The sequence below is a fragment of the Oncorhynchus gorbuscha genome, linkage group LG10 (genome assembly GCF_021184085.1).
Source record: "Oncorhynchus gorbuscha isolate QuinsamMale2020 ecotype Even-year linkage group LG10, OgorEven_v1.0, whole genome shotgun sequence".
NCBI classification, from domain to species: Eukaryota; Metazoa; Chordata; class Actinopteri; order Salmoniformes; family Salmonidae; genus Oncorhynchus; species Oncorhynchus gorbuscha.
In genome coordinates this window covers 67,700,916-67,761,863 of record NC_060182.1, presented here as the reverse complement: position 1 = coordinate 67,761,863, position 60,948 = coordinate 67,700,916, and the positions used below count along the sequence as shown (strand labels likewise).

General features: G+C 42.5%; 2 protein-coding genes across 10 annotated transcripts in view; both read right to left on the bottom strand.

The window, feature by feature from the left end:
• Positions 1 to 2,315: 2,315 nt before the first annotated feature.
• On the bottom strand, positions 2,316 to 50,253 carry LOC124046406 (pleckstrin homology domain-containing family G member 3-like). 9 transcript variants are annotated; one of them, XM_046366740.1, is made up of 20 exons: positions 50,137 to 50,253; positions 46,644 to 46,811; positions 37,805 to 37,872; positions 19,119 to 19,621; positions 15,878 to 15,978; positions 13,335 to 13,404; positions 13,176 to 13,222; positions 12,909 to 13,059; positions 12,516 to 12,647; positions 11,579 to 11,761; positions 11,382 to 11,474; positions 11,206 to 11,292; positions 11,060 to 11,093; positions 10,691 to 10,813; positions 10,403 to 10,435; positions 9,395 to 9,405; positions 8,628 to 8,969; positions 7,616 to 7,726; positions 4,187 to 5,684; positions 2,316 to 4,069 (listed from the first exon to the last, which is right to left on the bottom strand). In XM_046366740.1, the coding sequence occupies exons 3-20, from the start codon at positions 37,851 to 37,853 to the stop codon at positions 3,255 to 3,257; spliced, it is 4,383 nt and encodes a 1,460-aa protein (XP_046222696.1). In that variant the 5' UTR covers positions 37,854 to 37,872; positions 46,644 to 46,811; positions 50,137 to 50,253; the 3' UTR covers positions 2,316 to 3,254. The 9 variants fall into 9 exon arrangements, with proteins under 9 accessions (XP_046222696.1, XP_046222694.1, XP_046222702.1 ...); XM_046366738.1 differs by lacking the exon at positions 50,137 to 50,253 and adding an exon at positions 49,434 to 50,004; XM_046366746.1 differs by lacking the exon at positions 50,137 to 50,253 and adding an exon at positions 49,434 to 50,003 and having other exon boundaries at positions 8,715 to 8,969.
• Positions 50,254 to 52,944: 2,691 nt separating this feature from the next.
• The window catches only part of LOC124046405 (kunitz-type protease inhibitor 1-like), an 11,162-nt gene continuing 3,158 nt past the window's right edge, over positions 52,945 to 60,948 (bottom strand). Inside the window, exons 5-11 of the mRNA XM_046366737.1 lie at positions 59,311 to 59,481; positions 59,183 to 59,233; positions 56,660 to 56,788; positions 55,860 to 55,910; positions 55,542 to 55,712; positions 53,688 to 53,747; positions 52,945 to 53,303 (exon numbers count right to left, since the gene is read on the bottom strand). Of these exons, the coding sequence (XP_046222693.1) occupies positions 53,116 to 53,303; positions 53,688 to 53,747; positions 55,542 to 55,712; positions 55,860 to 55,910; positions 56,660 to 56,788; positions 59,183 to 59,233; positions 59,311 to 59,481 (821 nt within the window). The 3' untranslated portion in view covers positions 52,945 to 53,115. The remainder of the gene's footprint in view (positions 53,304 to 53,687; positions 53,748 to 55,541; positions 55,713 to 55,859; positions 55,911 to 56,659; positions 56,789 to 59,182; positions 59,234 to 59,310; positions 59,482 to 60,948) is intronic.

The following is a 60,948-nucleotide window of genomic DNA, read 5'->3' as shown; positions in this document are numbered from 1 at the left end:
AGCCCGGACTTGAATCCGATTTAACATCTCTGGAGAAACCTGAAAATAGCTGAGCAGTGACACTCCGCATCCAACCTGACAGAGCTTGAGAGGATCTGCAGAGAAGAATGGGAGAAACTCCCCAAATACAGGTGTGCCAAGCTTGTAGCGTCATACCCAAGAAGACTCAAGGCTGTAACCGCTGCCAAAGGTGCTTCAGTAAAGTACTGAGTAAAGGGTCTGAATACTTATGTAAATCTCATACTTCAAATATGCAAACATTTCTAAAAAACTATTTTTGCTTTGTCATTATGGGGTAGTGTGTGTAGATTGATAAAGGGAAAAAACTGTTTAATACATTTTAGAATGAGGCTGTTACGTAACAAAATGTGGAAAAGGTCAGGGGGTCTGAATACTTTCCGAATGCACTGTATATACACACACATATACAGTAGCTCTGGTGAAATATGTTTTGAATGGTTTAGGTTAGAGACACACAGTTTTTAGTAAAGTAATGGTACGAGTCAAATCTATGCTCAGTTTTTCCCCATGGCATAGTGTCTACACTTGACTTCTGCTATCGGAGTACGACGATTGCATTGAAAAGACTGTTCGAGACGCGCAAAAGTCGCTTTGTGGTCTGTGTTCAGATCTGGCTGACCACTTCAGGTGGTGGTCATGGAAGATTCCTGGATGCAATAAGGCTACCGAAAGCGCATCCAGTGGGCGACGTAGTCGGCACTCCTCCCACAAGTCTCCAGAAAACTTGTGTTTTGGGACCTAGAGTCACCTTTTCATTATAATGTTGGAGAAAATATGTTCCTAACTTGTGAGGAACGTGTTTGGTGGCCTCATAAAATGCTAGCTAGTATTTAGAAACGAGTTATGCTAACCCGTTTGCAATGCCTTAAGCATTGCTTGCTAGCTACAGAGGTAGCCACTCAAGGACATTGAGACTTGTCCCGAAGCCACTCCTGTGTTGTCTTGACGGTGTGCTACGGGTCATTGTCCTGCTGGAAGGTGAACATTCGCCCCAGACAGAGCACTCTGGAGCAAGATTTCAATCAAGGATCTCTCTGTACTTTGCTCCATTAATCTTTCCCTGACTCGTCTCCCAGGCGCTTAAGCTGGCTTGTTAGCTACAGTAGAGCTACTGTCATCAGACATGGGGTTATCATGTTTTGCCTGTTCCACTACTTGTAGAATGTATACTGGAATTTGAATGTAGCACGGGAAAAGGTAATCTGGATACACAGTAGACATTTATACTGAACAAAAATATAAAACACAACAACTTCAATGATTTTACGGAGTTAGTTCATATAAGGAAATCAGTCAATTGAAATTAATTCAGTTGGACCTAATCTATGGATTTTACATGGCTGAGCAGGACGCAGCCATGGGTGGGCCTGGGATGGCATAGACTCACCCACTTGGGAGCCAGGCCCAGCCACTCAGAATTAGTTTTTCCCCCACAAAGGGTTTTATTACAGACAGAAATACTCCAGTTTCATCAGCTGTCCGGGTGGCTGGTCTCAAATGATAGCGGAGATGAAGAAGCCGGATGTGGAGGTCCTTGGCTGGCGTGGTTACACATGGTCTGCGGTTGTGAGGTCGGTTGGACGTACTGCCAAATTCTCCAAAACGATGTTAGAGGTGACTATGGTAGAGAAATGAACATTAAATGATCTGGCAACAGCTCTGGTAGTCATTCCTGCAGTCACCAGGCCAATTGCAAGCTCCCTCAACTTGAGACATCTGTGGCATCGTGTTGTAACACAAAACTGCACATTTTAGAGTAGATTTTTTATTGTCCCCAGCACAAGGTGCAGCTGTGTAATGTTCATGCTGTTTAAATCAGCTTCTTGATATGCCACAGCTGTCAGGTGGATCGATTATATTGGCAAAGGAGAAAAGCTCACTAACAGGGATGTAAACAAATTTGTGCACATAATTTGAGATAAGCTTTGAGCGTATGGAACATTTCTGGGATCTTTTATTTCAGCCCATGAAACCAACATTTTACATGTTGCATTTATATTTTTGTTCAGTGTAAATGCAGGTGTATATAGAAGCATCACGCTTAGACACAGCCAAATGGGACCTCAGACAAACCAGGTTTCCATCTGCCACGGTATCTGTTAAAGATGTCTACGCTGAGTATGGCGTGTCTCCTCTAATGCCCAGGAAGCTAAGATTCAAACTCCCATTACAGTTCTGCGACAGTTATGTCAAAATACAGACTTCCTCTAAGTGACAATCAACTGAAAAAAAATGCCTTAATTTTTCATATTAGATCATTTTTCCTACTGACAAAGAAACCACAAATAATTAGGTACATTTATTATCTGATTTTATTGAGAATATGCCATTTCAAGCATTAAATTATTCTGTGTAGTTTCTGGAATGGAAAAGTCTACGACTGTATTGGTCAATATTTGTATGAAGACGAGGATCATTTTATAAATAACAAGAAAGGAAATATATAATAATCAGAAAAACAGTTCCAGTGATTTATGAAAACAATGATGGTGCTAAATGTGGCACAATGGGCTGAATAGTAGACAGCACAGATCATCTCTCTCCCATTATGACAAAACTAAGGGAAAAACACTTTGGTCAAAGGTCAAATAGGGACGAGCAAGTCCTAATGGCGCCGTCTTGATTGTAAATCTGCAGTAATCACTTAGATGGTGGCACAGCCTTCCAGGTTTACCCACCTTTATATATTAATTGTTAATTTCCCGAATCCTCTTTTCACCATTTCCTTGCTTATGACCCTCGCAATTGAATCACAAATTGAGGGTGACCATTGCATTGTGGGGGAAAAGATTAAGTGATACAGCAAAAAAAAAGACAAAAAAAAAGTAATCTGGACAGATTTACGCTCCAATACGCTGACATTCTTTTCCCTCAAACATGAAACAAAACCATTTTCCATATAAACATACTCATTATCTTTACATATACACATTACATGGTGGTGTAAGAACCAGAGAAATGTACAAGTATTTACACATTTTACAAAGTCACAATTTCCCTTGGGGTGCTCTTGATAGCTCAATATCCCCAATAACACCAGAGGTTACATAACCACATATCATACCAGTAACTGATGTGAGAAAAGACCAACAAAAAGGAAGTAGAAAATTATTTCACCAAATGGAAATCATAAAACAGTAGCACTAGTTACTGGCTAAATGACAATATTCATATGCATCAATGTTTCATGTTTTAGGTAAGAAAAGGCTTGTTTCATGATTTACAGAATGCAATCAAATAGGCATGATCTTTACAGTTTTCAAGTGTTCATGTGTTGAACCCAAGTTCTGGAATTTCACCCGTAAGTTTTTTACCAGACTACCCTCAGTATTTTTGCCTGAAGTCAGTGGAGACCCTTTGGCACAGTCGAGGGTTTTCAAGATTTTGAGTTGGCCCTTTCCTTTAGAGCCTTCCTCCTCTACCCTCTCCTTCCCTCCAGTCTCCACAGGCCTTGCGCCAGGAACCCTCTCCACTATAATGACCTTGTTCTCGTTGGGCAGGGTGGTCTGACCAGCCACGCAACAGCTCCTCGTGGGCACCTGGAGGTTTTGCAGTTCATGTAGAGGCAGTGTTCCCAGCATGTGATCCAAAGAGTTCCACCTGCACAGCGGGGGCTGGGGCTTAGCCTTCCCCACAGAGCCCACACCCCGGTGGGCCATGGATGACGTAGTCTCAAGGGAGTCTGTTAGAGCACTGTTCATTTCTGTGGAGCCGTTGCAGCTGGATGAATAGCCAGCAAGGCTCCATGAGGTGCTGCACCCCTCAGTGCAACTCTCCATCCTCTCTGGGACGGAGTAGCTACGGCTGACAGGTGAGGCATGGGAGGAACCCGGGTCCAGCCTGGGGTCAGTGTATTTAGAGCGCAGCTCTTGGACATGTGGCCAGTGGAAAATCTCTGTCTGCACTGGGCTCGGAGGACCGTTGGGGCAAGGGGACGTGACCCGTGAGCTGGCCCCAGAACTGAGGCTTGGGGCTGGGCTTGGGGTCCTCAGCTCATGCACAACCACTTGCTCATAGGAGTTGAGTGACAGCATCAGGTTAGCTCTACCTGCATACACAGAAAGACAGGGCAGAGCAGTTTTATAATTTCAGTTTTACAGATTAGAGCATCACATCAAACCATAACTGATCAGCAAAAAAAAAAACACAAAAAAACAAAGCTTACCCCAGTCTCTCTTTTGGACCTTCTCCTCGTAGACAGCTGGCAGGTTCTTGGGGGCAAGGTGTTTCTCAACTTCCCTGTTCCTCTGCCTCACCACAGGCCTACTGTTCTTGATGCGCTGGCTGTACTGGCGGGCCAGCTGGAACACCTTGTTCTTCATCTTCTCCATGTCCTGCAGGATCAGGTCCTCATCTACCTCTGAACACAGACTGATTATCCTGGGGATGGGAGCGCTACTGACCGCGCCTATCTCCCAGGATTTGGGAATATTATTCTGGCAGGACTCGTGCCCTGAGAAGGGGTCTGGGGTGATTATGACAGGCAATGGGACTGGAGATTTCTTTGAGACACTGCCCATGTCTGACTCCTCCAGGATCCTCATGGGCTCGATGTACTCAGCTTCAGGGCTATCTCTGCTGGTTCCCCCCTTCCGGGATAGATGTGATCTGGGATGGAAAATTTCCTCTGTACTATTGGAACCCTTGGGTTCCTCAAGGGTCCCATTGACATCTATCTCTTGCCACACTTGGACCATGTCCGAGGAGGGTCTGAAGAACTCTTCCTCATCTCCAACAGGAGCATCATTGACACTCTGGGACCTGGGCTTTGGGTCTGCAGCTCTCTGTGGCTCCAGCACAGGGGTATTATTAGTCCTCTGCTCCTTTTCTATGCCAGGAAGGTCGAAAGCTGACCAAAAGGTGGGCCGGATGTTCGGGGAGCTCCTCCGGTGCCCTGGAACCGCCTGGTCCTGGGGTTTGCCGTTAAGCTGCCGGCTCAGGTGTCTGACCAGGCCTGCAGGGATATAGGACAGGCTCTCCCTGCGTGTGATACTGAAGCTGGCGTCCTGGTGCTCAGCATGTTCGTAGTACCTCCTGATCTTGTGGATGAGTATCCGGTCTTGCTTGGAGAGAGTGAACTGGCACTCCACCTCCATGAGGTGGTCTGGTCTAGGGTCAGGCATTGAGGTGTTGGCCTCCAGGAGCAGTGGGGGTTCTGGGGTGGAGTTGACCAGGGTCTGGGCCTTCTCCTGGAGCATGGTGCTCAGACAGGGGTTGCTGCTGCTCCTGCTGCCCGGCTGAGGTGAGGGGCAGCCCAGGGAACACAGCTCCTCTGAGACCACCAGGCTGCCTCTCCGGGACAGGCTGCTGACAAAATGCTCAGCAATTACACTGGCCTGGTCCAACACAGAGACAGTTAGAATTCTGCTGGGCTCAGTCCGCACCGCCCCATCCTCCAACTCTGAACACTCTCCATTGGTCACTGATGAGGAGTTAATCTCATCCTGTTGGTGGGCAGAGCAGCCACTCTCCTTCTCTTCTCCTTCTTTGTACCTTTCCTCTTTCCTCTTCTCAAGCTCCGGTGTCTGAGATGTCTCAAGCTGTCTGGGAAGCAGGGTGGGCAAGGCATCAGGCTCTGTGTATAGGGGTGGGTTCTCGTCACTCTTTTCCATCACCACTACATTAGGAGCACTGATTTGAGGAAGCACCTCCTTCACATACACCTGGATAAGGAGGACAGAGTCTACATTAACATCAGGATGGTTAAGGCAATATGTATATGATAAGCCATCGGGTGCTGATGTTAAAATCCCAAGTCATTATCTGACATTTGACAAATGAACAGGGTTAAATGATCAGGTTAATCTGTTACAGCAGCCACGACTTCTGATAGTAGCACATATCGTCTAATATTCTGTAAAAGGACAGTAATGGATAGTGGGACATTTTGATTCCATTTTTAGCTTTACAACTAATTCCTCAGATACAATTGCCACGGGCCATGCCATACACCCCTGCTGAACTCAGCATTAAAATGTAGCAATTTCAAAAATGTTAAACTCCAATTTCACTCATGTGCAGTTATAACAGACTAATTTCCAACCGCCGTCTGGCTGTGATGGTGTCTGGCTGTGATGGTGTGTGTGTGTGTGTGTGTGTGTGTGTGTGTGTGTGTGTGTGTGTGTGTGTGTGTGTGTGTGTGTGTGTGTGTGTGTGTGTGTGTGTGTGTGTGTGTGTGTGTGTGTGTGTGTGTGTGTGTGTGTGTGTGTGTGTGTGTGTGTGTGTGTGTGTGTGTGTGTGTGTGTGTGTAGTGGAATGCAGCAGGGAGCTGCGAGAAGGAGATAAGGGAGGGATGAAAATAACTTGTCACACTCGGCTTGGAACCAGCCGTCCCACAGAGCACCCAGGAGACGCAGGTTCTATCAAAAATATTCCCCAATATCAAAATGTTGCATTTCTCACCGTGAGAGATGACAGGCGGCAACAGCATGAAGGAGGGGACGTTCTCATTTACAGGACATAAATACACAACCCCCTAGAGCTGGGATGATAAACCGAAAATGACCGACACTGCCTTCTTACCGAAGCATTTTATTTAGGGTCCTAATAGTCAGTGATTGTGCGACACAATGTACCTGCAATTTGTAAAACCAAACTTTGCTCAACAGTAAAAGCATATGCATTATATTGATTCCTGCTATGACAGTATCTGCCTGTCCCCGTTTCATTAGCTGTCAGCTGATGTGTGAGCAAACCACCCCATCTCCCCACTGTGCGCACAGAGGGAGAGATCGTCTAAGCACAAGCATCTGACTGTTGCTCAAAATGTAATTGTGCTACATTACTGTTGTTCTAGTTATAGAGAGGAGGAGGAGTCACAGCTTTCTGTGAGTATACAATTTAATTCAATGAGTTCATGGCACCACTTTACAATCGGAGTAGGCTAGTCTATGTAGTATGGTTTTGATGTGCCTGTGGAGCGAAGCGCGCCAGTTGCTTGAATAGGCCTACATCAAGTAGCCTTGACCTAGCACTGGAACGGTTTAGTAGGGCAATGGCCTACATTTACTGATAGGTTAATCGATTAGCCTACATAGCTAGATATGATCTTATTGCTAGATAGCCAAGTGTTTTGAGTATCCACTTCCCCAAGTGGTGAAAAATATGCCAGAAGGCCTATGGACGAAGATGGTCGGCACATTAATCTCTAAAGAGCCAAACAGTATTCAGATCAATCTTTATCCTATTTTGACAGGTTGCACATACAAAATATCATGCATTCCCTGGATCTGTTAGATCGAATGGCTCAACAGTGCACTACATTCAGTGGGTCCTGCAGCACCCTCAGCACCCCTACTTCCCGCAGCTATGGCCGCTGGTTGTAGGCTATTAAGATGCCAAGAGGACTTATCTGAACGGAACAGTGCTCATCTTTTGGGCCAACTACCAGTCTTCCTTGCTGGATATTTTCAAAATTCCCATCCCCCTCAAAATATTAAATCATTTTCTGAAAGCATTGCCTGAGATATATAGAAGAACCAAAAACATGAATCTGTTCAGAAGAATCTCTTGAAGCTTAGTCTCTAGTGACTGATTTGGTTCTTGGTGCAGAGACCACCTCAACTTTGACCCAGCCAGTCCAAACTCTCCATACCTGGTCAGTGAAGGCCTCCACTGTAGCCATTTCACTGATCTCCTGGGCTGATGTATCCATCCTCACCCTCATTGGTCTCTTCTCATCTACAACCTCACAGTGTTCTTCATCCTGGAACAGCAGAACACAATATAAAGGGGACTGCAGCACATTTAGGTTGAACACCGTGCCTTACACAAGGGTACCATGGCCAAAAACCATACATTGGATTATCACATTGCTATATACTCTGGTTCCAGACAGTCACAATACTGATTAGCATTGGGTTGTAAAGCACCTGTGTGACAGTACATACATTATATAGACAGCTGACATTCATATTAGAGATATTCAAAGTTCAGGCCATTTTAATACCATTAGAGCAATTAACCTTTAAAAACCTCCTCTGTGGTTTCGGAAAAAATCAAAAGAGAAACCTTTTAACTAATGTGATTGCCAAAGACCAAAGCACCCATTATCCTGACTCCCCGATTTGACAGGCAAATTCACCTTTGAAGTCATACATCAGCTCTGTGGATCCATTGATTCAATGCAAATGCAACCGCCAACTACGCACAAGGCTAATTGCTTACCTCTAAATTAGTCATTTCTACAATGTTGATTTTGGGTCTAACTCCCCGCAACATAAGAGAAAAACATGGTAGTATGCGTGTTAATCCTTCACTTACACCCCCCCCCCTTCAAATTCAGAACATACGAAGCCTTTTAATGACTGGAACACAGAAAATCTATATTTATAAAGTACATAATACCATCACCTTTCCCCAACATTAAATGTGATCAGATCTTCATGCTACGGATTGTTGTTACCATTCTTGGAAGGTTAAGTCCATGCTGTTATTATTGTGTGAGTTTGAAAACCAGAAGCATTCCATGAGTATGGCAAATGGTAGCTGGGTGTTAGTGAATTACATCAAGGTCGAGGTAAACAGAGAAAGATTGAGATTGTTGATTGGCAAGCCAATGAAATGGCAGAGGAAATACGAAACCCATTGGTGGCAGTGAGCCTCACCGTTGTGAACCGAGCGGAAAGCAAAGCACTGGCCCTATAGTGCCAGCAGGAGATGGCTGCCAGCATAGAGCTGGCAAAGTCGGCTACCTGGTCGTCCTCCATCAGAATATCATCCATGTTCATCTCCCCCTTCTCCTCCTCCTCCTGCTCAGTGCCCCCCTGGAGGGGCGGGGACCCTGGCCTAGGATCCTCACCATCACTGGGACATAGCTCCTCCTGGTCCTCCTGTACACTAGGCCTCTCAGCCTTGGGCTTGCCTAGACTGGAGCCCAGCATACTGACACTAGCAGAGGGTTGCAGGGAACGCCTGTCCCCCAGCAGAGCACCTTCACTGTCCGCATGCTGTAGCGTGAAGTCACAGAGTTGAGTTGTTACTGCGAGGCCAGCATAGACGTGTTGTGTTTTGAATGCAATGTTTTGAAAATGATGGCATCACTGTGACTGCTCTAGTATAGTGTGAGATATGAAGGCACAACGTGTCCAAGTCAGCATGCTGTCCATTCCACACTGTGAACACATTACATCACTGAAAACCCTGAGACAGAAACCTTCAACTACCACAGTTTAGCCCAATAGGGCTTAGAGTAGCAGTTCCTCTCTTTTGGCTAATTTCTCTCTGAATGGAAATTGTTTGACCCTGCTGAGTCAGGGTCAGACAACATTATCTCACTAGACACATTGAAAAGAGTCAACTGATCTCTCTTTCTGCACAGAGGAGAAAATAAACATGGCAGGGGAAATTGTACTTTCATCATTGGGAAGCTTACCTTCAGAATGGCTGCAAGGCAGGAGTAGATAATGAAGAGGAGACACATTTAAAAAGGAGAATGTCAACAATATTGCCAATACAACAAACTCCATTTATATAACATACTGTAATAATATCTGAGCAAGTTAATTGGATAAACTGAATGAGAAATGCCTCCTTTCAGAGACTCAGAAATGATGCAATTCACAAGGACAGTCCTCTCTGACCGAGGAGGATAAAGAACAAGAAAATAACTTCATTAGGTTTGTAGCTAAATTGATTTGAGAGGGCGTAAAGACTCCAAAGAGACAAGACAGAGGTACTTAGTTTAGTCCTTTCATTACTGGATAATTAAAATGCATGAGAGCAGCCCGAGCAACAGATCTAAAGCCAGGACTGAATTTGACTATTGAAAAGAGCTTGAGCATGTCAAAGCCTTTCAGTAATATGGCCCATAATTGACATCATTATGTGTGAGCTAGGGCAGAGGGGTGTGTGGGGGTGAGAGAGTGGAGTGGAGTGGCTGGCCTTTTGATCTGGCTGTCCAGGGTTCATCTAGGGCAGAGGGGTGTGTGGGGGTGAGAGAGTGGAGTGGAGTGGCTGGCCTTTTGATCTGGCTGTCCAGGGTTCATCTAGGGCAGAGGGGTGTGAGAGAGTGGAGTGGCTGGCCTTTTGATCTGGCTGTCCAGGGGTCATCTAGGGCAGAGGGGTGTGTGGGGGTGAGAGAGAGGAGTGGAGTGGCTGGCCTTTTGATCTGGCTGTCCAGGGGTCATCTAGGGCAGAGGGGTGTGTGGGGGTGAGAGAGTGGAGTGGAGTGGCTGGCCTTTTGATCTGGCTGTCCAGGGGTCATCTAGGGCAGAATGAAAGTATGGGGGGAACACAGAGACTTGGTACGAGCGACAGAGAACCTGAATCATAGCAGCAGTGTTCATTTAACATTCAAGTCTCATCATGATAATGAACGACAAAGACCTCTAACAGGCTGTTTAAGATAATTATTATGAATAACAATTGTTGCCTTTAATACCTTTGGTTGTCCTCACAATCTGTTTCGCTGGTTCTAAAGAAAAAAAAGATATGGTCGAAGCATAGTGAAGATATTTGTGGCAAATATACTGTATTCTCAGACAGATATCACACAAGCAATGAGCTTTTAAGACAAAACGTCTAACCAAGGAGTCTCTTAAAAATATATACATCTTTAAAATCTCAAAATCGTAAGTAACTAATCGAGACTGATGAGATGGCTTTAGTGTTGTTTTCATAAAACAAAAACATTGATTTAGTATGTGCAGGGGGAGGGGAACTATCTTACCTGATCTCCTGCGTCCGTGCCGTCCTTCTGCAGGGAAATCTTCAGCCTGGCAGGATACAGCGTTCTTCAGCCTCTCTGGGCTGTAACGGTACCTCCCTGATCCTGGGTCTGCACACAGCATCACTACTACTCACTCACTACCAAGCCAGTCAAAGCAATCATTCTCTACTCATCTACAGGGGACACAACAGTTAATAATCGTTCCAAAAGGTTTACAAAGAAGCTAATATATTTCCAGTAAATGAATTGATGTTCTTGCACTCAATGACTGCATTTTATGTTGCTTTGGTAACAGCTGCAGCCAGAGCTATAGTTAGTGCCTTTACCTTATATTAATAGCAACCATATTCATTTATCTGGAATACTCACTGAGAGAATCATTTTCCAGGATGGCCTCTTTTGCCTGTAAGACAGAAATCAAAAGAAAGCATTAGTAATAAGTTGATGTTAGTGGATGGCGCAAGACTGTAGGATACTTGAAGGAAGTGGATTTGAATCCCTGCTGTTAGGTTTACCTTCTGTGGGACGATGGTGTGGTGGTTCTCTAGAATCAGCCTCTTGATATGATGAGCCCAGAGGCGCTTCTCCTCTACAGTCTTGGCCTGAAACAGACACGTGTCAATCATAGTGAGCTCTTGGAGAACTACTACAAGAGGACAGGCGTATGATGTAGTGGTAGAGCCAAACTCACCTGCACAGTGTGAGGCTGCTTGGGATGCTTGAAGTGGATCACACTGAAGTGCAGGGGGTCCTTGGCACTGTCAAGCAGCATCAGAGTTGAGCACTGAAACGAAACACATACAGAAACATTGCACAAACGTTAAACCAACCTGACAAAGCAAGCCCATGCCATTCGGATTAGACTGGTCGACTGTGCCTGCTCCGTACCGAGATGTGGGTCTTGTAGACGTAGTGCTCTCCTCTCTTCTTGGTGATGAGGAGCATCTTGTCGAAGAGGAACAGCATCCTGGTATTCTTGGCACGTTGTACCTGGAAAGTTCCTTCCAGGACCAGCTCTCCAAATGTAGTGAGGTCAGGGCCCTTCCAGTTGATCAGGAGAGACTGGATCTCCTGCACACACACACAATCACCGCTCATATACGAGTGTATCTAGGTCTCCTAAACGCTGGTTGGGTACACTACACTGGCAAAACTGTACATGAAAGCATGCACAAGGGGTGCAAAGTCAGCGTAGAGAACAGTTTTTTGTTTGTAACATTAAAAAACACAGTTAGGCAAGGGAAACCATGGGCAGCGAACTAGCCATCCAATTAAAAGCAGGAATTAAAACAAAACCCAAACGCAGCAGCCAAGGTGACCCTGTAGAACCTGGTGGTTCTGTTATCCCGAGGGGCCTGGTGTTTAGGAGTTAAAACATCATTGATTTATTGGGTCCCTACAAGACCAATTTCTTTCTAAAGATTTAGTCTTTAGACTATGTTTTAAGGTTGGTGGTGGAAGTTAGAGGTTTATTGCTTTATTGGAACAACAAATACTTTGCAATGAACTCAAAATGTGAATGGCCTCTCTCCATACACAGAGTACATTAAACTCAGCCAGGGAGTTACTGTGGGACAGCAACCTGGAACAGTTTAGGAGGCTGGGTGACAAACATAATGCCTTATCAACAAGAACTCCAGCAACACAGTGAAACAGCATACACTTCATTATCTGATATAAAAACCTAGAGAAACATAGCCACCAGAAAATGACCTCAATTAGATGTCATTGCTGCACTACACAATGATGCAGGTACAGTATATCATAATAGTGGAAAGGGGTGGGTCAAATTCCCTTCACCCCACCCTGAGTAGCCATTACTGACCTGCAGCCTGACAGAGTGTTCGTGTTTCCTCTTCATGTCATTGATGTACCAGGCCACCCCGGTCATGGTGTCGATGGCCTCCTGCACCACCTCATAGCCCTCCTCATCAGGGTCAAAGTGCTTGGCGATGTCCTTTCAGCGAGAGAAAGAGAGAGCAAACAACCACAGCATGAAGAGTCAAGACCTCTGGAGTGGGGTTGATTGTGTTGTTGTAATATGCAATACAATGCTTTGCCATCATCTTGCTAGGTTAAAGGTTGAATGCAATTTCTTTTGCCCTCCTGTCAAAAGGACCCCACAATCAACCTGCAATCGCACAAGGACAATTCTACATAGTTCTCTTGGACCATCTCTACCCGTAGTAAAGGTAGTAGGTAGTGAGGACCAGTGTACCTGCAGAAGCAGGTGGTATTTGAGGATCCTCTGGACAGGTTTGAGCAGGTAGGAGCCCAGGGGGAGAGAACGCTTGAGAGAGGCCTGTCGATCGCTGAAGAACTCGGCCAGGGTCTTACTCCTCATGCAGTCTGTCAGTGCACCCACAGAGCTAGAAAAACAAAACAAGCCAATGGATCGTACAAATGACTATCATTTTCATTTAAACATGTCCATTTTCTGGAACCCAAAGGTTCCAGAAAACCATCCATTATTCCTTCTACTTACTTGGGATAGTTTGTGCAGTACTGCGTGTAGATCTCAAAATCATCACTCTATGAAATAACAAAATGGAGGAAGAACCCAAAATCAGATCAATAACACTAGCTTGTCCAGCTTCCTGATTATAGGTTCAAGTCAGTCTGTTTGTGAGTGGCCTCCACTTACCTTATCTACAAAGCATCTGGCCACAGCCACAGGGTCATTTTCACACATGTCCAGAGACTGCAGCAGCTCACTGTGGAGGAAGACCGACATACAGACATGCACAGCATCAACTATACAGACATCTGAGGTCTTGTCAGAGAGAGCAAGAAGAAGAATTCAGTGTAAACTACAGATAACGGCCAAAATATTGTAAACAATAAATGAAGGAAACAAAGTATATTGAAAGCAGCTGCTCCCCACAGGTGTAGTTTCTGAGTTAAACAATTAACAACCCATCATGGTAGTCCCTAGGATGATAATGCCTCCATCCACAGGGCACGAGTGGTCACTGAATGATTTGATGAGCCTGCAAACGAGGTAAACCATATGCCATGGCAGTCTCAGTCACCAGATCTCAACCCAATTGAACATTTATGGGAGATTCTGGAGCGGTGCCTGAGACCACGTTTTCCACCACCATCAACAAAACACCAAATGATGGAATTTCTCCTGGAAGAATGGTGTCGCATCCCTCCAATAGAGTTCCAGACACTTGTAGAATCTATGCCTATATGCATTTACATTTACATTTACATTTAAGTCATTTAGCAGACGCTCTTATCCAGAGCGACTTACAAATATACACTGAAGCTGCTCTGGCCAACGCCCTATTAAGACACATTATGTTGGTGTTTCCTCTATTTTGGCAGTTACCTGCACATTCAGGTACTATGTCAGGTAACATGTTTATGTTTTGCCTGTGGCGATTCCCAACCAAATAGAATATGCATGGCTGAATGGGTTTGTTCTGGTTAACCTCATTCTGTCCATAGACTCCAGAGAGTCAGGTTTCCCACACCAGAGTGGACACAAGGAGGGGTCACCACTGCAAAACATAAAGGAGTACAAAACAAACAACATCACCACAAAAAGGTGTTCTACGTGGTCACTGGCCACACACATGCCCAATCAAAGAAAATCTAACATCTAACAGCATTCAGCTGCATGGGCTGAACCAAATAATAAAGGAAAAACATACCAATGTGTCAATCTGCTCAGAGTACAATGAAATGTCTGCTTTTTTGTTTGAGGTTTATTTTTGCCTAAAGATCATGTTCATTAAAATGTTCCAAGATATTCTTTCATCAAGCCGCCATTATGTTTCTTCTAGTGGCAGGGGAAGATAGTCTGTTTCAGGGGCACAAACAGAGTAGTGTGGTGACCTGACCCGGAAACAGGTGCAGTGTGTCACTGTGGGTCAGAGCAGTACTGTGTTGGGAACAGTGTAGTGTAAATCACAACATGACCCAGAGACAGTCACTAGTTAGTCACACACATCTCTAAACTGCATGATGAGTCTAGGACCGTCTGAAAACCCTGTGTATGACAATGAAATGTCTGCATGAGACCGTCAGTCTCCAATACAATACAGATAACAGAATGCCATTCCATGTCTATGCAGAGGTTCGTACAGTTTCTGCTTGAATGAATCTGTCCTCAATCACCTTGGGAGAGTGCTTCAGTGTTGCACATGTTTTCAAACCAGTGCTGTAGAAGTACGCTTGCCTCTTGCGCATCAGTAATTTGCTCCCCCTGGGCACTTCCTGCTAATTGGCACGACTCAGTCACAGCGTTTAGCCGAGATGATGCGTAGTGTGCAGTGTCTCGATCAGACAACATCCTAATAATACATTCTAACAGACACACTTCATTTACTTTCTAAAGGACTGTAAACACATTGTATATTGATGCTGTAGGAGAGTCAGGGGGACGTATATATGAAAGTCCCCTTGCTGTAGATGAAACAACAAACACCAATCAAAACCTATATTTTAGAAGACTACGCTGGTAGACATTGCATTAGAAAAGGCATCGGATCCTTTTTTCCACCATTTGGTTTCTATGGCATTAGACTATGATTGGGGAGCATGTGGGGAGGAACCTGACAGAGCATAGGGATGTTTGTGGCTCTTCTCTTTTGGCATGAGGCTTAGTGAGCATATGCTGACACGATACATTTACATAGGATCATCTGAACAACAACATATGTTGTCTATCGGGTGCACAGAGTGGGTGGTGGTCCTGATAGCATCTGCAGCAGAGTGGACACATACAGCCATAATGTCATTTGTCTAATGCGTAACTGATCCCAATCTGCTGTGTTCTGGGCCAATCTGTGTGTTGTGTTAGTTAGCCATATTTGCCTCTATCGGTCTAAATCTGTTTTGAGGTCAAACTCTCCAACACAGCCATAAAACAGAGCTCTTGCCAGGAAGCCTTTGAATCCATCTCTGTCAAAACAGCATTCCACTGAAATGGCAATGTCTTCCCAATGTCTTCCCAATGTCTTCCCAATGTCTTCCCAATGTCTTCCCAATGTCTTCCCAATGTCTTCCCAATGTCTTCCCAATGTATGCTTCAAGTTGAGTGCAATGAGTGTTAAACGTGTACCAAGTTGTTTTTGTGTAGACGGTCTTTAAAAAGAAACGCATACATGCAGTTACAGTTAATTTGCCTTGTCTTTTTGGAAGAACACGGGGCGTTGACAGGTGTCTGAGGCTTACCTGTTAAACAAATAGATGTCCTCTATATTCCCAAACAAGGAAGAAACCTGGTCTGGTTGAATGGGAAGGTTGTCCATGTCTATGATGTGAGCCAGGTAATCCTAAATAAACAACAAGACTATGGTTATACTGCAGGTTCTATTTTCCCTATGAAAAACCAAATATCCTGTGTGTGTGTGTGTGTGTGTATTTTCAGTCTAAACTGCAATTTCAAATAATTTCCAGTAGAGGGAGCTTGTGTATAGAGAAAATTTAACATGCGCCTGTGCTGTTGGCTAGTGGTGGATTCTGCTTCAATGTTTCAGTTTACTGCACATCCTGTTTGCACTTTTTATGACCAGGCTAAAAAAGACCACATAGGATGATGCCCATCTGCTGTCCATTAAAACAACACTGTATGACTCAGGATCAATGGGTTCAAATCCAAGTGGTTCTGTTGTAATGTTTCAATGGTCCTTTTAAGGAGTTATTCCTTGTTACTGGAGGGTAGTTTGACCCTCTGGCAGTAGTTCTGTAAAAGTCCATCAGACCAGCACACAGTGTTCTCCTCCCATGGCCCCTCTCCCATCTGGTGGCAGGACTACTCGATTTGAATAGAACTGAAACAGAGGCACATTAGTCAGAGTAGATGCTAGGAATGGCTGATGCTTCCCCTCTCACCCAGTAACACACTGGTGTTCCTTATAGAAACGCACCAAATACAGACAACTACATAACGCAACTGTCTTGCAAGCAGACACGCACTCGCAGAAGAAAAATCAAACAGTGTTCGACTGTTCGTACACGCAAACACACGTGTGCACACACAGAACCCGAGCCCCGTCAGTGCAGTGTGAAGTAGTCATCCCTTCTCACCACACACTGAACTAAACCATTTCATAGTGGAAGCATTCCCGTCCAGTGACAGCAATGCAGACTGTCTTTCAGCAGGGCGTCTCACAGTCCCAGTCTTGAGCACCACTAACACCAGCCACACCGAGGCCCCCTACTGACCACACACAGCCTGCGAACATATGTACAGCCTGCTGTCAGAACAACGTTAGGTCTAGGCTTGTGAGTATGGTTGAGTGACCCATAAAAGGGTAGTGCACCCTAGGGGGAGGGGAAGAGCCATTTAGAGTGACATCTGGGAAGTCACAAGTGGCACATGTAATGAAATAGAGATGACCTAATGAAAATTGATGAGAGGAAGACTATGGAAGCTAACAGTACTCCAAACAGAGAGATTTTGACCCTCAGCATATCTGTTGAGGTGGAAGTGAAGGTGAGCTTCCACCTGTGTCACACAGCTGTTCTAAGAGCTGAGGTAAGGAGGTTTCTGCTTTCCCCAGATGTGGCACACAGTAGGTGGTGTGGAGAGGCATGTTCCTAGACAGTGTCTGCTCTCCGCCAGATAAACTAACAGCTTCCCGGGTGTAGTGTCGACATCATAAGCGACAGTAGCAGGACAAACAGATGCATCAAATATGTCACTGAAATGCCAAGCTTCACATCCTGGAAAAGGAGATTCTGGTACTGAAACGTGCACGACAAGATGCAACTGCAGAGCAAGTCATTGAAATGCTGAATTTAGATTTGGGATTGTTCAAAGAGTTTCCTCCACCACAACATTATGTGGGGGAAAAAACAGTTGCTACTCTGCTATGTTTCTTCAGTTGGCATTGTGATGGCTGTGTTTTTGTTGGCTGTTGCCTGTAATAGGCCGGAAAGCTCCGTATCCTAGTTTAGGTTGCAATGAAGCAGGCAGCTAGGCAGGGCTAGTTGGAAGTCCTGAGGCAGTGTGGGAGTGTTTGTCAGGAGCAGGACTGCGTGATTACTCTGGCTACTGCTGCAGCAGCAAGGGCTCAGTCAGAGCATATCACCCTCCAACACCTCCTAGTCCAGGCGCCAGCAGCAGTCAGCCACACAGAGACAAGGTGAAGAGGGCCAGTAACACACTACCTCTGACCTGTCTGCGTCATGTGTTGAAGACATTATAACCTGTACGCTACAGGGCTCTCAAGCCACCATCCCCATGGTCAGTACTAATCCAAAGAGGAGAATTACCCAAACATGAAGGGGCAATAGGTAAGGCCGATCTGCACAGTTGGCAGTTGTTTTCAGACTACAAAGCCAGCAGTCATGATAAAGAGGTCAGTTTACTTAAATGTGGAGAGGAAGAAATCTCTGTCCCATTTCCCACAACCAGGAGATGACGTTAGAAGCATCCGTTAATATCTATGACCAAGCTCATCAGGGGAGAGGTTCTGCCTTGAAAGAGGTGCTTTGTGTCTTAGCCCTGATTTTGCTTTCGAACTCAAGACCTGAGAAGATAACGAGATCCAAGTTTCAGAGCTGTATGCATTCACAGTAATGTAAACAGAGTGCATTACATACATCAGTTTAAAAACGTATCAGTCACATTGGAATCCTTAATCCGCTGGTTTTACAGGCTACATGGTATTTTCTATCCGATTATGAAAATGCAGTGGTGCAAAGCACTTAAGAATACTTTAAAGTACTTAAGTGTATCTGTACTTAACTTTTTATGTTTGACAACTTTTACTTCATTATATTCCTGAAGAAAATAATGTACTTCATACATTTTGAATGCTTAGCAGGACAGGAAAATGGTCCAATTCACACACTTAGCAAGAGATCACCCCTACTGCCGTCTGGTTTGCTTAATATAAGCGGTTCGAAAATGTACACTTTCTTTTGATCCTTAAATGTATTTTTGCCATTACATTGACTTTTGATAGTTAAGGATATTTAAAACCAAATACTTTAAAACTTTTACTCAAGTAGTATTTTACTGGGTGACTTTCACTTCAGTAATATTTTATAAAGGTATCTTTACTTATAGTATGACAATTGGGTACTTTTTCCACCTCTGAAAATGCCTGTTACAAAATACACAGGGAACCGTTTCACCAGGAAATCAAACTACATCCTGGTAAAACAATCAACCCTAGAATATTTTATAGGTAGCAGACACATGTGGCTACAAGGCAAGCAGTCACTTGGAAAATGGAGAACCTTATTTACTCTCCCATTCCTTAGTCTCTGGCTAACTCCAGTAAATCAGCTCCATATTAGGGAGGTACAGACATTAAGTCATTGCTACATACCATTCCAAGAGAAACACTCTGAAATACCTATTAACTTGCACTATATCATATAGTGAAAACACTATTGCATAGAGTCAGGTCAAGCCTCAGTCCTATTAACTAGAACTGAATGGATGGTCAAGGCGACTCACCTCCACGATGCTGCGAAGGTCCCTGACATACATGCGCTCCGTCTCAATGATCTCCATGACTACACGGTCCACGTAGCTGAGCTTGGGGTTGGGCGCCATGGCTTCAGTGGCAAAGGGTGAGGTTGGGGTCAGAGGTGCAAAAGCTCTCCTGTTGGAGGTGTTGGACTGGGACCTGGTTTGACTGTGGCTCCGCCACTGGTCTCTGGTCCCCCCCTGGCTGAGGCCCTGTAGCTGGGCCTGTGGCTGCTCCCTGGCTCCTTTTGCAGGGCTGAGCTCCAGGTCAATGTCCTCTCTACTGGGGGGAGGTGGTGTGGAGGAGGGGAGGGCCGTGGTACTGCCGTGGAGGCTGTGGCTGTCCCTGGAGGAGCCAGAGGACAGAGTGGACACCAGGCTCACTGGACGCTTAGCCTCTCCCTCCGAAGGGTCAGCACACAGCTGGCTGTAGCCGTCTGGTCGCTCATGACAATCACTGACGGAGACGGCAGAGTACAACCGAGGAGATTCTGATAGAGAAGAGAGAAAGGTGAGTTAATATGCAGGGTTTATGGGCAGAAAATAGATCAACAAGATTGTTAGCAGGACCTTACAATACATTTTAGATCCATTAAATCAAATACTGTACTCCGATGAGTGATTAATGATCCATGACATTATGAACCCAGTGTCCAGCCTGAGGAGGAGTGCTTTACTGTGAAGGGGATTTCTCAAATCCTTACTGACTTGCCCCAGTTACAGCACTCTACATTCTCTGGAAAACCCAGCCATTTCCTCCACCCTCCCTGACTGGTAGTGGCTTAGAAAAAAAAATGGAGGAAAAACCGATCGGGAGAAAATAGGGGAGTGGGAACCAGAGTCTTGTTTATGGAGCTACTTCTCAAATCAAGAAAAATGGAATTCATATTCAGTTTCACATCCTTCCGGTCCGGATTGGGAATGTTCCCCACAAACTTTCCCCAAATACATCAAGTCACAGTGGTTTATTTCAGAAAGTATTTGGAAGGTTAAAAGGTCTAAATGCATTTTGCACCATTTAAAACTATGATATTCTTGCCACTGAACCTGAAACCAATAAACGGAGCCATCTGGAGAACAAACCCCTTATTGGTCACAGCAGTGATTGGGCCAGGGATATTGCCAAGTGAGGACAGAGAGATGGCGTTAATACAGACTTACTTCATGGAGTCAACTGTGTTAAATTCTTTATGAAATCGATAAGGCAGTCATAAAATATGCTTCATTAGCAGACATCCCACATCTTATAACATGGATCTGTCACAAGGCACTGCGGGCAGCAGGCCATTTGACCGGAGATGTGATCTGTTACCAATGACCCAAATGACTTCAGAACTGAGGGAGGGCCTGTCTATATAGTAAGGATGGTATCACAAAAGTGATATACTTGAACATTTCACCTTTGAGGTATAATAAATGTAGGAAAAAAATGATTATTAGAAAGTATTGGAGATGAAAGAAGAGCTCTTTGAGGTCACAAGTCAAATTTGTGGAATCAACATATACAGGAAACAAAACAAGTCTCTCCCCCTCTACATAGGTTATATATAGACAGTGCGCTGGATGTTGCCAGTGAACTCTGGTGAATCACACCGTCACTGTAGAAGTGAGTGAAGAGCAAAACACAGGTTTCTACACAAGCCACATGCCTTCCTCAAGTTTCCATGAATCAGGGGTGAGCTCATCAGGCCTAGAATGCTGGTGCAGTCATTCTGTGCTCCACGCCAGCCTCTACAATCTACCACAGGGCTCGTCTACAACACCAGACTCAAGCATGCCAAGTCTCCGAGAAAGAAGGGGTGAGCATGCAAACAAGGGTTGACCACTTCATAGAAGCTGTTTAGAGTAGTTACAAAACCATGAAATAGTACTACTTACAGGGAGTAATAGTACAGTAGGCTGTTGAACTCAGACCACTAGGAGTTTCTGTTGTAGTATCTACTCAGACAGTAGCTCCTCCTTTCCCCATTTATTTTGGGCTGTGAAAATTACTACCTCGCCTGCTCTAAGAGCCAGCCGCCAAGGCCTCCCTCCCTATCACCTCTGTGCTGACGTCAATGCCCAGACTGTCATGACTGGAGGAATAATGACAGTCAAAACATCTCCAGGTCTAATAAACCCTAACGAGTCTCCAAGCCACTCAGTTCTACAAGTGGAGCGCAAATTATATGACCTGTCCTAGGCTAATTCAATCTTTACACAGTATGTTTCTTTACAGAATTAGTAAATAATGGTGACTCAACATTAGGCTCGTCAACATCATGTCAAGCCATGGCAGTAAGATGGGCCATAAAATAATAAAAATGATGTAAGAGACGTGGAAGGTCTAGGGCATTAGTACCGGGGCCAGGGATAAGAGAGAAAGCCAGCAACAGTAAACTGTACCACCTAGGGCTGTGGCAGTCATGAAATTGTCAACCGGTGATTGTCAAGTAGAATAACTGCTGGTCTGATTAATTAACAAACATATTTAGCATCTCCTGGCGTCCACACAGCCTACAAGCCACTGATGCAGGCCTTTGGAACATCTACATTTGAAAAAGTCTAATAAAGCCATATAATATAGCCTACACCTTCACAATAAATCCATTATTTATTTTAGACAGGTCTAAAGAAACATTATGAAGAAAATGTAGCCTACTTCAGAAGAACAGAATAGCTTTCACCGAGTTGTCCATATGTTAGGTCCTGACCTGGCTATGGGCTACACTAGTACATTAAGCAGATAAGATTTGCTTAGAATGGCATTTTATAGTGGCATTAATTTATAGTATGAAGAACACAATTGAAATAGCTGAATAAAATAGAAAGGATATTTTCTCCAAACAATTTCTGAGGAAGTGCGCACATGTGGCTATTCTGTGTTGAGTGGTTAAAAAAAGGTCCTCCTTTATGCTTAATTTAGAGCTATTTATGCAACTTCAGTTGTGATACAAATGTTGGGCTAAATGTTCAGATTTTTAATACATTCTAAGGCTGCATGACACAACTAATGATTTGAAAAAAGACGCATGAAAGGCATGAGCTCTGCTTTGTTTCTTGCATGGACTGCACACACTTGACAATGCTTCGAATTTCCCGATGGCCATACCCCTAGTGTGGCTGTAATGCCCTCAAAAAAACAACAGAAAAAACATACCTTTTGTGGCCAGTATCCGTTGTGCCCTTGGGCTGAATATAATAATTCCCTTCTTCCGGCTGCATATCCCGAAGAACCTCTCACATTTTGCTCAGATATCTCAATTCTTATTAGCCAATGCCCGTCACCTGATCGGGTTCTTCTCACAGGCAATCTCTACTCCGAAGTAGGCTACAAGTGAAGACAGAAGCAACTGCGCGCGTCCTTATTTAATTCCAAGGTGCATATTGAATATGTTAGAACTGTCCACAACAAGATGACTAGGCCTAACGAACAGCAAATAGCACTAGCCTATTTCAATCTACTATCCCCCATAGTACAAAAGTTGACTTATTCCATTGGTCAATTGACCCATGCGAGAAATAAATATTCTAAAACATACTCTGGGACAGTTGTGGGATGCGATAGATCCCAAATTAATACCACCACTCGCACCCATTTGAATTATTATTACTTTTTTTTAAGCAATGAGGCTGATGCAACAGATCAGAACATTTAGCTTAATTTTGATAAACTATTAGGCCATTTCTTCACATTATAAGTGCAGCAATGCGTACATGGCAGTAGGCTATAAGGGCAAATGTTCCAAAATGCAATCATTTAGCAGGAAAACACCATTCTCAAAAGTTACCACAAATGTGATTATGCATATAATGCTTTATTATAAAAAGGTGCATTTTTATGGTGAAAATGATCTTCCTAAAAGTGAAAATCATGCAGCACCTATGTTTGCCAGTTAATCTACTTTACAACCGGTGAAGAGCCTAATGTGCTTCATTTGAAGAAGTTATTTGGCCACTTTAGTTGTGATACAAACCTTATCAAAACACATTGGCCAGGCTACATGAGGTGTGGGACTATGATTTGTTAAAGTAATAAAACACTTTTTAAAGTATGAGCTGTCTGCCTTACTGCACACAACCTGGGCATCATTCACTAGTGATAATACATAATTCACAAGCGATAGGCTAATATTGTCACCCATCAGACTATTCTTGATTTAATCTAGTCTTTACATACACTAAATAATATATATGTGTGTGGAATTAGTTTTAATTTAGAATGAAGCATTATCATTGCACCAGGGGCAAAAATATACATGTCATCTATGCACTTAAACAGCAAATGGAGGACGCTTTTCCAGTGGTTTATTTTCATGCCAGCCAGGTAGGCTATACTCCTGTTGTAAAGCCAAACAATGTGCTTAAATATTAGGAAAGTTAAGAAATAAATAGTTAGCCTATCCTAAAGAAATCTGATGGGATCCTCTTTTTAATGGCCTCTATCACTCAGTTCTCTGACGCAGGCGTAGCCTATAGAAATGTTGTGCAAAATGAGCTCTCATGAAGTGTTTGATTTTTGATCGATATGCATTGATGTCAGAGTGATTAGAGAAACAATATAGTGCCGAGTACCAGACAGTTAGCAAGTTTGGTAGGCTACTAATGACCATCAGCAGAATCAGAGCTTAGAGAAGCTTAGTTACATTGACTAAACAGTCACGTGGAAATTGACTGAGGTCATGTCTCCGCAGGTGTGGCGGTAATAGGTTACTAACTGCCCTAGTACGACCAATCTTCTCTTTCCCTGCTCAGAGTACCCACTGAAGATATAAGGTAGTCGATATTTGCCTGATCCCACACTCCATTGGTTTGAGCTCCTCCGTACGATTCCATCAACCACACGCGGAGTGGCTTCATTGTAGCAGACAATGCTAAGGAATGCAAATTAAAAGCCCCGGTAAACATGTGGATCTGGAAATAAGGTTAGAGCTAAATTAGCAAGCCTACTATGACGCAGGGCAGTGTTTCCATTGGGCCTCTATGGATAAGGAAGTCAGATGCAGGATTACCAGAGGGGACAGTGATGACCTCCATCTCTAGTACATCACAGACATAAACAATGACTGACAAAATAGCAAAAAAGAAAGACTGCTAATGACTTGGCCATAGGCATTCATCTCACGTACCTATATTAAGTTGAAATCCTCACATAGTGTCAATACAGTATGTATAACGTATCAGATTCCCGCTCAGAACTTAAGGCAGTGTCTGGTCTATCCTGGTGCCTCAGAGTCTCTCCAGCATCTGCAAACATTTAATACTGATCCCAGAGGATCAACATATCTTCCCTGGCACAGGCCTGCCTGCACACCGCGCTGCCATGACCAATAAACTCCCACACTGGGTGATACAACTGGGATTCCACCCCCACACTGCCATACACCAACACCTGTCCCTTCACTAACAGAGAAACTAAATGAATATGCCAGTAAACACGGCCCTACAGATGTTCAGATGAGATACCTCACAATTTTGAACACACACACACACCGATTTGACTTCATCTGAATACAGGTGGTGACCAGATGTCATTCCCTCATAAAAAAAAGTGTTTACAATGAGAAACCTAATTTAGTTCCAGTAATACTTTAGCATATTATAGCAACAATTCTCTTGAGATACAGAGTCAGCTGGGGATCCTTGAACAGCCCATTTACAGGCCCTGGCTGAGCCAATAGCTGCAGGTAAATAACTGCTCTGGGACCTGTTAATACTCAGAAGGGGAGAAGTGTGTGGGAAGATGCCCTGAGTCCAGTTTAATGTGATGCATGTGGTCCTGACAGAACACAGAACTGTAGGTTACTGAGCTGAGGTATTCAAAACATAACATCTTCAGACAGATGTGTACATTCTTCTCTGAGAGTGTCAGAACGGACCACTCATTTCCTCACTCATGAGGGGGAACTGTTAAGTGTTCCTCCGCAGCTTTTGATGCAGGAGATATTTAAAAAAAAATTACAGTATGCACATCCATCACAGGACAACCAACACGCCATGACAAAGCAACAGCTGATTTTTCATCTTCACCATTGAGACTTCATATACACACACACACACACACACACACACACACACACACACACACACACACACACACACACACACACACACAGATACTTTCACATGGAGTATTCAAAGCTTTGTGTAAATATTTGGAGGCTGATTTGCAAGACGATTTACATGTGTTGACCTCCCTGCGGCCTGTTCTCAGTTGGATGGTCTGCAGGTTACAGCTTTTAAAGACGTCTATAGGCATAGCATACATACAGTAGGGCAAAAAAGTATTTAGTCAGCCACCAATTGTGCAAGTTCTCCCACTTAAAAAGATTAGGCCTATAATTTTCATCATAGGTACACCTTAACTATGACAGACAAAATGAGAAAACAAAATCCAGAAAATCACGTTGTAGGATTTTTAATTAATATATTTGCAAATTATGGTGGAAAATAAGTATTTGGTCAATAACAAAAGTTCCTCAATACTTTTGTTATATACACTCTGTTGTCAATGACAGAGGTCAAACGTTTTCTGTAAGTCTTCACAAGGTTCACACATTGTTGCTGGTATTTTGGCCCATTCCTCCATGCAGATCTCCTCTAGAGCAGTGATGTTTTGGGGCTGTTGCAGGGCAACATGGACTTTCAAGTCCCTCCAAATATGTTCTATGGGGTTGAGATCTGGAGACTAGCTAGGCCACTCCAGGACCTTGAAATGCTTCTTACGAAGCCACTCTTTCGTTGCCCGGGCGGTGTGTTTGGGATCATTTTAATGCTGAAAGACCCAGCCACGTTTCATCTTCAATGCCCTTGCTGATGGAAGGAGGTTTTCACTCAAAATCTCACGATACATGGCCTCATTCATTCTTTCCTTTACACGGATCAGTCGTCCTGGTCCCTTTGCAGAAAAACAGCCCCAAAGCATGATGTTTGCACCCCCATGCTTCACAGTAGGTATGGTGTTCTTTGGATGAAACTCAGCATTTTTTGTCCTCCAAACACGACGAGTTGAGTTTACCAAAAAGTTATATTTTGGTTTCATCTGACCATATGACATTCTCCCAATCTTCTTCTGGATCATCCAAATGCTCTCTAGCAAACTTCAGACAGGCCTGGACACGTACTGGCTTAAGCAGGGGGACACGTCTGGCACTGCCAGATTTGAGTCCCTGGCGACGTAGTGTGTTACTGATGGTAGGCTTTGTTACTTTGGTCCCAGCTCTCTGCAGGTCATTCACTAGGTCCCCCCGTGTGGTTCTGGGATTTTTGCTCACCGTTCTTGTGATCATTTTGACCCCACGGGCTGAGATCTTGCGTGGAGCCCCAGATCGAGGGAGATTATCAATGGTCTTGTATGTCTTCCATTTCCTAATAATTGCTCCCACAGTTGATTTCTTCAAACCAAGCTGCTTACCTATTGCAGATTCAGTCTTCCCAGCCTGGTGCAGGTCTAAAATTTTGTTTCTGGTGTCCTTTGACAGCTCTTTGGTCTTGGCCATAGTGGAGTTTGGAGTGTGACTGTTTTAGGTTGTGGACAGGTGTCTTTTATACTGATAACAAGTTCAAACAGGTGCCATTAATACAGGTAATGAGTGGAGGACAGAGAAGCCTCTTAAAGAAGAAGTTACAGGTCTGTGAGAGCCAGAAATCTTGCTTGTAGTTGACCAAATACTTATTTTCCACCATAATTTGCAAATATATTAATTAAAAATCCTACAATGTGATTTTCTGGATTTTGTTTTCTCATTTTGTCTGTCATAGTTAAGGTGTACCTATGATGAAAATTATAGGCCTCTCATCTTTTTAAGTGGGAGAACTTGCACAATTGGTGGCTGACTAAATACTTTTTTGACCCACTGTAGTAGACTACTTTATATCCACAATATTATTCAATCCAAGAGATGGCAGCACAGACTCCCAAACCCTCAGGCTTTAGCTCAGTCACAAAGGCTTGGTAAGGGTAATTTCCATCTAAAAAGAGGACCCATGAGAACCAAGATTACATTTACATTTAAGTCATTTAGCAGACGCTCTTATCCAGAGCGACTTACAAATTGGTGCATTCACCTTAAGATGTGAAGTTCATAGGAGCCTGTTAAATTGGGTGTCAAATGAAAGGTTAGTGTATTTTTTTAAATTAAGGAATATACACACTGAACAAAAATAGAAAACGCAACATGTAACAATTTCAATGATTTTACTGAGTTACACTTCATAAGGAAATCAGTCAATTGAAATAAATTCATTAGGACCAAATCTATGGATTTTTCATGACTGGGAATACAGACATGCATTTGTTGGTAACAGATACCTTTAAAAAAGGTATTGGCATGGATCAGAAAACCAGTCAGTATCTGGTGTGACCATTTGCCTCATGCAGAGTTATATATATTTGTTGTACTATTTGTTGTACTTTTACCCCTATTTCTCCCCAATTGGTAGTTGTGTTCTTGTCCCATCGCTGAAACTCCCCTATGGACTCGGGAGAGGCGACGGTCAAGAGCCACGCATCCTCCAAAACACGCACTTCTTCTTGACACACTGCTCGCTTAACCTGGAAGCCAGCCGCACCAATGTGTAGGGGGAAACAGTCTAACTGATGACCGGAGTCAGCTTGCAGATGTCCGGCCTGCCACAAGGAGTCGCTAGAGCGTGATGGGACCAGGAAATCCTGGCCTGCCAAATCGTCCCGGACAACGCAAAGCTAAATGTGCGCCATCTCATGAGTCTCCTGGTCATACTTACATATTATAGTAATATTTTTGTTCACGTCTCAACCCTGTTCCATCCAAAGAAAATCAGACAAAGGCTTTGATTTCTTCAAATAGATGGAAAAGGAGTCTTAGAAACCATCTACCAGAAAAAGTCTTAAAAGGCATTAGAAATACATCAAAACACAATGTTGAAGTAAAGACCCTTACCAACTTATATCAACACATATTTAGTTTAGGAGATTTGTTGCTGCCTTCTGTTGGTTTAACAAACATTACTTTGAAATTCTGTTACCAAAAACCCACAAAGATATTTTCTAATTTCTCTCCCTCATTAGGAGGGAGGACAATGAAAATTCACAGAAGTATCAAAGATAGGACTATTGATTAGTTCTTGTTTTTACTGATATCAATTTTGTTTAGGAATTATTAAGGGATTAAAATGTGAAATTCTGTTACCAAATCAGTAACAGAATTACTGAAAAATCAAACAATTTCTGTATTTCAATTGGCTACAATGGGAAATCATAGTCACAAACCACAGTTGGGTCACCTGCTACTGTCCTCCCTTCCACTGGTATACTGTTATGTTCAGCTGATAACCATTTTCTTTCTCATCTGGTGGTCAATGCAAGAGTGTGTAAAGTATGGACAAGCCCTCCCTCGTTCCAATTAAGGTCACCTTTCCTGGCTCTTACTGACACCTACCCATGAGCCCCCTCCCTTTCCATTTATTCTAGCCAGAATCCTCATCCACTGAGCACTGACCGACATCGTATGTCCATGGATGTTGAAAAGTAATTTAAATGTGGTCAGCCCGCCCTCGCCTGGATTTCAACGTCCACAGACATCTGGACCGGCCTTAAATTTAGCCCAAACATAGGTGTCCATGAGTAGTTCAGATTTTTTCCATTCTGGACCAAATCATAGACGTGTATGTTTCACACGTTTGGACAGCACAGTATAGTACAGGACAGACCTGAACAGTAGTTCAGTACAGGAAACAGTAGATCACACTAGAGTTTAGTACACTTATGTACTGTACATCTGATTGGCCCGGACCAACCAAAATTGGTGTAGTTTGTTGTCGGAGGTCATTAAAATAATAGCCAGTGTGTAGAATAATACCCAGATATGCAGAGGAGGATATTGCATATTTCTATCATTGTGTACCTATTTAGGATATATCACCATGAAGAGAATGACATTCATAACTTTGCATTTATGTGTGGTACAGATCCAAGATCCAATTCTGAAATTACCGCAATACTGTTACTGGGTGTAAACCCACTTTACTTATTGTAGTTCAATAACCAAAATAGATTTTCAAAGTCACCCTATTCTTTCTGCAGACATGGATGAATCTTAATCCGGAGCAGATTAGAGGTTGACCGATTTATTGGAATGGTCGATTAATTAGGGCCGATTTCCGATTGTTATGAAAACTAAAAATTCTTTTAAAAGAAATAAAATAGGTCATTCTGGTATTTTAGGGCGCCAATTTTATATATATATACATACACACACCTTTATACCTTTATTTAACTAGGCAAGTCACTTAAGAACACATTCATATTTTCAATGACGGCCTAGGAACGGTGGGTTAACTGCCTCGTTCAGGGGCAGAACGACAGATTTTCACCTTGTCAGCTCGGGGGATTCAATCTTGCAACCTCACAGTTAACTAGTCCAACGCAATAATGACCTGCCTCTCTCTCGTTGCACTCCACAAGGAGACTGCCTGTTATGCGAATGCAGTAAGCCAAGGTAAGTTGCTAGCTAGCATTAAACTTATCTTAAAGTAAAATATTACTTATTAACTACACATGGTTGATGATATTACTAGATATTATTTAGCGTGTCCTGCATTGCATATAATCTGACTGAGTATACAAGTATCTGGCTGAGCGGTGGTAGGCAGAAGCAGGTGAGTAAACATTCATTCAAACAGCACTTTCGTGCATTTTGCCAGCACCTCTTCATTGTGCGTCAAGCATTGCACCGTTTATGACTTCAAGCCTATCAACTCCCGAGATGAGGCTGGTGTAACCGAAGTGAAATGGCCTGCGCTAATAGCGTTTCAAATGGCACTCGCTCTGAGCCTTGGAGTGGTTGTTTCCCTTCCTCTGCATGGGTAACACTGCTTCGAGGGTGGCTATTGTCGTTGTGTTCCTGGTTCGAGCCCAGGGAGGAGCGAAGGAGAGGGACGGAAGCTATACTGTTACACCGGCAATAGTAAAGTGCCTATAAGAACATCCAATAGTCAAAGGTTAATAAAATACAAATCGTATAGAGGGAATAGTCCTATAATAACTACAACCTAAAACTTCATACCTGGGAATATTGAAGACTCATGTTAAAAGGAACCAACATGTTTCATTATTTGTTTGAGGCCAAATTGATTTTATTGATGTATTATATCAAGTTAAAATAAGTGTTCATTCAGTATTGTTGTAATTGTCATTATTACAAATAAATAAAAATGCTAAAAATATATTTTTTAAAAACCAACAAAAATACGGCCAATTAATCGGTAGCGACTTTTTTGGTCCTCCAATAATCGGTATTGGCGTTGAAAAATCATAATCGGTCGACCTCTAGAGCAGATATTTAACAGAGTTTCTGGAAATCATGGTCACAAACAGATGGAGATTTTACAGAAATGTGTAACTTTTAATCTGCAGTTATTCCATTAAATGTGTTTTTGTCAAATGTTCTGTGTAACTTGTTAAAGTAGTCCTTGTGCATAGAGTTGTAGGATTTGTTAAAACTCTGAAATCAAATGGTTTTTAAATTTGGCATAGATTTTGTGAAAAATCTTAATCAGTGCAATTCTGTTATCGTGGAATTGCCCCAAGGTCATTTTAGTCTAATTCTGTTTAAGGCTACCAATTGAATACAATCATTAATCTAGTCAAACAGAAGTATTAACCAAGTCAAGGTTAAAAACAGAGTATAGTATTTGGAGTATATTTTAGCCTAGGCCTCACCTTCAACAATACAGAGTTACAAAGTATGACCTCTGTTTCAAATAGCTACAGTATGACAGAGGAATAAGTAAAAAAATAAGTCACATTGTAACACACAGTACAAGGGATTACATCTGATCAACTGCTTCTGTCTGAACGGAGTATTATGGGCCGTTTCACCCTGTTGAGGTAAAATAGCTGACATGCCTGCTTTATTCATTCTGAACCCCTAGCTGTAATTATTTGAATTCCTGGTTGCTACAGCCTATTAAACCAAAATTAAACTTCACAGACTACTGAATGTAAATGCCACAAGCATGACCTCTTACTTCTTGGAGTCCACGGCCCGACCCCTGGGAAGCTATAGTTCAACTTATTAGAACACTGTTCATCATCTATGGGAATGGGGCCTGCATGTTTTTGACTACTGAACAATGTCAGGCATCTTAACAAATGAGAATTACAGGTCCATGAGATTTCTCTTTAAGCCAAACCAGGTCTAGTTGGAAGAAGAGCTCTGGGCCCGTTTTCCTGAAAGCATCTTAATGCTAAACTCATTGTTAGAAACAATGGTTCTAATGATGAAGTTCTCCTTAAGATAGTTTTGGCCCTGGTAATTTATGGACAGTACAGCAGCCCCTGGCATTGAACACTAGAATGGTATTTCCACAGACTGAGATGAAGGTGAGACGTTCTGAAGGGTCACTGAGTAATCAGACAGTCTAGAACAGGTGTAATCTACAGAGGTTTCCATTTCAGCTTTCATTCGTCAGGTTGACACCATAAAACTCATATGACCGTCTGTTTGTGATGACAAGATTGATGTCAACGACATACAGTACCAAATAAAGTAGACATGTACTGTAGTTCTGACAAGGATGTTGTTCTGACAACACCTTGTTGTTCACCTTCACACTGAGCATGCAAATTGTCTCTCAGTAAAGACATCCCTCAATGGGACATTTCACTGACAGCATGACATTTGTCTGTCTTACTATAAATCAAATATGAGAAATAATCCCTAATTTTCTCACATGGTCCCTGTGATACAATAGGATTAATTCCCATCAGGAAGCTTTTTTCTTTTTCCAACAACCACTTTTGTTCACATCACTGAGAAGACTGCATTACCTGTCGGTTTCAAAACATTGCGAGATTGACATGTGGACGTTTGCAAACCAACCTGCTCTGGCTTCCATGTTCATATGTAAATTCTACATTGGACAAAGGGTTGTTTTTCCTCATGGGCTATATTTACAGCCCAGTCAAAGCAGTTGCTATGGAGAGACTCAGAGCTCTTAGACAGTTCTATCGAAGACACATTACACAACATGTCCCGCCTTCCATAGGAGGAACTGATTACATAGGTTAAGAAGGACTCAATGCAAAGATGTCAGATAATAAATAACTAAAGGGTATAAAAAAAACATAAGATAACAGAAGGGCCTAAATCGATCCATAGTGATGTTGAAACTAAACTAAAACTGCGATTAAACCATGACAACTATACTTTTGATGGAGTTTCTAATAATATCTTATAAATTGAAAAATACACCTCAGAACAAATATTCAAATGAAACGTACTTTGTAGAATCTCTGGACATACCTTTAACAAAAGAGTGCAGTGACTTGGTCCTCACAATGACGAAGGTGAGAAATTCCAATGTTGTCCTACGTCTGAGACATCCCACCCTTATTAGGCATGTAAGTATAAACTCCCTTCTGCTCACCTCCAATCTACTGAACCGCAGTAGAGAGTCGGGGAAACTTTCATCTGATGAGTGAGCACCTTCCCTCTGTGCCAGACACACCCCTATGACTCTACATCTGCAGCTAGCCCCCCTCACATCCAGTCAGATGTTTCCTTATGAACAAAAGTGGAACGCATAATGGATACTTGGTAGTCATCATAATCCTTATGTTGTTTGATAGGAAACCCTCTCCATTACAAGTGACCCATAATCATCCTTCAATGTTTCTAACCAAATCAGGAGCTAGGACAGAGGAACATGAGTGTCAGTCTCCAACATCCAGAATGCAAATCCCTCTCCCTCCTCTAGTTGCATGGGCACCTTTGAAAACAGAGGAATATGTCCTCTTCGTGCTCTAAAGAGGTTGAGAGCATGAGGAGGCACTCTGTCTCAAACACCATAGTGTTATACAGTTCTCCTGATCCCTGGACTCATTTCCTGTTGCGGTCTGATATTTGCATGCAAGTGGCATGGTGTTCGCCAGGATGAAAATTAACCATATATTTAAGTCCCTTCATTGTGTGTGTCCTTCCTCCTAAGCAGGCACCAATGTGGCCCCACCTATTCTGTTAGTACTACTTCACATAGTTGTTCTAAATCATCCTGACTCATGTATCAAATGAAGCTGCGTGATTATTGAAGAAGGTGAATCATGTCCAACAAGGCCTTGTGATTTTGTACCAGACTTTGACTGAAACTACAGAGCACTCTGCTGGACACAGAATACATATTGGATCTTATTCACACCGTTGAGGCAAGGGTTCACAAAATGGCAAACTGCCATGCCAGACAGCTTATTATACAACCTTTTTGTTGTAAAATCCCAAGAACTTGAACATTTTGTTCCCTTTGTTATGCTTTGATTCATAACAATAGTTATAATCCAAGATCATGTTAAACCCTGTCAAAACAAGTTGTAGAAATACTTGAGGAATTTACCGTTCACATGTCCATGAGCACGATATTTACGTTCCTGAATAACTGCTGCAAGGCAGTCTTGATTTCTTTACATCGGTTTCTCTTGACTGTGCATTCATAATCTGAATATCTAGCGGAGAATCCCTTCTAGCATAAAGGGGACCTCCTCAAGCCACAAACTGGAAAATCCAACCCTCTAATTGAACGATGACTACTTTTTGTATGTTGTCATTCACTCACAGGAAAAATCTCCTGTGGATCCGAAGGTGCCCCTTATATCGGTTAACTGATCCTTTCAGAGTCAAGGGCTTGGCGTCACCCTGTTTTGCTATAGGATAAAGCCAAGAATGGCATTTCTCTCTACATCTCAATGACCGCTTCAATGCCCCAATATTCCTCCATCCTTTACACACCCATACAACCCTGGCCGGGGTTATCAGTTCCTCCACAGAGATCAGACAAAAGGAACACGGGGTGTCTGGGGTTTATCCCCTTGGGAAAGACTCCTCCCCACTTGGCTGTGGTGAAAGACTCCTCCCCAGGAAGCAGCATATGCACAGAGATTGAAGCTGAGGATTAGTCATAAGTCTACATCATCATCGTGCACATTGCAACTAAAGGACAGGAAAAACTCAATACCATAGCCATGAATCATCACTAGCGACAAGACAATGATTCTGATTTCCTTCTTGTATTACAACTTGTTATTTTTTACATTTTGTAGTTGGGCTTTTGTAATTTAAGAATTGAATATCATACTACATTGTTGAGGAGAGTTAACCAGTATGCAATCTCTTTCTTGCTTCTAGACTTTGTTTTATTTACACTTTACTTTTACCTCTAAAAGGACATTAAAGGGGATATTAATGATTAGCTTGGAGGTCAGTAAATAAACTCGAATAGCAGCAGTGACTGAGCACACATAACCTGAACCTGCATTCCACACGAAATGTCAAGGTCAGAGATCTAGCTAGTTGTTGGTAAGTTTGGAGAACTCCTGTGCTTACAAGTGAAATTGTTTGTGGTTGACATTTTTTCCTAAGACACCACTTATCCTTCAGACCTGTTCTTAAATATTTGAAAGTTCACTGTACACTTGTTTAATGTGCATTCTTCCATTTCAGTTACCTGGTTCCTGACAAGGAAACAGGTAAATCGCAACTGTCAATTATATACATTCACACTATAATTTCCCACCAACTTATTCTGAAGTAGATACCTGAGAACTCAAAAACAAACCTTGTAACTTACAGTGATAAGACTGAATTGGGGGACAAGGGAAACATTTCTCTGCACTGCACCACCATTCCAATACTAATAAGGGAAGGAGAAAGTGGTTGAAAGAGATTCAAAGTTTTAAAAGACACTTCTGTTCAAAAGACCCTGATTTAATCCTGTTAGTTTACTTGCAAAGCAACGTTTGAGGGGGTGAAGGATCCAGCAGTGCCAAATTGACCTCAGTGCACAGGCATGTGATGATCCACTTATAAGACTCCATTCAACATGACCCCCAAAGAGCCACTTCAGCTGGGGTTTATTTAAAGTCCCATTTCCTCTGGACAACACACGCCATCTGGGTCTGATGGAGGTCCGAGGTGTGACCACATTGTAAACTTCACCACCAGGCTGTGTGTCCACAGACAGGCCCATGGCCCATTAGCACTTCCCTGCAGAGTGAGCCCCACTGAGGGAGGGCAACACTGGGGGACAGCTGGGCAGAGAGGAGAAGTTGGGGGGGGGGGGGGGGTCAGCGAGGGATGTCCTGGGAGTTCCCTTGAGCCCTTCCAGGACATGCAGCATATGTTCTCAACTGAAGTTAACTGACAGATAATCACACAGGAAAAGGAAACAACTCCAAATACAAGCAGCATCATATCACAGAGGAAAGTAATGTGGGGTTTTCTAAACGGAACAAGATTCTGGAGAGCTTTTTTAACAGACAGCACAAGAACAAGGCGAACTTCCCCAGACCTTGGAATGAGACTCAGAGTCTATGACTAACTTGCGTAATCTACTGGAAGAGTTCTGGGTGGAATGTAATTGTAAGGGGCAGTAAAATCATTCACATTGAAATGAATCAATGTGACTGATTGTTCAGGACCCTGCCTCCCACTCCCCACAATGCAGTGGAAGACATTGAATGTAGTGCTATATAAATGCCTTGGCAACAAAAGAGCTCAGACCTGATCCTTTTCACCATCTGCCCAAAAGCATTGATGAATAGGAGGTTGTCTCTGTAGAAAGATAAGTCCAGTGTCCATCTTACAGTTTGTGTTGCATAGCTTGGTCCCAGATCTGTATGTGCAGTCTATAGGTCATGGCATGACAGTAATATAAGAGTTGGCTGAAGCACATACAGATCTGGACTGGGTCAGACTAAAAGTCACTGTCAGTGCCACTGAATGAGACTAGCATTAAAACCCTTTCTAAGCAGTCTCCACGTGGGACCAGTATGCATGTCACCGGATCTGGTGCAGCCAGCTAACCTATGGCTGACTGATAGAGGAGCAGAATGAGGGGTAAAAGAGTTAAGCTCTGGAGGCCCCATTAACAAGCAGCACTCAAGAGAGGAGCAGTCATCCCTGCCTGGCCAGGTCACCACGGTCTGTAGCCCCAGGCCCACTGGGCTGGAAAAGCTGCTGCTTGGACTGGTTCCCATCGGATTCCTCAGTCTCCTACCCCTTTAAAGCTCCATACATTCTGTAAACACAGCTACATTCCAATTCCAGTCCTCATTACTAAGTAGGTCAGGGGTAGCTCTCATCTTTGGCACCCTGGTCCTGAGGTTTGTTGGTACTGGGTTCAGACATGTTGTTCCATCAGCAGCTTCACACAGCGGTGCTTTAGCTTTCATACAGCATGGAGATATTGACTCATACCCATTTGGTTTGTTCGTTTGCTTAGAAGAAGTCAGAGTTTGCTTGGGAGGATAATGCACTAACAAGTGATCTAAAAACACAGATAAACACCAAAGAAAGCTTAAAACAATGCTAAAATGTTGTTTTACGTCCTCCATTCAGTATTAAATGACTCTGGGGGGGAGGTGTACTAATCCACCACAAGCCTGACTGTGTATATTAAAACATTTCAGCTGATATATCAAATGAAATAAAGCCATCTTGGAGCAGAAGCAGACTATTGAACCCAGGGTTTGTCCCATGCTAGCCATGTCAGGTGTACAGTAATTGTAAAGCTGTAACCAGTAAAACCAATCCCCCAGATGTTCTTTCAGCTGAGTGGTCATGTTATAAACCTTTGGGCTCTTTTGACCCTAGAGGTGAATTTGAGCGGGATAGTCACAACAATGACAGACTTCATTGTTTACCTTTCAACACACATTCATCTTGCCTCTTCACGTCGACCAATCATTACCTCAAAAGAGAGACAGCATTCCAAGCTGCCTGTTAACAGTTATCCATCCAAAGCAGGAGACAATCGACAACTCCACTCCACACACTAGTCCAAATGAGCAGCAAGATGTTTTTTTTAACTACAATATGAGGGTGGGCTAAATCAAAAGTTGAGATTTGTTTTAGAGGCTTCAATTGTGAAGCTAGGCTGAATGCAGTCTGAGCTATAGGCAGTCTGATGGAACGGGACAACTCTTCATGAGGGCGGCACACGTCCTCCCCCCTCCCAGCCACTGGCCTCTTTTGGCCGTGGTGGTGGCAAAGGGACGGGTGGAGAGGAAAAACAGAGCCATTGACACATTGGCATTCTTCAGCCAGAGTGAAAGCTCAGTGCCAAAATGTATTCAGTGGAGAAGAGGGGGGGGCATTGTGGACACAGGCAAGTTCTTTTACTGAAGATAATTAGCAATTGAAATACCATGGAATTTAAGGAAGCACCCCCTACCATGCAGGTCAGCTACATATGCTGGCCAAAGAATAATCATTGTTTTAGAGTCAGACACATCCTGATCCTTGTTTTGGTCTGAGCTATGCAGAAGGGGCAGTCCAGCTCCGGAATCACACAAAGCACCGCTCTGCCAGGTCAGCCCTGACAGACTGTGGGCAGGGAATTCATGGGTCTCTGAGCTCTGCTTTTCCAATCCTTCAGATGTCCTTTATTCTGCAGATTTCTAGCCCTTTCCACCTACCCATGCAGTACTTTGGCTGACGGCAAATAATCTGCAATTTTGGATTAGAATGCCCTTCTATCAATGTTACATTAGCTCTCCAATGCCGGGACGCAAAACAAACATCACATTAAGTTAAAGGAGGTTAGTAATGGACTTTGAGCTGTAGACTGCCAAGTGATCATTGTTTGCCAGTGCATCTGAGATGTCACATACTGTACGACTAACTATAAAAAGGTCAATAAGATGTTAAAAAGGCTGGTCTTACCTTCCCCCATTGGGCCCTTATGGAGAGTACTGTGGGACTCCTCTGGCATGGCACTCAGGCCTCAGGACCTGCCAAGACAGAACAGAGTCAGGTCTCAAGTCAGCACAAGTGGACTCATTGTAGTAAAATTAACATGAAACTTAAGCTTTCACATAATAATGCAACTTTGTTTTATTTTTTAACGAGGCAAGGCAGTTAAGAACAAATTCTTATTTTCAATGACGGCCAAGGAACAGTCATTGCCCCTGAACAGGTTAACTGCCTGTTCAGGGGCAGAATGACAGATTTGTACCTTGTCAGCTCGGGGGTTTGAACTTGCAACCTTCTGGCTACTAGTCCAACACTCTAACCACTCGGCTACCCTGCCTCCCCGGCAGCAACAGAACACATTTTGTTCCTCTGATGTATGGCCAATGTTGTGATGCCCTGTTGTCAGTCGCCTCAATCTAGATTCTACATTCCATAGTATTGATCACAGCATGTCCATCTCCCAGAAGATGATCACCAGAATCAGAGGTGTATACCTTTCCCATTGCTCAGCTGCCCCAGCTATGTGCTTGTTACACCATCGTATTGTGTGCTTATACAATCTATACCATGCTAGACAAACTCATTCATTCCCCACTCCTCTACGCTTGCACAGGTGTGGGGAAAACTAGCTGGATTCTTATCAGCATTTAATAGAGAAATTCCTCACATTCCACTGATTACTGCATGGTTTGAGTGGCTGGCACAAGCTCTGACGTATGAGGCTCCAGAGGGTTTTGTATATTCCTGAGATTACAACATGAGCTCATACCAGACCAGTGACTGGAAGTCTGGGGGAGTGACATGAGACAGAGCTGGAGGGTCCTAGCTGGCATGAGACATCCAAATGCTGCAGCCACCTGAAGAAAATGTTGATGGGAATGGTGAAATTCAGTCAAATTAAAGCCTTACAGTAACCAAACCACAAAAACATTTCCAATAGCTAGCAACCCTCTTCCATAAATTGCCCTTTGAATTAGTAAGGGCAAGGATTTAAATGCATCTAAAGCTCTTTTTCAGGCATAATTGTTCAGGCTACACAGATTGACACAGGAGGCTGTTGAGGTGAAAACGGCTCATAATAATGGCCAGAATGGAGCAAATGGAAACCATATGTTTGATACCATTCTACCTATTCCGCTGCAGCCATTAGCAAGAGCCCATTCTCCCCAATTACGGTGCCACCAACCGCCTATGGTTGGGAACTTCAAACACAGTGGCCTGCAGTTAAGTTTTGCCCTCATCGTGCCAAAGTACTTTGGTCTTACTGATGAGGAGTGTCACCGCCAGGCCCAGCCACCCTGCCAGTTTCCCACATCACTGCTTCTTTCCCTCCTTAAATCAAATTAATACAAAATACTGGGCCTGAGAACTCGTCTCCTGTGATTCCTAGTAAGCTTCCATCTTTCAAACAATCACATATTTCACCGCAGCTAGATTGGAGAGGCAGGAATTTGTCAGGGATTTGTCAGGGATTAGTATCGTGCACTGTTCCGAGGGCAATCTGTGGCCATTGCCCTGAGCAAGCTGACTCGCTGAGGCAAAGCCCACTGCCACGGGAGTTGGTCAACTATGTTGCACAGGAACGCTGGGAGAAAACAAGACCCCTGCTCAACACATTATATTCACTTGTTTAACAGTGAGAAGTGTGCCTGCAGCGCCTAGTGCATTGAGTTACTGAACAAATTCACTTTCGACCGGTCTGGAACTCTGACCTCAGCTGAATAATCATGACTACACTAATTTCTGAACCCTCACCTGGTAAATGAGTGGATAGACAAGAAAAAAAAAAATGTTGAAGGTAGACCTCTATTAAGACACACGTTCAAAAGTTTGGGGTCACTTAGAAAGGTCCTCGTCTTTGAAAGAAAAGCACATGTCCATTAAAATAACATCAAATTGATCAAAAATGCAGTGTAGACATTGTTAATGTTGTAAGTGACTATTGTAGCTGGAAACGGCTGATTTTTAATTGAATATCTACACAGGCGTACAGAGGCTCATTATCAGCAACCATCACTCCTGTGTTCCAATAGCATGTTGTGTTAGCTAATCCATGTTTAGCATTTTAAAAGGCTAATTGATCATTAGAAAACCTTAGACTAACTACAACCTAAACTATAAATTCACAGCGTCATTTCATTAGCGTGAAATTCCCCATGTACAGAAACCAGAGAAAACTAACTTGGATGGAAAAATGTAATATTAATGAAGTGGTCTTCCAGCAAGAACAAGGTCAGCCGAGCAATTTATCACACCCCGACATAGTTGTACTGCGTTTTAAACTTCTATTATCCATCATCTCAGGTTTGCTGAGCTATGAAAACTGTAAATCACTATTTTCATAAAAGGTGGGAAGCACAGCTTCCTTCAAATCCTTAGGAAAACACTAGCCAGGCTGACACAGTCATGTGAAGGGGGCCCCTTGTGCTGGAGCCAGCCTTCGTTACACACAAATGGATAGCATTTGTTCCCACAGCTGATAAGTGTGTTAGCCGCAACCTGAACCTCCCTTCTGGAGATCTGGAGCTTGTTCTCTAAGTGGACCCAGATGCCACCACAAATAATCTAATGGTTGTTAAGTTAGAGCACTACAATGGATCACTTGGTCTGTAATATCCCTTTCAGCGGAGTAGATAATGTCCCTTCTTCCTGTGATCTTACGGTTTCTGAGCTTGAATTCCAACTGGAAACTTTTTCCTAACAGACGACAGTTGTGACAGGCACATGTTAGACTGTGCTCGGTTGGAAAAAGGGAGAGAATGAAAATTCTAATTAGGTTAACTGTGTGTCCAATGCCCCACCACAAACGGATAACCATAACAAGCGGCCGACACGGTCCTCCCTGTACTCGAGACCCAACGCCTGGCATTCTTGGGGAGTGATTACTATCTGGGGAATATCATTCACCACTGACCGCTCCCAGTGTTGGGAGGGAAGTAAAACCTTGAACTAATAACAGAGGGCAGATTATGGAGGGTAAGAGAAGCACAGGCATCACCTCTGGGTAGACATGCCACTCGATGTCTCTCCAGAGAGGTTTATAGACAGAGGGCACAGACTGAGCAAAAAGGAAGCGACATTTAACCAACCTGGGAATTTCCTATCGAGCACCAAGGATAACATCAATAATATTAATTTATGAACCATAGGGAATAATTTCATATCGCTTACTGACTCCATAGTGCCTGGGGGAGGTATCTGTCAGAGGCAATGAAATACAGTGGGGTTGGAAATCATTGACAACCCTAATAAAGATGAGCGTAAATTACTATACTTAAACAATTCAAATAATAAGCTATTATATTATACTGAACAAAGATATTTAAAAATAAATGCAGGGTTGGTGCCATGTCTCATGGCAGCAGCGCTGAAAAAACCCAGGCTCTGTCGCAGCCGGCCGCGACGCACAATTGGCCTAGCGTCATCCGGGTTAGGCCGGTAGTGATGTCCTTGTCTCATCGCGCACCAAGTGGCGGGCTCGCCAGGGTGCAGGTGCATGGTGTTTCCTCCGACACATTGGTGCGGCTGGCTTCCGGGTTGGATGCGCGCTGTGTTAAGAAGCAGTGCGGCTTGGTTGGGTTGTGTTTCGGGGGACGCATGGCTTTCGACCTTAGTCTCTCCCAGCATGTACGGGAGTTGTAGCGATGAGACAAGATAGTAACTACTAACAATTGGATACCACGAAATTGGGGAGAAAAGGGGGTAAAATAAAATAAATTCCATACGCACAAAAAGCTTATTCCGCTCAAGTTTCACACAAGCTTGTTTACATCCCTGTTAGTGAGCATTTATCCTTTGCCAAGATAATCCCTCCACCTTCAAAGGCTCAGTGCCATTATCCTCACAAGGTGAGGTATTGAAAACAGGGGTGCAAATAACTGTGATCCTACCTTTGAGAAAAAAAAACATTTAGCATAAAATAATTCCCCCCTTTTCTTTTTTGCATACAATATAGCTCAACATTTGAAATGTTGCTAATCTTTATCGAAAGGTGTGAATCTTTCCTCTGTATGTGAATAATAGCCGAGTGAGGGAGAAATTACTTCACTTTTGGCTGCTGTGTCAGAGAGCAATTTCCTTGTTGCATATACAAGTAACTGACAAAAGAAAAGAAAATGCTTGAGTAAATGAGGTCTATAAAGTATATTGAAAGCAGATGATTCCACACAGGTGTGGTTCCTGAGTTAATTAAGCAATGAACATCCCATCATGCATAACAATGCCCAGTTCCCCATTATTTTGGCCTCCATGGCTAGAAAACATCTCAGTGACTCATTTGCTCAATCATGTAGAGAGAACCTGCTCCCTATTACATGCAACTGTAAACATGTCTTCCCCATGAATGATGCAGCCCCCCCAGGCTCATTGAGCGATCGCGTGTGACTAACAAATTTCAGTTAATTACGGTAGCTCCCACCTTGGGCCAATCAGTGTAATTCTGTTAATGCCAGATCTCTATGGCAAGACGCATCATTCACCCAAGTTTAGTCAAAATCGTGCCAGTTCAGCCTGAGATATCATGTGTGACTAATGTACGAACATACTAATGGCCCGGGACAGATCCACAGTCCCCTCCCCAAATTCATCGTGGGGGACAATTCACTTGGCAAATTAACGGTTTCTGCATGCGACATTAATCAATAAAACATAATAGGAGGGGGCAGGCTGAGAATACTGCAGTAGAAAGTAGGCTGCTCCACCTTTCTCAGTCAGACTACATCACATTCCCTCTCCAACAAGTCTCAAGGGATTCTGGGAATACTACACAAGTCCCTGGGGATGTCCTCATTCAGACAGAACACTGTCAGGATGTTTATATTCAGAAAGTGAAAAATAAAAAGCTAACTGAGCTGACTGAGACAGAGCCTTTATTATTTCAGTGGTAGGGCCGTGTTTATCTTGCTTGACCTCTCGCTTACCCCTGTCTACACCCACAGAGGGGGAAAAAAACCACAATTCTGTGTCAGAGAATTACCCTCTTTCCCACATTACTCCTGCACTATGTCCATGACACAGCCCACAAGATACCAACAGCCTTTCATTCACAGGAGAACACAATAAACCAGACACATACTCGCACTCAATTTCAATCAAACCAGCTCCTTCTAGAATAGCATCTTCGTAATCTTCGACTTCTCCCAGACATTTAACATATGGGTCGTTCCACCTCAAAAAGCACTAGAAAATAGGTTCAGATCCTTATATTATTTTGATCTAAGAAATAAAGCAAGTAGATTTATTTAAATATGGGCTATTGAAATAAGATTAATATAATTTTCAATAAATATAGTACCTAACATCCGATTTAGACCAAACTTCCTCCTAAAAAATGAGTAAGACATTAGGAATCCCCCCCCCCCCCCAAATTAAAATGTCCCTCAAGGACCCCCCACACCAATCCCACCTAAACAACCAGTATACAGTATCAGTTCTCTATGTCTGACAAGTAATATGGAACTGCAGCTCAGAGTGTTGTTTCGTCATACTATGTTTTTTCCACCATTCAGAGGAATTAGTCATTGAAGTTGTTAGGTTTAAGTCCCATCATACATCCTGACTACTAGATGGTGCCATTCCTGCGAGTCGGTGAACAAATTGTAAAGAATCCCCCCCCCCCATTCCACCTCAAACTGCAAAATGATCTCAACACCCACCATCTCAGATTGTTCTGAAATCATTTCTGAAGTTAGAAACAGATAAGATTAGCATTTCCGCAATATTAATCCTATTGATTGCACACAAATTGGCCATTTAAACGGAATTTTATAATCAGGGGTGAAAGTAAACTGGTAAGGTCCGGTATTGCGTCCCGGTAAAACATAAGCCTATCTCAATAATTAACACAGAATGCCAAGAAAACTATAGGCTATTACACCATTATTTTACATGACCATGTCAGCCACATTAAACATTTGCGAATTGACTTAACCGGGTGGTATACGCTCCAAATTTCATTGTGGTTTGTTGAGAACACATACATTTTGCCAAGGCAGAGATGAGTGGCTGTAGGGCCTCCAGAGTGGCGCACTGGATTTCAGTGCTAACTGTGCCACAATAGATCCTGGTTCGAGTCCCGGCCGTGACTGGTTCGCAGCTGGCCGTGACTGTGAGACCCATGGGGCGGCGCACAATTGGCCTAGTGCTGTCAGTGTTAGGGGAGTGTTTGGCTGGCTGCATTCTTGTCCCATCGAGCACTAGCAATTCCTGTGGCGGGCAGGGCACAATAGGTGCACAGTCGCCAGGTGCATGGTGTTTCCTCTGACACATTGGTGCGACTGGCTTCCGGCTTAAGCGGGCATTGTGTCAAGAAGCAGTGCGGCTTGGCTAGGTTTCGGGGGAGGACGCATGGCTCTTGACCTTCTCCTCTGCTGAGTCCATACAGGAATTGCAGCGATAGAACAATTGGATACCATGAAATTGGGGAGAAAAAAATGATACGGAGACACACATACGGACAGCATTGGACACGTGAATTGAAGCTAGGAGGCCTAATTAGTAGGCCTAATAATGAAATCGCAGAACAAACATTACGTTTAGGTGTTTTGTAAAAGATGTCTCTTTCCATTAATCAAATTGCAGATGCACACTGCACTGTTTGGATGCTGGAATTATTTTGCACGGGTAGCCTAAAAGGAGTGCTTTTTAAAAGTGATGAAAACATGACTGGTTGTGCTAATGCCACATTAAAATGGTAATACATGTAAAAGGTTAAGGGGGGGGTTGGTCCCCTACTGGTTAGAAACAAAATCAACTTTCACCCATGCATCTTCTTCCTAACAATGACATGAGGAATGCATCCCCCCAAAAATGTATGTCCCCCACATCCCATGCCAAGCCCACCCAAACCACCAGTATCAGTTCTCTGTTTCTGACAAGTACTATGAGGCTGCGGATCAGAGTAATGTTTCTTCATACTATGTAATTAAAAAATATGTAATTTCCCAGTCAATTTGTTGATGATTTTTTACCCCCTGTTCAGAGAAATGATTGATTGAAGTTATTAGGGTTATGTCCACTCATACATTCTGATACTACCAAGCTCTGTTCCTGCTATTATGTGAAAAAAGTGAACAATCTGAGATTGTGGGCATCATGGCTTGCTGAAATGACATGGCACGATCCATACGAACTCTTTACTTTGGGCAGCTTTGTACACTGAACAAAAATATAAATGCAATATGTAAAGTGTTGGTCCCATGTTTCATGAGCTGAAATAAGAGCCCAGAAATGTTCCAGTTGCACACAAAAAGCTTATAACTCTCAAATTGTTCAGATTTGTTTACATCCCTGTTAGTGTGCATTGGATGGTAGCTAAGTGCACAGACAATGCACACAACACTAAATACTTCCTCCAAGCTAGCTAACCACTGTAGCTGACCATGCTGGTCATTTATGAACATTTGAACATCTTGGCCATGTTCTGTTATAATCTCCACCCGGCACAGCCAGAAGAGAACTGGCCTCCCCACATAGCTTGGTTCGTCTAGGTTTTTCCTAGCCACCGTACTTCTACTTCTTGCTTGCTGTTTGGGGTTTTAGGCTGGGTTTCTGTACAGCACTTTGAGATATCAGCTGATGTACAAAGGGCTATATAAATACATTTGATTTAGCTAGTATCGACATAACTAGCTAATCCATTATGATTCAATTTTCATGAAACAGCGGCCAAGTTAGTACAGTGTCCTTAGCTAGCTAGCTATGTTGTGCTAGCTGGTGCATATGCTAACACTAGCTACCTAAGCATTTGGCTATGTGCTGGCACTGGCAGTACAGGATGTGGCCATCTGGCTAGTATCTACAAGGCCTTTCTACAAAATAGCAACATTATCACAGATAGCTTTGAATTTAGACCATAAGCAAGTCATGGATATGCATTGTCCAACACCACCACTGCCACCTTCTGGTTTGGAGTATTTTTACAAGGCTGAGTGGCTGACAACTTTCAAGGTCTTTGCTGTTTGAACACAAAAGAGATTTAACAGTGTCTGCAGTCAGAGGTGCTAAGTATTGTTGGCAGGCAAACATTTAACAATCCTACCTCTGTCTGAGCTTTACCATGTTTTGAGAGGAGAGGGGAAGCCTGCCGGTCAAACTTAAAGGGCAAGTCCTTAAACTGAGAGAGTCTGATTTAAGTGCAGATTTATAGCACCGTCAACGTTATGATGGCACAAACACTCCCTCTGACCTCAGATCTCCAGTCCTAAATCACACTCCACTTTCAAAGCAGGCTAATGTTTATCTTCTAAGTTGACCTCTAACTCTGTGCGGAATCCTAACTCAAACTTTGGAGCCCAGGAGGGGAAAACCCTCAATGTTTTCCACTTGACATTGCATGTGATAGTTCTCATTTTCAATTAAGTGTATTCAGAACCAACGCAGTCTTGTTTAGTCCTGAAATATATTGAATAAGGTGTTCAGTCAGACATGACCAAAATCTATTATCCAACATTAACCCTAACCCATGGACAAGGCTAAGCACATCTTTGTACTTTTTCATGCAACACCAAACTAAGCTACTGTTGACCACCAAATAACATGCAAGGTTTGTTTGTCCAGAAACAGACTTATGCAAGGCTCTTGGTGGTTTACTAAGATATCTATAGACGTAAATGCTTGAGTCATTTTGCAAGTGAGATAAGGGACATGAGTTGAGAGACGTGTGAAAGTCACCCTCTCTCTCTGCAGCTCAGCCCTTATCAGTGCGACTATCAGGAAGCAGAGAGAGAGCTAGAGCAACCCAGTGTTCTGTGTAATGTGTACATACAACAAGTTGCATCTGTACAACAGGCTAGTAGAGAACAAGACGTACCTGTCTGTGCCACCGACAAGGAACAGTGCATCTCCTCCCAGAAGAACCATAAGACACTTCACCCAGTGTTGCCCAGTACTGAAGATATTCAATGGAAGTAGGTTGTGCTTTCTACTTGGAATGGACAACACTCTTCATGGGAGTCCATAGAGTGATCGTTTATCTATACTGAACAAAAATATAAAAACAACCATTTCAAAGATTTGACTGAGTTACACACAGTTCAAATAAGGAAATTAGTCAATTGAAATGAATTCATTAGGCCCCAATCTATGGATTTCACATGACTGGGAATACAGATACCTTTAAAAAAAAATAGTAGGGGGATGGTGCAGAAAACTATTCAGTATCTGGTGTGACCACCATTTGCTTCATGCAGCGCAACATCTCTGTCGCATAGAGTTGATCAGGCTGTTGATTGTGGCCTGTGGAATGTTGTCCCACTCCTCTTCAATGGCTGTGCAAAGTTGCTGGATATTGGCGGGAACTGGAACACGCTGTCGTACACGTCGATCCAGAGCATCCCAACCATGCTCGATGGGTGACATTTCTGGTGAGCATGCAGGCCATGGAAGAACTGGGACATTTTCAGATTAAAGGAATTGTGTACAGATCCTTGCGACATGGAGACGTGCATTATCCTGAAACATGAGGTGATGGTGGCGGATAAATGGCACGACAATGGGCCTTAGGAGCAAGTCAATGTATCTCTGTGCATTCAAATTGCCATAGAGAAAATGAAAATTGGGTTTGATGTCCGTACCTTGTGCCTGTCCATACCCCCACCATGGGGCACTCAGTTCACATCAACAAACCACTCGCCCACACAACACCATACACACCGTCTACCATATGCCCGGTACAGTTGAAACCAGGATTATTCCGTCAAGAGCACACTTCTCCAGTGCATCAGTGGCCTTCGAAGTTGAGCATTTGTCCACTGAAGTCGGTTATGACGCCGAACTGCAGACAGGTCAAGACCCTGCCGAGGACGATGAGCGCGCAGATGAGCTTCCCTGAGACTGTTTCAGACAGTTTGGCAGAAATTCTTCAGTTGTCCAAACCCACAGTTTCATCCGCTGTCCAGGTGGCTGGGCGATCCCGCAGGTAAAGAAGCTGGATGTGCATCCAGGCCTGGCACAATTACACGTGGTTTGCGGTTGTGAGGCCGGTTGGACGTACTGCCAAATTCTCTAAAACAATGTTGGAGACAGCTTATGGTAGAGAAATTATCATTAAATTCTCTGTCAAGAGCTCTGGTGGGCATTCCTGCAGTCAGCATGCCAATTGTACACTCCCTCAACTTGAGACATCTGTGGCATTGTGTTGTGACAAAACTGCACAGTTAAGAGTGGTCTTTTGTACCCCGCACAAGGTGCACCTGTATAATGATCATACTGTTAAATCAGCTTCTTGATATGCCACACCTGTCAGCTGGATGGATTATCTTGGCAAAAGAGAAATGCCCACTAAAGGAGTCAGCATGCTTCAATTTAGCTGGCGGCTAGCCAAATTCATCCAGGCGAACCGAACGAGTGCGCTTGCAAACGAGGAAAAAAGAGCAATAGTTCTGTTTATCCACATTGAGACAGCTTAGCCAGTAAACACTTCCTCAAAATAGTCAATTAATTTAAGATAACATCAATTAATGACATGAGTTTTTGCCAGGGATATCTTATTTATGAAATTTTACATTAATTAAGATGTTTGGTGCAGTATTTCTCAATGAAAAATGTGCATGAAAATGAGTTGTACCTTGTTGAATCACAAAGACTTGATTGAAGAATCTCTACTATTAACCAATCACTGACAAAGGTGCATAGACTTCAGCTTGTCTTTCGAAAAAATGGTTTGCCCAAACAAGTCAAATGGACTTTTCATGAACCTTAATTTTGTTTAATTCCAGTGCAACTGCTGCTGGGAAATTTCCTTTGATTATAAAAACAGCCTGCAGTCAGGACCTCTTTGTTCTATTGTAACGCCCATCAGCTGAAGCAATTGGGTTCACTGGGTCAAGGATTGTCAATAATGAGTAACTTGGGAAGAAGCGATTTCAATACAACTAATAAACTAGGAAAATAGTAGAAATGTGTAAGACTCATCCAAGTGCAAAATATAAATCTAGTTGATACACTATATTGGTCTCATGTCTCCAGCTAGAAAAGGTGACTTTTAGAAAGTCTACAGATCTCTGCAGCTGGTCAACATTCAGTCAAAAAAAAAAAAAGTGTTTAGAACATAACTTATCAGTTCTGAAACTCTTACCCTTCGCAGTTGAGTTTAAGACATATGTTTCAGAAGAGGTAATTTCCTCAATTTGCCTAAATCTTGTGAAGTTCCACAGGGTCCAACTACCAATTCCCTGTTGGAGGGGTGACGACTGGCATGACACTGGATAGGAGCCTTAATTTGACATTTTCTCATGTAAAGTGGACTATTAAGGTTGGGTTTTTATAGCCAAAAGCTTAAAACTCTACTCTTCCACCTTTCATCCTGTCAAAACACGTTGGCAGATGTGTGTCACGAAGACCCCGTCTGCATAGTTATGGAATTTAAGAAATACAAGGACGGTCTTGAGATGCTGGAATTTACCAAAACAATTGCGGCTTCGATTGAATAATTTGATGGGCATGAAAAAAACAAAAGAAAAACACGCGCCCTAAAAATCGAGGTATCGGCCATTCACTTCTATGCTGTAGTTCATCATAGGGAATTTCGAGGTCCGACTTTTTTCTGTCGAACTGTTTCTCATTCAGGATCAGAAAGGTTATTAGCGTTAAAAACACTTACCAATTGTTTGTGTGTGTAGTCGTCTCCCTGTGAACTTCTGAAAGTTTAGCTGTAGTTTTTCGGTAGACTATATTATGAATTTGGTTTTACTTTTCCAAGTCCTTGTTTTCCATAGATCAACTAACATAGTCAAACACAGAAATACTCCGCACATCACCAGTTGTCCTCTACTGATTATTCACAGCTGAGCAGAACACATAGCGAAGTACAGCGAGCGATGGTCAAAGACCGCCTACTTCCAGAGCACGCTTAAACGGGAGAGTGGTAGAATTTGTCGTCTCAAATTGTCCAATTTAGGCTTAGTCTTTGTGTTATTTGCCTCAAATAGTGAGTGAATAGTATCCCAGATTGTTTCTGTATTGAAATAAATGTGTTTTCTTTTAACGTCATCACTGTTTATGGGCATCTGGAAAATGTCACAAATTAAAGTTTCTACCAATCCCCTTATTAAAATTAACACAAGCTAATATTTAGGCCTAAAATCGGACACACTTTAGAGCATGTTCAACCTCTTCCTCTCAGTCAATTGTGTGGATTACTCCTGAGGGCCCAGGCAGGCAACATGACAAGTTAATAAACCACTTTCACACACCATCACTAAGTCTTATGATGAGGGTATCCAGTCCCTCCCTATACTGTAAAAGATCCCTACAAAGAATGGCAGACAGATAACTGGAGTGAATCAATTGAAGGAACTCCTCACTTGTGGCTATTAGTAAAGGGATGCACTTTTCTCTGTATTCCCCTCAGAATTCCCTTTAGCAGTCACCCGTCAGACTTGCTTCTATTGAGAAATGTAACCTCTGAGCTAATCTACATAACATTGTCGAAGGATGTCCTGTCCTAAAATGGACATATTGTCAGCAGGGACTGTATAAATGGTGCACCTCACTCTGGTAGTTGATGAAATTACAACTGACTACATTTAGGCCTACAGGGGGGGCTGTGCATCAAAGTCAATGCTGGTAATGGTTGGGTAAATAGGTAAGAAACAATCATATTACAGTTTATGACACAAAACTAATTAAACTGTTTCTGATTCAGGAATGTTTGCGGGGTTATTAAAGGTCATTACAAACATTTACCAAATGTGCAAGTGTGGAGAAACAGTATTAATTTCATGATTACATTTATTGTATGTTAAAGCCCTCATGCAGTCTTTAATTGTATTTTTTAAATGATCACTGTATGTCTAATAAATCACTGTGATTATTTAATCCAAATATTTTTTAGCATTTAATTCCCTGCACCTCCTTTGGCCCTTGAAATGCTCCGTCTGATTGTGTGGGCTTTATGAAACAAATTTGAAGATATTTACATACACACTGATTGGCTGATAGGATGGTGCTCTATAACCTACCTCCTTACCCAGATGAACAGTCATTGGTCTATTATAATCACATCACATTGTGACATGATGTGGGCCAAAAGTCCCATCCCACCTGAACAGTTATTTCGACCTCGGAAGTTTCCAAAATAAAACAAATCTGCAAAAAAACCTATATGCACAGAGCTAAATACCAATCAAATATATTTGTTGCAGATAAAAGGCTGTGCGTGATGATGTCATGCACATAAAAGTACCTTTTGCGGTTAAATTCCCACGTCACAAAAAAAAAAATACAAGTTAAATGGGTTTCCATCGCATTTAACTCTACTGTTTTTCTCACAATTGGCTCGTGCACTCTTGCCAACAGCTCGCAGATGACCTCAGATGATGGAATGTGAAATTACAGTAAAAGGGTTCAACGAAGTAGTTACATTATGTGATACTAATCACAATGTGCTGAAAAAGCAACAAATTCAGACTAGCATGCCTCATCTTCAGAACAAACACATACTGGTAACCTTAGTATAATTTTATTTAGGATTTGAGACCTAATGGTAAAATAGATAAAACTATATATAAAAAAGGTGTTAACAAAAACAAAAACAAAATGTTGAAAGGAGTATATTTTTTCATGTTACTACCATTATGAGGCACAAACTGGCTTTAGTTTCCCCTCTTCTGTTTCCTTCAGAAATACCTGTTTTCATCATCCGAAAATAAGTAAAATAACTTGCTCTAACTTTTAACAGTTAAGACAAAGGTGTTAACCATGTACAATATTTCCAGCAACACAAACAAAAAAAGCCTAAAATACAATAAAACAGAAGAATAACAAATCCATATTTAGTAAACAATAGCGGCAGGTATTATTATGTCAACAATTTACATGAATAATAGTTAGATTGGTTGATTTAATCATTGAACCATTATACCCTGAGTGCAGAATTAGCGACCAACCATCTGAATTATGAAAGGCTAATGCAAAAAAAAAAAAAAAAAAAAAAAGGCTAAACACATGTGTCACATTTTGAAGAATTTCTGCAACTTTATCTTTCCGGAGTGGTGTCGAGCGCCAATAAAATCTCATAGGTCTACATTACAACATCAACAAGGAAAAGCTTGAATCAAATAGAGAGGCCTGTATTTGTGGAAAATAAAACAGACTATACTCCGACACAAAAACCCTCCAAGGTTCACATACAGTGCCTTGCAAAAGTATTCAGACCCCTTGGATTTCTTCACATTTTGTGTTACAATGGGATTCAAAGATTTAATTTAAAAAAAAATGTTATTGACAATATATACAAAATACTCTAATATCAAAGTGGAAGAAAAAAGCATTTTTTTTGTATAATGCAATAACTAAAATAGTCATTGCATAAGTATACAGCCCGTTTGTTTAGAAAAGCCTAAACTAGTTCAGGAGAAAAATGAGGCTTAACAAATCACAAGAAGTTACATGGACTCTGTCCATGTAATAGGGGTTGACATGATTTTTTTATGGCCAACCCTTACTCTGTCCCCCCATATATACAACATCTGTAAGCACAGATTAAACTACAAAGACCAGGGAGCTTTTTGAAAGCCTCATAATAAAGTGCAGTGATTAGTAGATGGGTATTGAATATATCTTTAAGCATTGTCTAGTTAATAATTATGCTGGGCATTATGTATTAAACTACCCAGACACCTCAAAGATAGTCATCCTTCTGAACTGAGCTGCAGGACGGGTGATTTTAAAACAGCTAAATAGTTCAATGGCTGTGATGGGAGAGAACCGAGGATGGTTCAACAACACCGTAAATGACAGTGAAAATAACATCAATATAGCAAATAAAATATACTCCAAAACATGCATCTTGTATGCAACAAAAACATGGCAAAGGAACACACTTTTTGGCCTAAATGTAAAGCCATATGTTTTGGCAAATCCAACAAAACATATCACTGAGGAACTAACTGCATCCTTATTTTCAAGCATGGTGGTGCTGCATGGGTATACTTGACATCAGCAAATACTGGCATGTTTTTCAGGATAAAAATAAGCGGGATACAGCTAAGCACAGGCAAAATCCTGAGCAAAACCTGCTTCAGTCTGCTTTACACCAGAGACTAAGAGAGCAATTCACCTTTCAGCAGGACAATAACCTACAAAACAAGGCCAAATCTACACTGGAATTGCTTACCAAGACAGTGAATGTTCCAGTTGACTTAAATCTGCTTGAAATACTAAATGGCAACACTTGACAGAGCTTGAAGAATTAAAAAAATAACAAATGAAGAAATCAAAGGGGTCTGAATACCTTTGCAAGGTAACACTAATGGCTGGCCTGTGGGGTCAATGGTTAGAGGTCAGATGGGCTTGGTGGTGCTGTTGTAGACAAGGCGCTCTGTGTCCTCCTTGGTGTGGACCTGGGTGCCGTTGATGGGTACCCGCTGGCGCTGAGGCTGCTTCTTCCTGCCCTTCATGAAGCAGTAACTTAGAACAACCAGCAGTATGATGATGGCCAGGCCAAGCAGTGTGGCTATTGCTATGCTGCCTGAGAGAGGACGGGCATGAAGACACACACACACACCAGTAAGTCAATAACTATATACAAATAAGCCTGCATGTGCAGGGCAGCAAAAGCTAGACAACAGACACGATCAATCATGTGGAACATTCATGGTGTCTGAATTAAGTGAATAGAATGGGCAGGGAAGCAGGCAGCTTCATCATCACCTCAAGATATTTGTGACCAGCTTTGACCCCCAGGTCCCTTAAAATTGATGGTGTGGAAGAATTGGATTTAAAAAGGAGTATTCTCAGGGTCTCTTTTCCATGGACTTGAGTGATTGCAAAGGAGCACAATTCATTCTAAGGGAAAAAGGCCCCATCTTCACGAGGTAACTACAGAAGAAATGCTGAATTAAGAAATAATTACCTGTATGGCCTTGAGTGTCCTGGTATTCAAATGACTCCTTTCTCTCAAAGATGTCCTTTTCTGAACACATAGTAAGGATAACAGACAATACGAGTTAGTATACACTGCTACAGTATTCTTGATATACAGTTGAAGTCGGAAGTTTACAGACACTTAGGTTGGAGTCATTAAAACTTGTTTTTCAACCACTCCACAAATTTCTTGTTAACAAAATGTAGGTTTTTCAAGTTTGTTATGACATCTACTTTGTGCATGACACAAGTCATTTTCCCAACAATTGTTTACAGAGAGTATTTCACTTATAATTCACTGTATCACAATTCCAGTGGGTCAGAAGTTAACATACACTAAGTTGACTGTGCTGTTAAACAGCTTGGAAAATTCCAGAAAATTATGTCATAGCGTTAGAAGCTTCCGATAGGCTAATTTACATCATTTGAGTCAATTGGAGGTGTACCTGTGGATGTATTTCAAGGCCTACCTTCAAACCCAGTGCCTCTTTGCTTGACATCATGGGAAAAATCCAAGACCTCAGAGGTCTACAATCTTTTTTCTACAAGTCTGGTTCATCCTTGGGAGCCATTTCCAAACGCCTGAAGGTACCACGTTCATCTGTACAAACAATAGTATGCAAGTACAAAAACCATGGGACCATGCAGCCTTTATACCGCTCAGGAAGGGGACGCGTTCTGTCTCCTAGAGATGAACATACTTTGGTGCAAAACGTGCAAATCAATCCCAGAACAACAGCAAAGGACTTGTGAAGATGCCGGAGGAACCAGGTACAAAGCTATCTATATCCACATTAAAACGAGTCCTATATCAACATAACCTGAAAGGCCGCTCGGCAAGGAAGACTACGGTGTGCAACTGCACATGGGGACAAAGATAGTACTTTTTGGAGAAAAGTCCTCTGGTCTGATGAAGCAAAAATGTCCATAAAGACCATTGTTATGTTTGAAGGAAAAAGGGGTAGGCTTGCAAGCCAAAGAACACCATCCCAACCGTGAAGCACGGGGGTGGCAGCATCATATTGTGGGGGTGCTTTGCTGCAGGAGGGACTGGTGCACTACACAAAATAGATGGCATCATGAGGTAGGGAAATTATGTGGATATATTGAAGCAACATCTCAAAACATCAGTCAGGAAGTTAAAGCTTGGTCACAAATGAGTCTTCCAAATGGATAATGACCCCAAGCACACTTCCAAAGTTGTGGCAAAATGGCTTAAGGACAACAAAGTCAAGGTATTGGAGTGGCCATCACAAAACCCTGACGTTCAACCCTATAGAAAATGTGTGGGCAGAACTGAAAAAGGGTGTGCAAGCAAGGAGGCCTACAAACCTGACTCAGTTACACCAGCTCTGTCAGGAGGAATGGGCCAAAATTCACCCAACCTAGTGTGGGAAGCTTGTGAAAGGCTACCCGAAACATTTGACACAAGTTAAACAACTTAAAGGCAATGATACCAAATACGAATTGAGTGTATGTAATCTTTTGACCCACTGGGAATGTGATGAAAAAAGTCAAAGCTGAAATAAATCATTTCCCCTATTATTATTCTGACATTTCACATTATTAAAACAAAGTGGTGATCCTAACTGATCTAAGACAGGGAATCTTCACTAGGATTAAATGTCAGGAATTGTGAAAGAATTAGTTTAAATGTATTTGGCTAAGTTGCATGTAAACATCCGACTTCAACCGTACACAATGTAGGGGTGCTGACATGGGAGCATGGATCTCAAACATTCCCTTCAGTTCTCATCATTATGGTCTCAAAGGGTAATATAACAGTACAACCATTTTTAAAATCAGTTGAAAGTGTTGTAATGGCTACAGAACACAAACCCACCTGTTACCAGTTTGCAGGTCGTCATACAAGTATCTTCAGTGTCAAATCTGTTGTCATTCCCATCGCAGCCGCCATAGTTGAAACGGAAACACTTCTCGTAGAGAGGGTTGTAGTACCACTTGGTAAAACTGTCACGACAGTGTCCCGTTTTGGGGTAAACTGTGCAGCGAACTATGGTTGAAAGAATGTGTGTGAGACCAATCAGTGTTTGTGAGACAAATCAGTGTTTGTAAGAAGCACAATAGGTTACCAGTTAACTCAAAAACAATATCCAAGATTGATCCTATTACAGTCTCAAAACAGTAAAACTCAAATAACCTTTCTGTTCATCCACAGGAATTTGCAGTAGAATCCGGAACTTGTCGTTCACTGGTGAAAGGAATAAAACAAGAGTTTAGCAACTTCACATGTCAACAAACAATGATGTCAGTGGTCAGTGTAAGGTCAGTGGTAATGTAAAGTCAGTGTTAATGTAAGGTCAGTGTTAATGTAAGGTCAGTGTTAATGTAAGGTCAGTGTTAATGTAAGGTCAGTGGTAATGTAAGGCCAGTGGTAAGGTAAAGGCCAGTGGTAAGGTAAAGGCCAGTGGTAAGGTAAAGGCCAGTGGTAAGGTAAGGCCAGTGGTAAGGTAAGGCCAGTGGTAAGGTAAGGCCAGTGGTAAGGTAAGGCCAGTGGTAAGGTAAGGCCAGTGGTAAGGTAAGGCCAGTGGTAAGGTAAGGCCAGTGGTAAGGTAAGGCCAGTGGTAAGGTAAGGCCAGTGGTAAGGTAAGGCCAGTGGTAAGGTAAGGCCAGTGGTAAGGTAAGGCCAGTGGTAAGGTAAGGCCAGTGGTAAGGTAAGGCCAGTGGTAAGGTAAGGCCAGTGGTAAGGTAAGGCCAGTGGTAAGGTAAGGCCAGTGGTAAGGTAAGGCCAGTGGTAAGGTAAGGCCAGTGGTAAGGTAAGGCCAGTGGTAAGGTAAGGCCAGTGGTAAGGTAAGGCCAGTGGTAAGGTAAGGCCAGTGGTAATGTAAGGCCAGTGGTAAGGTAAGGCCAGTGGTAAGGTAAGGCCAGTGGTAAGGTAAGGCCAGTGAAGTATTCTATGTAAATGAGGGTTGGTTTGCAATAGCCATAGCCTGCACTCACAGTACTCGCAGTTCTCCTCGTCTGAGCCGTCGCTGCACTGTTGCTCCTTGTCACACTCCAGGCCTTGGTCAAGGCAGCAGCTGTTGGCACAGGTGAACTGGCCTGACCTACAGGGGATCCCACACACCTCTAAACACAACAACACAGTTGAACAGAACAGGTAGGTTGAGAGTAACCTTTACTCAATACAGAGAAACATGATGCAGTGCACAGCTAACCCATGCATCCTATAAGTCTCAATGAACAGGTACATTCCCCTCCATATGTATTTGGACAGGAAAGCTAAACATTTTAATTGTGTGTCTATACTCCAGCATTTTAGATTTGACATAGAATGTTTCATATCAGGCGACAGTACATAATGTCACCTTTTATTCAAGGGTATTTTCATACATGTCTGTTTTGCCATTTAGAAATGAATGCACTTCATGTATCTAGTCCCCCCATTTGAAAATGTAATTTTTAGTATATCAAAGTGCATGCAATGACTACATTAAGCTTGTGACTTTACAAACTTGTTGATTGCATTTGCGGTGTGTTTGGTTGTGTTTTCAATTATGTTTTGCCCAATAGGAACTGAATGGTGAATAATGTCTTGTGACATTTTGGAGTCACTTTTATTGTAAGTAAAAATATAAAATATTTCTGAACCCCCCACCCAAATAAAAAAAATGTAACTTCCCCTGTTATTGGTAATGGTGAGAGATTAGCATGTTTTCTTGTAGCCTCGTAACGGCATCTCACTCATCATTCATTTTCTTAATCACGGCATTATCAGGATTCCTTTAGAAGTGGTCAAAAACATCTAATCTACTCACTTGGAAAGAAAATGACTCCAGTCATCATCCTTCAGTTACTACTGGACAAAACATAACCCATAATCTGCAAAAGCATCCAACACATTTGTAGAATCACAAGCTTCATGTAGTCATCGAGTGGAATATGGTACCAAATACTAAACTTGACTGCTTTGATAGACTATAAGCAAATTTGTCCAAATACTTATGACTTCTTCACAAGGAGGGGGGACTAGATACACAAAGTGCTTTCATTTCTAAACGGTAAAACAGATCTATATGAAAATCCCCCCCAAAACATTCCCATTGATCCACACAATTTAAAAAAAATGAATTATGAAAAAAAAAAACTAAATGAGGATGTCTTGATTGTGTATGTCTTCACACCCCAGAGTTAATACTTGGTGGAAGCACCTTTGGCAGCCATTACAGCTGTAAATCATTTTGATTAAGATTGTACAAAACTCTTACGGCAACATATATCCATTGTTTTGGTCAAAATTGCTCATGTTCAGTAAATATGGATGGGAATCATTGATGGATAGCAATATTCAAACTGTGTCTAAGATTTTTTAAACAAATTTCAGTTGGGACAGACTGGACCAATCAGAAACACTCAACACCGGTTGGAAATCCATTCTGGTGCGTCTTTGGCATTACAATTTGTGTAATTATCCCGCAGAAAACTGAAACTCTGGGACCTGTTTTCCTCTAACTTTTTACCTGAACTTTGAGCCTTTTATATTTATTTGGATTCTAACAAACTCCCCAGTCCCTACTGTTGACAAGCATACCCATAACATGATGCTGTAACCACAATACTTGAAAACACAAAGGGATCAGCAACATTGCATGCATTCCACATTACAGGCCTGTATGATAAAGTGAAAAGGAAGCCGGTGTTAAAAAAAAACACTCCAAATCATCTGTTTGAAACAAGGCCGTTACGTAACACTGCAAGACAACCTGGCAAAAGACATGAACTTTTTTGGCCTAAGTTTAAAAAATACATATTTGGGTCAAATCCAATTCAACAGAGTGAAACCCTCTGTATTTTCAAGTATTATATTGGCAGCATCATGTTATTGGTATGCTTGTCATTGGCAGAACTTGGTGGTTTTCAGTATATGAAAGGAGCAAAGCCCAGGTAAAAGTCAAAGGAAAACCTATTTTCAGTGAGATAATTACACACATTTTTATGCCAAAGACACACCAGAATGGCTTTCCAAAAGGTGTTGAGTGTTCATGAGTGGTCTCGTCTCATTCCTGACTTAAATGTACTTTAAAAGTAGAGACATGGTTTGAATATTGCTGTCCATCAATGATCCCAACCAACTTTACTGAGCTTGAAACAATAGACATATTTTGCCCTAAGACCTCTGCAAAGTTCGTAGAATATTATTCCAAATTATTTATAGCTGTAATGGCTGCCAAAGGTGCTTACACCAATAATTAACTCTGGGGTGTGAAGACATAGGCAACCGAGACATTTTTTTATTAAATTTTATTTAACGTTTTACTATAACTTTGAAAATGTGGAGTACGTTGTGTCGATCTGTATGAAAATAGCATTTATTATTATTTTAAGGCAGCTAAATTTGAAGGTTAGGGGTGTGTAGACTTTAACTAGGCACTGTATATCTGCCAGCATGTATCAATGAGTGTGGGATGCATAGCCAAAAGGTCTACAGCTGAAGACATTCAATGAAATGCAGGTTAGTCTTACCTCTAGGGGCTGGAAGTGGCCCACTTCTGCCACTGCCAATGCTGGACATAACTACATGAAAGGAAATGCCAATCAATTAACCAATCAACCAACTGTTCTTAGAGAGGCAAGAGGGATCTGTACAGTACCTGAAACACCATCACAGGCATTGGTACACTCATGGAGGGACAGGTAGTTGTTGAGGTTCTCTCTGCAGCCCCCAAACAGGAACTCCTCACACTTTTCTGAGGCTGCATTGTAGTGCCAGCGGGGAAAGGACCCACGACAGGGACCCACCTTCTTGGGGACCAGGCAGTGATCTGGAGAATAAGGGGAAAGGGAGATACCAAGTCAGTTGTACAACTGAATGCCTTCAACTGAAATGTGTTTTCCGCAGTTAACCCAACCCCTCTGAATCAGAGAGGTGCGGGGCGGGGGGGGGCTGCCTTAATCAACATCCATGTCTTCGGCGCCCGGGGAACAGTGGGTTAACTGCCTTGCTCAGGGGCAGAACAACATATTTTTACCTTGTCAGCTCAGGGATTCAATCCAGCAACCTTTCGGTTACTGGCCCAACACTCTGATCAATAGGCTACCTGCCACCCCAATTAAAGCATCAGAGAGAGGGGATTGGGGGAGGGGAGGGTGTAGGTAATTTTCCTTCAAATTAGGCCTACTTCAACCACTGGAGATACATTTGGATGCATCTTGGAAGAAAGCAGACATGACTGATATAACACAGACAGAGGAAGTGGTTCCTCTTGTGCAATGCCAAGCAATACATCTCACGATAAGCTGGTTGATGCTTTAGAACCAACCTGTTTACTTAAAAAACTATTTTGTCATTCCATCACATTGCACTGCCATTCCATCATTACAATGAAAGTGAATTGATGCATTAAGAATAACATTATAGGTAGAGAACGATTCACAGTATACATATTGTTTTGCTGAGATGGGAGAGTATCTTTAATTATGATTATTCTAGCATTTCTAATTGTGATTCGTCCAGCATTGAGACAGGCAGCCATTTCGGTAGAAATGTATTGTGGTGGCTCACGTCAGGGATCACTGCTATACCTTGGTCTTTTCCTCAGAGGAACATTCCTCACACCATTCCGAGTAGAGACTTGTTAATGGGTAACTGAATCAATGAATGGTTAATAGTCTCTGCTTAGTCTGCTAAGACTGTGAGCGAGACCAACCATGCTCCAAAAATGTATGACTGACTCATTAGAAATAACATCAAAGTGTTTGAGTATCAAGAGTCTGCCTTTGTCAAGACAATAAAAGAGTTTGCTTGTGTTTGTGAAACCCAAGCTCAAACCAGACAGACAGGCTATAAAAGGGGGGGGGTTATGTAAAAACATTCCAACCACAGCTATCCTCACTTCCTGTTTCTCCTGAACTTCCAGGAAGTGTCTATCCATTCCATATACACACACTCATGTTACTGGGTAGTGCAGAGACAACTCCTCCATTGTCTAATTCCTAAGTATTCCCTGTTAATCTATAATGAGCAGCAGGGCAACACTATTTATCTACCAAGTATAAGCCAGTGTGATAATGAGTTGTCATCTTGTTATGACCTCATACAGTCATTCATGGAAGACATATCCGTTTTTCTGTCAAACTCACAACCAATGAGGAAACGGGTACTAGGAAAACAACAACGCTAAGCTGTTGTAAGTAGAGCTTGAGCCCACATATAGATGTCTAAGCCGGGTCAAATCTACTTGTGAATGGTGCCTTTTTAAATCTGTAAATCTAGATTTTGTTCTACGGAA

Bases quoted from the DNA above. Each gene is read 5' to 3' on its own strand.
- LOC124046406 (XM_046366740.1), bottom strand. From the start codon at position 37,853: ATGCCAGAGGAGTCCCACAGTACTCTCCATAAGGGCCCAATGGGGGAA. The intron at 7,727-8,627 runs GTGAGGCTCACT...CTGCTGTTCCAG, and splicing joins TTTCCGCTCGGTTCACAACG to GATGAAGAACACTGTGAGGT. The intron at 4,070-4,186 runs GTAAGCTTTGTT...CTGTGTATGCAG, and splicing joins GGTCCAAAAGAGAGACTGGG to GTAGAGCTAACCTGATGCTG.